At 46.1% G+C, this 71,431-nt stretch overlaps 1 protein-coding gene, 1 long non-coding RNA gene and 1 pseudogene across 5 annotated transcripts; 1 reads left to right on the top strand and 2 right to left on the bottom strand.

Annotated features, from left to right (window-relative positions):
* Positions 1 to 13,764: 13,764 nt before the first annotated feature.
* Positions 13,765 to 33,285, bottom strand: LOC148220061 (transcription factor BTF3-like). Its single transcript, XM_088155526.1, has 6 exons — positions 33,145 to 33,285; positions 32,746 to 32,814; positions 23,858 to 23,971; positions 23,469 to 23,670; positions 15,414 to 15,470; positions 13,765 to 14,115 (listed from the first exon to the last, which is right to left on the bottom strand). Exons 2-6 carry the CDS (start codon positions 32,812 to 32,814, stop codon positions 14,069 to 14,071), a joined length of 489 nt encoding a protein of 162 aa, XP_088011652.1. The 5' UTR covers positions 33,145 to 33,285; the 3' UTR covers positions 13,765 to 14,068.
* LOC148220062 (uncharacterized) lies at positions 23,983 to 29,300 on the bottom strand (annotated as a pseudogene).
* A 66-nt stretch (positions 33,286 to 33,351) lies between the features above and the next one.
* On the top strand, positions 33,352 to 41,722 carry LOC148220060 (uncharacterized). 4 transcript variants are annotated; one of them, XR_015798960.1, is made up of 3 exons: positions 37,710 to 37,720; positions 38,937 to 39,043; positions 40,381 to 41,722. It is a non-coding gene; the product is annotated as an uncharacterized LOC148220060 (long non-coding RNA). The 4 variants fall into 4 exon arrangements; XR_015798959.1 differs by having other exon boundaries at positions 37,710 to 37,739; XR_015798961.1 differs by lacking the exons at positions 37,710 to 37,720; positions 38,937 to 39,043 and adding an exon at positions 33,352 to 33,456.
* The last annotated feature ends 29,709 nt before the right edge of the window (positions 41,723 to 71,431 follow it).

Below are 71,431 nucleotides of genomic sequence, written 5' to 3'. Positions count from 1 at the left end.
CTGGGCCGCGGCCGCCATCACCCAGCCCTCTTCAACTGCGCGGGACCTGCCCTGCCCCCACAGCACCGGTAACAGCACAGGGAGACGGCCTGCGGCCAGAAGGGACTGGAGCGGAGCTAGACTGTTTCTGTTGCCAATTTTTATAGCTGTTGTTGTTTTTTTTCTGCTTTGTTAAATACCAGTAAAGAACTGTTATTCTCATCCCCATATCTCCTGCCTGAAGGTGTCTGAATTGGACCTAAAATAATTAAAAGGGAGGGGGATTGCACTCTGCATCGCAGAAAAGGGGCTCCTGCCTTTCCTTAGACCATACCTGTCTTTCAAACCGAGACAGATTTTGGCGCCCGGAACGTGGGGCATTGCCTGAGGGCATTGAGAGAGGGGTAGAAAAGGGGATAACAGTTCTTAAATTACCCAAGCTTGTGGTAGGTGACACCATGCTGTCCAGCTTACCCTGGATTGGCCTCCATGTGGTCACTGCTATATCTCTCCCATTTGCAAGCCCTTTTTTAAACATGAGTTTCATAACCAAGGTTACTGTGGCTATTATCCAGTTTATTATGTGGGTTGATCAGTTGAGGAATTCATGGATTTTTAATTTTCTCTGGAAGATGGCCACATGGATTCAGAGCTATCACACTCTAAGTGTGTGTTTCTGGGGCTACTTCAATAATGGTACTTACTGTGAGGAAGTGGCAGCAGGTGAAATTTTTTCTCAACCCATCACAGGGTTTTTGAAGTTCACCCCACCAGTCTTCAAGGGGTTCCAATCCACTTTAAATGCTAATGACATTATATTGTGGCTAGTGTTGCTTATATCCCTGTTAAACCTGTTCTATCTAACATTCAGAGATAAGGGGAGATTGACTTGGATAACAACCCTGATACCTACCCGAGGAAATAGTGATGTTACCCCAGAGCCTGATCCTGTCCCAGAGACTAGGGAGGTTACCCCAGAGCCTGATCTTGTCCCAGAGACTAGGGAGGTTACCCCAGAGCCTGATCCTATCCCAGAGACTAGGGATATTACCCCAGAGTTTGACCCTGCTCCACAGCCCACCTCGGAAAGGAACCACCCAGAATGGGTGGGGGTGCTAGCAAAGGAGATACGTGAGATGGGCCAGATGCTGAAGGAGTACCTCTCCCCAGCTGGTGAGAAACCCTCCCCCTGCCTTAAAGAGGGAGACTCTGGTGGTGCAGCAGTGGGACCCACAGATGTTACATCTGTCCAGGTTCCAGCTGAACTGCAAGGGCACTCACAGCCAGCAGCAGTTGCCCCTGTGGAAACTAGGAAGTCTAAGATGAAAACAAGGCACCTAGATAATAAGGGTCAGGAAGGGGGCCCCTCACAACCAGCAGGGGAGCCAGAAGTTGAGATCATCACCGAGTCCCTGTCATACGAGAGTCTCCGTAACCTGCGAAAAGACATTGTACGGCGGGGCCGTGAGGCTTTTACAACCTGGTTACTGCGGGTCTGGGACCTTATGGGTACAGGTGTGCAACTGGATGGTACTGAGGCAAGGAATTTGGGAGCCTTGACCCAGGACTCAGGTGTGGACCAGGTATTTGTAAGGGAGACAGGTCTCCTTTCCCTCTGGGAGCGACTTTTAATGAGTGTGAGAGAGAGATTTGTCCACAGGGAAAGAATGCAGGAGTACCACCAGAGAACACGTTGGAATACCCTTGAGGAAGGGATCCAAAAGCTGAGAGAAGTGGCAGTACTGGAGGTGCTCTTTGGGAGGGATGGACAGCATGACAATGACCCTGACAAGGTCAGGTGCACAGGGCAGATGTTGTGGAATCTGGCAAACCTGGGCCCATCTCAATATACCCCCTTTATTGCAATGATTGATGCTGATACCAACCAAGTGACAGTGGGTTCTGTTGCCAACAGGCTCAGGAATTATCAGAGTATGATGGCTGGCCCAGTGCAGGCTCATGTCTCTGCTGTGGCTAAGGACCTCAGAGAGGAGTTTAAGGAGGAGATGAAGGAGATAAGGGAAGAGGTGAGAAAAATCAGTGCAGCACCAGTGAGAGTCATGGACCCCAAAAGTAGAGCCCAACGCCCCCCAGCTAGGGAGAGAGGGTACACCCCACGTGCTGACCTGTGGTTTTTTCTACGTGACCACGGGGAAGACATGAGAAGGTGGGATGGGAAACCCACTTCCGTCCTGGCAGCACGGGTGCGCCAAATCAGGGAGGGGAACACCAACAGAGGGAACTCCACTAAAGTGAGGGTAGCCTCAGCCTCCCATGGAGGTGCAGGGTATTACAGAAGGGAGGATGATCTGTCAGATCCCCTTGAAGGAACCAACAGTATGTATGCCCAGGAGAGAAATAATAACCAGGGCTAGAGGGGCCCTGCCTCTAGCCAGGGAGAGGCACGGGAAAACCGGATCTTTTGGACGGTGTGGATCCGATGGCCTGGCACATCAGAGCCACAGGAACACAGAGCATTGGTTGACACTGGTTCACAATGTACATTAATACCATCAGGACATGTCGGAAAGGAACCTGTTTCAATTGCTGGGGTTACAGGGGGATCTCAGGAATTGACTCTGCTGGAGGCTGAGGTGAGCCTGACTGGGAAAGAGTGGCAGAAACATCCAATTGTGACTGGACCAGAGGCACCATGTATCCTAGGCATAGACTTCCTCAGGAATGGCTATTACAAAGACCCAAAGGGACTCAGGTGGGCTTTTGGAATAGCTGCTGTGGCAGCAGAGGGCATTAAGCAGTTGAACACCCTGCCTGGGCTATCAGAAAACCCATCTGCAGTGGGACTCCTCAGGGTGAAAGAGCAACAGGTGCCAATTGCTACCTCAACAGTGCACCGCCGGCAGTACCGGACGAATCGAGATGCCGTGATCCCCATCCACAAGATGATCCGTGAGCTGGAGAGCCAAGGGGTGGTCAGCAAAACCCACTCACCCTTCAACAGCCCCATCTGGCCTGTGCGTAAATCGGAAGGAGAATGGAGATTGACAGTGGACTATCGTGCACTGAATGAGGTGACTCCACCGCTGAGCGCTGCCGTGCCGGACATGCTGGAACTGCAGTACGAGCTGGAGTCCAAGGCAGCAAAGTGGTACGCCACCATTGACATCGCCAATGCATTCTTCTCCATTCCTCTGGCAGCAGAGTGCAGGCCTCAGTTCGCTTTCACCTGGAGGGGTGTGCAATACATGTGGAACCGACTGCCCCAGGGGTGGAAACACAGCCCCACCATCTGTCATGGGCTGATCCAGGCTACACTGGAGAAGGGTGGAGCTCCAGAACATCTGCAGTACATTGATGACATCATTGTGTGGGGGGATACGGCAATGGAAGTATTTCAGAAAGGAGAAAAGATCATTGAGATTCTGCTGGGAGCCGGCTTCGCCATTAAAAAGAGCAAAGTCAAAGGGCCTGCCCAAGAGATCCAGTTCCTGGGAGTAAAGTGGCAAGATGGACGGCGCCAGATCCCCAGTGAGGTCATCAATAAGATCACTGCAATGTCTCCACCAACCAGCAAGAAGGAAACACAAGCCTTCCTAGGTGCCATAGGCTTTTGGAGAATGCACATTCCTGAGTACAGCCAGATTGTGAGCCCTCTTTACCTGGTCACCCGCAAGAAGAACGATTTCCACTGGGGCCCTGAGCAGCAGCAAGCCTTTGCCCAGATCAAGCAGGAGATTGCTCATGCAGTAGCCCTTGGCCCAGTCAGGACGGGACCAGATGTGAAGAACGTGCTCTACTCTGCAGCCGGGAACCATGGTCTGTCCTGGAGCCTTTGGCAGAAGGTGCCTGGTGAGACGCGAGGCCGACCACTGGGGTTCTGGAGCCGAAGCTACAGAGGGCCCGAGGCCAACTACACTCCGACAGAGAGGGAGATCTTGGCCGCCTATGAAGGGGTCCAAGCAGCCTCAGAGGTGGTTGGCACAGAAACACAACTCCTCCTGGCACCCCGACTGCCAGTGCTGGGGTGGATGTTTAAAGGAAAGGTTCCCTCAACCCACCATGCCACTGACGCCACATGGAGTAAATGGATTGCCCTCATCACACAACGTGCCCGTATTGGAAACCCGAATCGCCCTGGGATTTTGGAGATTATTACCAACTGGCCGGAAGGGGAAGACTTTGGCCTTGCCGACGAAGAGGAACAGGAACAGGTGACCCGGGCCGAAGAAGCCCCACCGTATAACCAACTGCCAGCAGATGAAACATGCTATGCTCTTTTCACTGATGGTTCCTGCCGCATCGTGGGGATGAACCGGAAGTGGAAAGCAGCCGTATGGAGCCCCACACGACAGGTTGCACAAGCTACCGAAGGAGAAGGTGGATCGAGTCAACTTGCTGAACTCAAAGCTGTTCAGCTGGCCCTGGACATTGCTGAAAGAGAGAAGTGGCCAAAACTCTACCTTTACACTGATTCATGGATGGTAGCCAATGCTCTGTGGGGATGGCTGGAAAGGTGGAAAAAGGCTAACTGGCAACGTAGGGGAAAACCAATCTGGGCTGCCAATGAATGGAAAGACATTGCCACCCGGGTAGAGAAGTTGCCTGTGAAAGTCCGTCACGTAGATGCCCATGTCCCCAAGAGTCGGGCTAATGAGGAACACCGACACAATGAGCAGGTAGATCAGGCTGCACAGATAGAGGTGTCGCAGATAGATTTAGACTGGCAGCACAAGGGAGAGTTGTTCCTGGCTCGATGGGCCCATGATGCCTCAGGTCATCAGGGCAGAGATGCCACATATAAGTGGGCACGAGACCGAGGGGTGGATCTAACCATGGACAGTATTTCTCAAGTTATCCATGACTGTGAGACATGCGCTGCCATCAAGCAAGCCAAGCGGGTGAAGCCCCTCTGGTATGGGGGGCGATGGTCCAAATATAAGTATGGAGAGGCCTGGCAGATTGACTACATCACACTGCCTCAAACCCGCCAGGGCAAGCGCTATGTACTGACCATGGTGGAAGCCACCACTGGATGGTTGGAGACCTACCCTGTGCCTCATGCCACTGCTCGGAACACCATCCTGGGCCTGGAAAAACAAGTTCTTTGGAGGCATGGTACCCCTGAGAGAATTGAGTCAGACAATGGGACTCATTTCAAGAACAGCCTTATAAACACCTGGGCTAGAGAACACGGCATTGAGTGGGTGTACCATATCCCCTACCATGCACCAGCTGCAGGGAAAGTTGAACGGTGCAATGGCCTGCTTAAAACCACCTTGAAGGCACTGGGTGGGGGAACTTTCAAGAACTGGGAGATTAATCTACCAAAGGCCACCTGGTTAGTGTACACCCGAGGTTCCACTAACCGAGCAGGCCCTGCCCAATCTGAGCCCTTGGGAATATCGAATGGAGATAAGGTTCCAGTGGTACACATGAGAGGTATGCTAGGAAAAACTGTTTGGGTGAATCCTGCCTCCAGCAAAGACAATCCCATCCATGGAGTTGTATTCGCTCAAGGACCAGGTTGCACCTGGTGGGTGATGCAAAAGAATGGAGAGACCAGATGCATACCCCAAGGAGACCTTGTTTTAGGGTGAAATACCTATAGTACTGTGCCTATGTCTCTAACTGCATGTATGTATATATAATGTAACAGTTTAATTTGATATAGCATATTAGTATGGGAGAAATTCAGGGGTGGATAATGTTGGGGGTTGAATGCTTCGCTTTTCTTTCTGTGGAATTTCTCCCATTGTTATGCTAATTAATTGTGGCTACACCTTAAAACGACAGATAATGTTCTCTCGTAGGGGGGTGGCTGGAAGGGGAGGGGGGGGGAACCGGAAAAGGAAAGGTGGGATAGGGGGGTCTGGAGCGGGGGACGCTCTCTCGCTTGGCTCCTGGAGTAGGAAGACAACCTGGGCTCTGCTCTGGCATCTTCCCCTGTCATCCCAGCGCTGAGATCCACGCTCCCTGCCTTTGGACATCGCTCCGCGGCTCTCCCAGCTCACCCTACTACCTCCGGACACTCTGCTGAGCACCACGACCGACACCGTGAGGGGGGAGTAACTTTCCCCATCCCTGCTCACCCCTGGGCCGCGGCCGCCATCACCCAGCCCTCTTCAACTGCGCGGGACCTGCCCTGCCCCCACAGCACTGGTAACAGCACAGGAAGACGGCCTGCGGCCAGAAGGGACTGGAGCGGAGCTAGACTGTTTCTGTTGCCAATTTTTATAGCTGTTGTTGTTTTTTTTCTGCTTTGTTAAATACCAGTAAAGAACTGTTATTCTCATCCCCATATCTCCTGCCTGAAGGTGTCTGAATTGGACCTAAAATAATTAAAAGGGAGGGGGATTGCACTCTGCATCGCAGAAAAGGGGCTCCTGCCTTTCCTTAGACCATACCTGTCTTTCAAACCGAGACAAATGGTATGTTATTCCAGGATTTTATTAGCACCCAATCTCCAGGACGGATCTGGTGTACATCCGCATCAAGGGGAGAAGTGTGGGGGAGGTACCCCTTTTTTCTAAGATTTCCCAGTGTCCTCCTGTGTTGGTTTGAAAGTAAAACCCGTGCGAGACTCCAAGTCAGTAATACAATTTAATAGGAGAAAAGAGAAAAAATAAAATACATGCTATAATATAAAAGAAACAACCAACAACACAGTCAGAAATACAACCTGACACCCTGTCAGTCAGGGTGTTGGTAGCAGTCCGTATAAATGGTGGCTGCAGTCCTCCTGGATGACAGATGTGGTTCTGTTGAAGCAGTGCTCCTGTAGAAGGTGCAGTTTTCCTCCGAAGATCCAGCGATGATGTGGAAAAGGTCCGACTTTCCTCTGGGATCCAGTAGAAAGGTCTCCCCTCGGGTCCCAAACCCCAGTTTTTTATCTAGGTAGGAAAGGCTTGGCTCCTGCCCCTGGTTGGGGCATCTCCCAATGGGATGATGTAATCTTATCAGTCACACAATAGGACTTAATGGCCCATTAACAGAATATATCTTCTGGAGGAAAGATGGGTTGTGAATAGATAACGATTATCATCCCCCATCTTATCAGATGGCACATCAGCAGAGGATATCTCCCACAGAGATAAGGATGACCACCCCTCCCACATTTTAACAGATGGTGATAGAATACACATTTTTGCATTGTACCCCAGGACACCTCCCAATTGTCTCTAGGTATTTTTGACTTGCTGTTTCCCCTTCCAAGTAGTTCCCTGTACTGAAAGGAGTGATAAGAAAAGGAAGCCCGAACATCATTTCATAGGGGGAAACCCCTATGTCTGACCGGGGTCTGGTTCTTATCCCCAAAAGGGCAAGAGGTAGGCACTTAAGCCAATTCATTTGTGTTTCAGAAATTAATTTTGTTAACACATTTTTCAGAGTTTTATTCATTCTCTTTACCCTCCCTGAACTCTGGGGATGCCATGGGGTATGTAACCTCCATTTCATGCCCAGAGCCTTAATTACTTCATGTAATGCTTGGGCGATGAAATGTGGACCTCAGTCTGAATCAATATTATTTACTAGTCCATACCGTGGAATTATTTCTTCTAAAATTATCTTTGCAACTACCTCTGCCGTTTCCTTCCTGGTGGGGAATGCTTCCACCCAGTGGGTGAGATGGTCTGCCATTACTAATAGATGTTTATATCCTTGTATGGGGGGCATTTCAGTGAAGTCCACTTGTATATTTTGAAATGGTCTTAAAGTTAACTCTCTTCCTCCAGGTGTTATTTTTCTCATAACCTTTTTGTCTACTTTTTGGCAGATGACACACCCTTTTGTAACTGCTTTTGCTAGATTATATACCCCGATACATATATTCTCTCTTAAGAAGTGGTCACATAACCCTTGGATTCCCCAATGGGTTAATTCATGCATTTCTGATAGTATTTTTTGTGCTAAAGCCTTGTTTAGGAACTTACGCCCATCAGATGTCAACCATTCCCCTTGTTCCCCTTGATGTAATCCTAGTTCTTTTATTTCCTTTAACTCCTCACTAAATGTTGGTTTCTTTTCTTCTTCCCCTTTACTTGGTGTTTCCTCTAGTCTCAAGATTTTTATTGCTCTTTTGGGTCTAAAGCTACTTCTTTAGCCATCTGGTCTGCTAATTGATTCCCTTTTATTTCTTAAGTGTCTCCCCTTTGATGTCCTTTAACGTGCACTACTGCTATTTCTGCTGGTTTATATAGGGATTCAAGTATTAATTTTATCAACTCCTTATGTACCAAGTTCTTTCCTTTTGAATTTAAGTATCCTCGTTCCTCCCAAATCTTACCAAATGCATGAACAATCCCAAATGCATATTGTGAGTCTGTGTAGATAGTTCCTTGATCCTTCTCTAACAAATCTAACCTTCTCTTCAGTGCATAGATTTCACAACACTGAGCTGACCAGTTTGATGGCAGCTTCCCCCTTTCTGCAACCTTCATGTCTGTCCCTTCTATAATTGCATATCCTGACATCCTTTTTCCCCTCTATTACTCTTGAGGACCCATCAGTGAACAAAATCCTTCCATATGGCAAAGGTGTATCTTCTAGATCTTCTCTTATTTTAGTTTGTAGGTTTATTAATTCAATACAATTATGTTCCAAATCAGTTAGGGGCTCCCCGGATAGGAATTGTGCGCAGTTTAGATTTTGGAGGTATTCAATTCTAAATTGTCCTTGTTCATTAGGATAATTTCATATTTTAATATTAGGGAATCTGTTAGCCACTGTTGGGCTCTGTGACTTAAGACTGTTTTAAGGTCATGTGGTGTGTGTATTCTGATCTTTCCTTGCAAGGTTAACTTTTGAGCTTCTTCTAACAGAATGTTAACAGAACATTAACAGAACAAACAGGAGCTTGTTCTTAACATTAGTAAATGTAATTTTAAAATAAAATTATATGAAATGGCAATTCCTGTCAAGTTGTCTATTGGAAATACCGAAATATAATGATCTTTGGAAAAATAAATGTTGAACTTACAGGTTTGTTGAAAATATAAAATGCGAACTGTGTTTTGTTGAAAAAATATAACCTGAGGCATTTCTGATTAATTTTTAAAACATCCTATGCAAAAACGTGCTATATAAGCATGCACAAGGAACAAAATTTTCTGTATTATTTGTCACAGGAAAGTACTTATTCTAAATTATGAACATTCAATATCTGCTTGATATTTTGTCTTGAACTTCAGTCAGCATTGAGTTTTATAGATAAGAAATAGTCCATTTGTTTCCTATATATTACCTGAAAAAAATGCATTTTCAGATTACATGGGAAGATGGAAAAATAGAGGGACATAGATTAAGACAGCAAGATGTAAGGTTTCTTCTCTCTTTTTGCTATAAAATATTAAGCAATTGTCAGATAGTCATCACCATGCATCCCACAAAAATTAGTACAAAGGTGAAGATGGCTATCTTTCAGAAGCTGTTTCTGGCATCAAAAGCCTTTTTTATAGCATAAACTTATGCTGCTAAAGCAATGAATATGGATGTTTTCCATGGCTCTTGAGTGCTTGTGAAAAACTGGAATGTTAATGTTTAATGGCTCAAACAATGGACCATTTGCAAAAGCAGCAGAGTGCTTTGCTGATGATGTGCAAAGTAACCGTCCAGAGGCAGAGGGGGTGGCATACTCACCACCACCACCACAGGAGGCTACAAGCTGGATGTTGAACAAGGAAAGGGATGAGGCTGATAAGAGGCAAATCCTTCGATGTGGGATAATGCTTTTTATCATGCCAATGTGTTGCCAGATGAAGAAATGCTTGCACTTGGGTTAATACAATGATCATTTTGCAAAATCATTAGTCTATCGAACTACACAATCAAAACTACGATAAACATTAAATAAGGAAAGGAATAAGAAACTACACTTCACTGATCTAAGGACTCAAATTAATGAACTAGGCCAGTTATGCCAACTTTTTTCCTAATTTGGAAAGTAGCACCAAGTTCATCAAGCAGTCAAGTATAACTTTGGGATCACTGACCACCAGAGACCACTGGAGGGTACCCCTGGGACAAGAGAATGCATGTGCTGATGGGAGAAAATATATGCTGATGACCTCGGGAAAATAGTTATCATATGTATCTTTCTTCTGCAAAAACCTGTGTGTGTTTGTAAAATCTAGCATATAAACAGGAGCTTTTTCTGTATTCAGCATGCAAGACAGGTGGATCTATCCCCCTTGCATCTGGCATTGCAATAAAGAATGCCTGTTCGGTAACACTAAAATTATAGTGATAGTTTACTTTCTTGCCATTTTTGGTAACAAATGTCCTTATACAAGTGGTTCAGCTGGGAAAACTCCCCTCCATGGAAGTACCTGGACATTCTCATGTAAGCCTGAAGGTATGCATCCCTTCTGATGTGCCATAATCGACTCAACTGCGCTGACATAAGAGGCAGCTGTAATGTCTTTGAAGGTGTCTAAAGTTTCTCGAAAGTGTCCGGTGATCTACAGTATTACATCATCCAGTGTAAAACTCCATGCCCTAGGAGAGGTACTTGGGTGTTCCCACGTAGCCTGAGTGTATATTAACCCACTGCACTTTGTGTTTCATGGGTTTTCCCCCATTCCCAATGGGTCAAGACTGTGACCCTCGCTTTGACCAATGAACATCGAAATTGCAACAATCAAGTCTTGTCACTGGATCCACAGGTGATTATGTATCTTTCTAATCTTATACTTTCTTTTCCCTTATACATTTTCTTAAGTGTTATTTTTATGCTTTTATATTGAATTTCTAACCAAAATGGCTACATTTTAAAATTTGCCAAGTACCTTATTCTACCTTAATGTTCTAAAGTTTGTAAGTAAAAGGTTGTTATTGAACCTCCTGACAATGTTGTTGTTTCTCCTGTGCACCACTCAGAGTAAATCAAACAACCTACCCCTAAACCTGCTGTCACAATCTGCTATTAATACAGAGCGGGGGTCGTGATGGTTCGTTTGATCTCAAAGGTGCAAACAGGCAAAATGCAGGGGACAAAATCAGTTTATTCAACAACAGCAATGCATTTCACTAAATGCCAACAACTCAGTTGCGATAGAGAGGAGAGATATAGGAAACAAAAGTATAGAGAAAAAGAAGGGGATGGGAAAATAGCTACCAACAGACGAGACGGGCGTCCTCACGGGCCAGCCAATAGACGAGTCCTTCGTCCGTGGGGAGATCTCAGGGGTCTTCTCCAGGGGGTAGATGGGTCTTCATCAGTGGAGCGATCTCAAAAGGTCTTTTCCAGAGGGTCGCTCTTTATAGTCCTTCTCCAAAGCGAGTGGCCTCTGGCCAAGAGGTGGGGAGATTTATGGACCATTGTGTGGTGCTGCAGGAGACAGGTACGGACAAGCAGTCCTCAGTTGATACAACACAACCTCTGGTTGGTGCCACAACAGCACAGTCCAGTGAACACAATACACCAGCACACAGTCACGAGCATCCACCTTGGCCAGGCCAGTAAACCATTGTTGGGAGTCAGCCTGTGTGGGGGTCCTCGATGTCTCCTTGCGACGGTCGGGAGGCAAAATCGAGGGGAACTTCGGACCGACCCTTACACCTGCCCAGCAGACTGGTGCATAACAGTGCCCTACAGGGATCAGCTTGCAGTACTTCTTAAGCTATGATTCAGGCACTTTTTGGAAAATGTAGAACTAGCATGGGGGGAGAGTGGGGGAAATCTCTGCAAAGGAAGAGCTTTACTCACTGGAAAAATCAGCATCAAGAAAGCACAATTGATGATTGTAAAATATTAACAGCATACTTCACATACTTTGTGATTTTTGAAACACAACAAAGAAGTTTTGCCTCTCTTGGTATAAATAATTATCAATATAAAAGTTCTAGGATTAAAAGACCCTAACCCCACATCATACACTTCTTTGTTTATAAAGAAAAAAATTTTAAAGCCCCTCATTCAGGATTCATAATGGTCTGAAATGTCAGCCTGCTGATTTTGTTTGAATGAACAATTTCTTTAGCCTCTGATGGCAGGGAGAAGATAAAGGTACTAGGAGCTACCTTTGAACCACACCCATAGATCTGAAGGCAGCACAGTGCTTTTTTGACACAGCATGCCACAGGACCTGAGGAATTTGAAAATTCTCCAATCAAAATCTAATTCCAAGTTGGTTCTCTCCAAGCCTTTTGACAAAAGCACTTACCAATGTAATTTCTTAAGGAAGTGTTAATAAAATATTTTTAATTGTCACCAAAAGTTTAACAAAAGTATACTGTATTTCAGACTTTAGCAAATAAGTTGCTTTTTCTGATTTACTTATTTTTGCAAAATTGACTGTGCAGCATGTGATCACAGATGTCATGAACTCTGCCTCAGCAGTGAGTAAGCTGGGGGTGCACAAGAAGTTGTGTGGGACAGCTGACCCCAACTGGTCAAAAGGAATATTTCAGACCATATGGCTTGTGCTCAGCAATAAAACTAGGGGAGGAGGTTGGTGGGGGTACTGCTGCTCAGGGACTGACTGGGCATGGGGTAGTTGGTGAGCCGTTGTTTTCATCTGCATCACTTGTCTTCCTTGGGTTTTATTTTTCTCTCTCTGCTATTTTTTCTGTTTCCTTATTATTAAACTGTCTTTATCTCAACCCTCAAGTTTTCTCCCTTTTACTCTTCTGATTTTCTCCCCCATCTCACTGGGGAGAAGTGAGTGGCTGCATGGGTCTCAGTTGCTGGCCTGGGTTAAACCACAAGTGTCGGTCATGGAGGTAAATTAAATTTATAGAAGGGAGCATCTTTATTCATAGAGAGCAATAATATACATGGGAAATAATTCTACCAAGCAGAAAACAAAACTTTATGCATCCATTTTCTAACTGCTCAAATTCTACTTTCTCACAGCTAGGCAATGGCTGAGATAAATCTGAACCAACAAAGACAACAGTGAAAACCATAAACAAATTTAAAATCAAATATTAACAGAAGATGCTGTCTTTAAAGCAACTCTTAAGGAACATAACTTTAAATCTATACATTTCCATCCAGACAGGCTTCAGTCAAAGGGTCACAGATCCTGGTAGTAAACCTGCTTCAGCACGGGCTTCTCTCTCCACAGGTCCTGTCAGAAGCCTGCTCCAGTGCGGGCTTCCCATGGGGTCACAGCCTCCTTTGGGCAATTGCACCTGTTCCAGGATGTGGTCCTCCATGAGCTGCAGATGGATCTCTGTTGCCCCATGAACCCCAATGGACTGCAGGGGGGAGAGCCTGCCACACCCTGGGCTGCAGGGGAATCTGCTCCAGTGCCTGGAGAACCTCCTCCCCCTCCTTCTTCCCTGACCTTGCTATCAGCAGTTGTTTCTCTCGCATATTCTCACTCCTCACTTCTGGTTGGTGTTGCCCAGCTTCTTCCCCCCTTCTTAAATTTGTTGTCCCAGAGGTGCTATCACCATCACTGATTGGCTCGGCCTTGGCCAGCACCAGGTCTGTGTTGGAGCTGGCTGGCATTGGCTCTGCCAAACATAAGGGAAGCTTCTGGTGTCTTCTCACAGAAGCCACTCCTGCAGCTCCCCCAACCTTGCCACATAAACCCCCTACAATCATAAAGTAGTTGTAGAATACAGGTCTCTTTCTTAAATTCAATAGATTACAAAGTGTCTTAGGGACACAGTGCATGTGTTCTGGCCCACAAACACTAGGAATTCACCAATTAAGTCTTATATGCTCCATTATGCACTGAAAATTTTTTTAGAAGCCAGTTTTCTAACAGAGCAAAAAGGGAGACGCTCTGAAAAAAAGCAAGACCTTTTATGATTGCTTAATAGTTATGGTCAATTTATTTTCTTGCTTTTCTGACAAAAAGCCACACCAGAAAGTTCATTTTATATTCTTTATTGTATGCCAAAGTTCATTAAAGACAGGGTTTTGCTTGTATACAAGTTGCTAAAAATTTGTGTCTAGGTAGAGATTCATTAGCAATCTGACTTATTTCAAAGCATAGGCTTGTTAAACTAGGCCACAAAAACAATACTGTGTACAAGCAATAACTGAAGAAGAGCTGCAGGTTCAGGAGTTTCCAAATATTACACATCTTGAAATAAAATCAAATAAAAGCAGTCACAATATAAAATAGCTCCATGTAGCTTTTTCAATTTTTAATTTTATTCACAAAGTGTCAGTTCAGTTTGCCTCATTCTTTGAAGCTTCATCAAAGTTTTCAACAAGATCTAGGAAAAAGAAAAATGTTGAAATTCAAGTCTGACCTATTTCAGCTTTGCCAATTCCCTCACCCCCCCCAGAAAAAGTTCCAGGTCATATAAAGTGGTTATATGGAAAAAAAAATCAGCTTATAAAATACAAACCAAGGAACATTTTAAAGTTTCATGGTTCATGGGTCATTCTTGTTCAAACAAGCAAGTTTGAAATCGTTAATTATAAAGAACAATTTTAAGAGCATTTAACTTCACCATATCCACAACAGAGCAGTGATACTGAAAAGGCAGTTTCTTAGCACTCTTCTTATTGGCTATTAAATAATTATCTTAGCCATAGCTATTATTCCTACATGGGACAGAAATGCTAGCTCAAACCAATAATACATCTAAGTCTCATATGGTATCTGAAAACAATACCCACATAAATTCTTTAAAAGAATCACAGAATGGCCTGAGTTGGAAGGGACCTTAAAGATCATCTCATTCCAACCCAGACATAGGCAGGGGCACCTTTTACTAGACCAATTTACTCCAATCCCCTTCCAATCTGGCCTTGAAGACTTCCAGGGATGGGGCAGCCACAGTTTCTCTGGGCAACCTGTGCTAGTGCCTCACCACCTTCACAGTGAAGAATTTCTTCCTAATCACAGAATTACAGAATTGTTCAGGTTGAAAAAGACTTCCAAGATCATTGGGTCCAACCTTTGACTGAACACCACCTTGTCAACTAGACCAGAGCACTAAGTGCCACGTTCAGTCGTTTCTTGAACACTTCCAGGGATGGGGACTCCACCACTTCCCTGGGCAGCCTGTTTCAATGCTTAATCACTCTTTCTGTGAAGAAATTCTTCCTGATGTTCATCTTGAACCGCCCTTGGCACAGCTCAAGGCTGTTTCCTCTCATCCTGTCACTTGTTACCTGGGAGAAGATGCCAACCCCCACCTTGCTACAACCTCCTTTCAGGTTGTTGTAGAGTGAGAAGGTCTCCTCTGAGCCTCCTTTTCACCAGACTGAGCCCCCCCAGCTCCCCCAGCCACTCCTCATAAGACTTGTGTTTCAGACCCTTCCTCAGCTCCATTGCTCTTCTCTGGACACTCTCCAGTACCTCAATGTCTTTCCCATTCCCCCTTCTCCTCTCACTCCATGCCCTTGTAAAAAGTCCCTCTCCAGCCCTCTTGCAGCCCCCCTTCAGGTACTGAAAGGAATGACTAGTCAATACTCTTACTGTCCTTGGCCCAATCTTAATACTGCATATATTATGTCTCAGCAAAATTCACTTCCTTTTCCTCCACTGCATGCTTGTTCTTACCTGGAACTTCGTCATCATCATCACCACCAGTAGCGAGTGGTGCTTTTCCATCCATAGCTGCAAGAGCAAGCAGTTCAAAAGCATCAGTCAAGCTCATCATAAGCATCTTGATTACAAAGGTGCTTTGCTTTGTTTTTTGAAAATATTATCAAAGAGTCTGAGCTAAATTGCAATTCTCTATTCAGTTCCTCTGCTGAATAAAAATCTACAACTAATTATATGTTACTAATAATACTCAAACACAGCAGCTGAAAAATGAGAAGATGCATACCAAACAAGTTTACTAGTCACCATCTTGGTTCTAGATATATAGAGTGCCTTGTATGGTAATAATTTTCAGCTAAAAGCACAGAGACCGATTTTACCAATTTCTCTTAAAAGCAGCTTGGTTTATTGATTACTCAGTAGTTCTTGAGGCTTACATATTTTAAAACATTAGCAAGTTATAATAAAATCTTAGGCCTTCAAGAAAACTAAGGTGCAATTGTGAAGCTGCAAGTAGACACATGAGTAGAGATAATTAAAGATATAGTTCTCTGGCAAAGCCAGAAGAATATGGAACTGGATACACAATTTTATACTTCAGTGGTTAACGTAACCACATATCCTGGTCCACATCTCTACTGACTGAGTAATTTCTTAATTATTCCCATTATATTTGCCAGTGCTACTGAGACTTAACCCTGTCTATTGTAGTAGACCAATGAGCATCTGTGAAACTGAAGCAGTATAATGCTAAGAATAGATATCTCAAATCCTGGGGTGCCCATGCCACTACTTTCACTGCTATTTAACTGTACTACCTTGAGAATATGAGACAGCTTAGCCCATGACCTCCATTTAATCCTAATTAATCCTTCTCAGTTTTCAAGAAAAGCATGAACAAAGAGATGGGTTTATACTAGATTTCTGAAATTGCTGTATCCAAATTTCTAGAGAAGGAAAATAGATGAATGCATAAGAAAATCCTGTGCTGGAGCAGGCTCCTGGCAGGATCTGCAAAGAGAGGATCTCATGCTGGAGCAGGTTTGATGGCAGGACCTGTGACCCCATGGTAGAACCATTCTGGAGAAGCCTGTTCCTGAAGGACGGTACCCTGTGGAAGGGACTCACACTGGAGCAGGGGAAGAGTGAGGAGAAAGGAGTGGTAGAGACACAGCATTAGGAACTGACCACAACCCCTGTTCCCCTATGCCACTCGGGTAGAAGGTAGAAGAGTTGGGAGTGAAGTTAAGCCTGGGAAGAAGGGAAGGGTGGGGGGAAGGGGTTTTAAGATTTGTTCTTATTTCTCATTATCCCACTCCAATTTGATTGGTAATACATTCAATTAATTAACCCAAGTTGAGTCTATTTTGCCCATGATGGCAATTGGTGAGTGATCCCTGTCCTTCTCTCAACCCACCAGTCTTTTATTGTATCTTCTCCCCATCTTGCTGATGGATGGGATTGAGAGTACATCTTGGTGGGTACCTGGCAGCCAAAGTCAACCCACCACAACAATCTGCAGACAAGCTTAATGTGGCAGCATTTAGCCAGGCTTTTAGCACAGTTGAAAAATGGGCAAGTGTGGGAATGTTTTTAGAGGAAAATGGACATTGACATTTCTTCCACCCACTGCCCACCTCACCTGGGCTAACAGCTAGCTCCGGGAAGCCTGCGTCGGTGAGTGGCCCCTCCCCGGCACCACTCTGGGAGCCGCAGAAGGGGTGTAGCAACAGCTATGCCTGGGCGAGTCATCAGGGAGGGATAAAGAGGTGCAGGAGAGACCCTTTATGGTTCTGGGGGAAGGGATTTATTGAAGGAAGAGGTAACAGGTCCGGTAAAGGTAAGGTAAACCGAGGGTGGGGATACATACAATATAACCAATCATGAATACAAAAGGGAATGCTTGACACAGAAACTTCTAGAACAAAGGGAGGGGCTACAAAGGATTGACATCCCGTGGGGCAGGGTTTAGGGTGAGGGACAGGGAAGGTTCCAGATAAAGGGGAGGGGTTTAGGATGACTGACTAGGACAAAGGCGGGAAAGGGAAAAACCATTATGCACTTAACTTAGGGGAAAGAAACTGGGACCAACCATCAACACAGAAGGAAAATTAACATTAAACAACATAACACAACAGGACATGTAGTGAACAAGCCAGGAAAGGGATATGAATGCTTTTATGAGCCTGGGCTAGGCCTGTAGCTTTGCCGTTGAAGTCACCTTGAAAGAAAGATAAGAAGAGCTGCTGCTTAACAAGAAAACAAGAAGAGCTGAAGGTGATAGGTGAATGCCAAGAAACTCTGAAGCCAATAAAAAGTAGAAAAGTCCACATGTTTGCCTCGTGCAAGAAGGCTTTTACCAATGATAAGTTGCATGATTGCATGTAGGGGTAGAGAAATTGTATATTAGGGTTAGAAGAGAGCAATAAAGTGGCACTTGCTCGATTCATATTGAAACGTGCAGTGTCCAGTTCTTTATCTTCGCAGGCAAGCTATGGCTAAACCCTATAAATCCCTGCAACTGTATTTGCTGCCATTAAGATACACCTAGCTTATCTTAAGCATTATAACCTAAAGGGATCAAAAACCAGTTGCTTCCAAAAATGCACCACAAAAGCAGCTTGCCTAGCTAGTCTGCATCTGTGGTATGATGTCTATCGTTAACAGGCATAACAACACTGCCACTATCCAAAAAAGGTTTTGTTTAAAAGTGTTATGTTTCTTTGCTTACATAAAATGGCAAGGTTTCAAGTAGATGTGCATCCTCCTAGAAAATATACTGGTGCATTTTTGTGCATTAATAGATATATTTTGAAGCCACAAGTCCCCATTGGAATTTAACTTACAGTCTGCTAACATAGTTTATCAAATATACTCTATTTCTTAATGAGAATAGAGAGCTACAGAAGTGGGACATAATTGAAAAAAGTAAAAGCCATTCCATGTTTTGAAACAAATCAGTGCCTAATTTACAAGGTACAAATAATTTAAATGCTTTATAGGTGGAGCAAATATAATGAGAGTAGAGTGTCTAGTCTACAAATGCGAGCAGGCTGACACTAAAGCAGAATGATAATCCATCTAGTCTACAGTTCCTGACAGAGTTCTGCCTAGACACCAGTGTAGATGTGCATGAGGTCACATCTAAGGAAGTCTGAATTTTGTATGCTGGTGGAAGAGGACTCAGTGAACCCTGGAACCTGTAGACTACTCCAGCTTCTACCAACAGTAAAAACACAGATAAAACATCTTTAAGGCTATCACTCTTGTGTAGGAATTACTGGAGCGTGAAATGCTGCAGATGTGCATGGGGATTGTTTATCCAAATGCCACCCACAACATATGCTAATAGTAAACCCTGACTGCATGAGCTAGCTAAAATGGTTTTACACTGTTCAGAAACTTCCCTAAACCAGAAAGAACTGCACCATCTCCTGATTCCTAACATTAAAATGTGTAAGGCAGTCAGAAGGGGAATAAATGAATTTTCATGGTGTTCAAGTAACCAAGCAGGGCAAGAGTGTCTTGAGTAATAAGCCAGCTGGACTTACAAACAGAGCTTTAAACTAGATTTATTGAAGGAAGGACACGGTTTTCTAGGCACTTGAGAAGAACCAGGGGCTGCCAAGGCATGAGGAATAAATAGAAAACACTTGTGAATTGCCTCAAGGGAATTAGGGTGAGCTCCCCTAAAAAGGGGATGTGGCTGACAGCCCAGCTGAAGTGCGTTTATACCTGTGTATGCAGCATGGGAAACAAACAGGAGGAGCTGGAAACAGCTGCCCAGATGGAAAAACATGACCTGATTTCTATCACATAAATTTGGTGGGATGAATTGCATTATTAGAGTGCTATGATTGATGGCTATAAACTGTTCAGAAGGGACAGACAAGGAAGGTGAGGTGGGGGAGTTGCTGTCTATGCGAAAACCAGGATTGATTGCATGAAGCCATCTTTGAAGAACAGCAATATGCAGGTCGAAAGCTTATGGGTGAAAATTAGAGACCAAGTCAAGAAAAGGAAACTTTGTGCTTTAACTGCAGCTTTCAAATAAAGATCTCCTTTTATATTACCTCCTTACTAAAATTATATCGAGTTTCATTTCCAGGTTAGAAAAAGACAATAGCAGGAAGCGTCATGCTCGCATGCCCTGATCCTGATAGGGATCTTTAACCACCCAGATATCTGCTGGAAAAATGGCACAGTGAATTGCAAGCAGTCCAAGAAATTAGTGGAGTGCTGAAGTGAGTTGACTGTGGCCAGACAGCAAGTGCCCACCAAGCTGTTCTATCACTCCCCTCTTCAGCAGGACCTCAGAGGGGAGAAAATAAGATAGAACAAAACTCATGGGTCAAGATAAAGGCAGATTAATAAAGCAAAAGCAAAGGCTGCATGGGAAAGCAAAGGATGACAAAAGATTTATTCTCTACTTCCCATCAACATGCAATGTCTGACCACTTCCTGGGACAAGGGCTTCAGTATGTGTAGCAGTTGTTTCAGGAGACAAATATCTTAATAATGAATGCCCTCTCCTTCCTCTTAACTTTTATTACTGAGCAGATGTTAATATCCCTTTTGTCAGTTGGGATAAGCTGTCCTGGCTATGTCCCTTCCAAAGATATTTGCCCACCACCAGCCTACTGTCCTTGGGGGGTGAAAATGGGGTATTGTTGGAGAGACAGCCTTGATGCCAAAGCACTGGTATGTTATCCACACCTTTCTAGCTACCAATACACAGCACTGTGAGGGTTGCTATGGGGAAAGTTAACTCTGTGTCAGCCAGACCCAATACAAGTGCTTTGAGGACAACTTCCTAGTACAGGTGATGGAGAGCCCAACCAGAGGAGAGGCATTGCTGGACCTGTTGTTCACTAATGTGGAAGAACTTATGGCCTTAACCTGAGACATGAGATTGAGATTAGATATTAGAAAAGAAAAAATACTGTTAGGGTGGTCAGGCATTGGAATAGGTTGCCCTGGAAGGCGGTGGAGTCACCATCCCTGGAGGTGTTTAAGAGGCATCTGGATCTGGCACTGGGTGATATGGTTTAGTGGTTTAGGGGTTACAGTGGTAGTGCTGGGTTGACAGTTGGACTTGATCTTAAAAGGTCTCTTCCAACCTTGACGATTCTATGATTCTAAAGTCTCTAACTTATTGGAGAAGTCAAGATTGAAGGCAGCCTGAGCTGCAGCCATCATGCCTGGATAGAATTCTCAATTTTGAGGGGTACTGGATGGGTAAAACAATAGTCAGGACCCTAAACCTCATAGAGGCAAACTTTCAGCCATTTAGAGCACTATTGCATGGGATTCCTTGGAAAACTGCCCTCAGAGAGAAAATGTCACTGGCGGGGTTTTTGGGGTCCCTTTGGGATCCCTGAGACTGCTTTCGCAGCCCTCAGTGACAGAGCAAATTCCCGAGCCTTGCCCAGATAGAATTCTGGCTCGCGGTGAGCTCTCAGACCAGCGGGGAAAAGAGACCAGCATATGCAGAGAGGCACAAATCCATAGTTTATTCTATGAAGGCATCCTATCTAGCATATACCAAAGGCTATTGTTTTACAGGGGGTTTATATCTTTTGAGGGTTTTACAGTTTGCACCAATTACCAAGAGAATTCTACTTTCTAACCAATCCCTGAGGGATTTTACATTCAAAGCTGGCCTATGGATACTAAAAGAGAATGAACCACTAATATTGAAGATAGATAAGAGGGTCTACCAAGGGGGGAGCTAGATTCCTTTTGTATTTGTCATTTCACAAGCCATTTCTTATCTCTAAGCTATGGTTTTCCAAGGAGCTTGTTCTGAGGATGCAGGGAGACTTTCTTCTTTATGAATATTTTCTGCTTCCTCCACAAGAAAAGAGCTGGGAGATATTGATATCATGTTTATATCAGATTGCTGCCTTAATTCAAACCACAAGAGTTGTATGACCTGAACAAGTTTCTCTGTTCTTTCCCAGCAGCAATGACTTACACCATGACAAACATGCTTGTCAAGTCAGACAAGGCCCTACCCTTTCCCAGACACAAGGACAACTTAGTCATAACTATAGCAAAGCTATTATTTGGAATGGTATTATTCCACATATAAAAATGTGATGAAGCGGGAAAAAAAGAACAATTGTAGAAGTGTGGCAGGCACATTGATTTGAGGCATCTGTTACAAGCATATGTCCCTGGGACAGGTGGCATCCAAAACAACAGGGAGGAATTAACATGAATCATAGAAACACAGAATAGTTTAGGTTGGAATGGATCTTAAAGACCATCGTGTTCCACCCCCCTGACATGAACAGGGATACCTTCCACTAGACGAGGTTTCTCCAAGCCCTGTCCAACCTCATCTTGAACACTTCCAGGGATGGGACAGCCATAGCTTCTCTGGGCAACCTGTTCCAGTGCCTCACCACTATCTGAATAAAGAACTTCTTCCTAATATCTAATCTAAACTTGCCCTCTGTCAATTTAAAACTGTAACTCCTTGTCCTATTATACATTCCCTGATAAATAGCCCCTCTCTTAAATAAATAGTTGTCTCACCTTTTTATAAGAAGAGAGATCTTAACAGGTTCATTTTAAATCCTTCAAGTTTTCTTTCTTTCAAGCCCCACTCCTACGACAAGGAAGCCACACAGCTGACACTAGGAAGGAGGGACCTGAGCTTCATTTGGAAAGCAGTTTACCTCACCTCCTGAACACTACTTCTAGCAGAATTTTTTCAGTGGGAAGTTGAGAGAAGAGAAGCATCATCAGCTTTAGGAATAGAGTCTATCTTTGCTGGCAGCAAAACACAAAAAGAAAAACTGTAACAATCAAGTTCATAACTACCACAAGAAGTAGAAAGTAAGTAGGAAAACCCTACATGCAGGACATGAAACATGGTCCTGATGCCTTGGAGTGGCTACCTAGAACAGAGGCTAGACAGAGTTAAAAGAATAAAGTGGGTATTTATTAAAGGCCTTCAATAGGTACACCTTGGGCAGTGCAAAAGCCTTGCAGAGACTACACCCAAGGTGGACGAAGGTCATGAGTTTTTCAGAGAGATATAAGTTTGGTCCGTTTGCATATCAGAGGTTAATTCTCCAATTACAGCTTTAGGTAATGAAGTCATATTCCCCCAGTTTGCTTCTCCCCCCCGATTCACTTTTGTTTATACTTTTTGAGGCCTGAGGCAGTAGGTGTCCTTGGTTCTCAGGCCTGGAAGGATTGTTTTGTCTGACAAAAATGTGAAGAGAGCTTACTAACACTCTATATGGAGTTCAGAGTTAAACACTAATGCAGTACAGGATCTGAAAAATATACTCTAAAACTTAAGGCATCAGTCCCAGTATCAACAAGCCTGTCTTCTGCTCCCAATTTTTACCCTGTAGCAGCAGCAGCACCTTTTCCAAAGACCAGATACTTAGGTCCCTCCTCTACTTTTCTCACATAGTTTTAGGGATAAAAAGTGTTTAGGTTCTTTTACTGATTTAAGGATAGAATACGAAATTGGTGTATCTAGCTTACTGATCATGCCAGTACTGTTTGCTACACTGTTCTACACACACAGAAATTATATTTCCTTAAAAATGCTGTATAAATGCCTCAGCTATCAAAAAGCCCATGCAACAAATAATACAATACCTTCACCACACCTGTGAGGGAACAAAGCAGTAGCAAGATGTCTGTCCTCAAGTCCCTCTCCCTATTGTTTGTTTCCATTACAAGTGTCAAAACAGACATACCTTCTTTTAAAACCTAACTTTCTCAGAGTAACTCTATCTAGCTTTAATGAACTAGGTATGCCAAAATATGGTAGCCAAAACAAGTAGTAAACTAACATGAAATCAAATCTGGCTACAACTTTCTAGTCCTAGACTAGCTGCAAGATATGCTGAGAAACAGGTGCCTCTGCTTTATTCTGTTATCTTTATTGTTGGATTTGAGCTATAAATAAGATTTAAGTGTCTCATTTCTTTAGTATTTTATAATATGCTTTCAGACAGTAAGAGTGCACTGAATTTCACTGCAGCTATACAAATAAGCCCCATACCTGCCAGAAGGAAATGCATTCAAATTTTAACTTACATTGCTTGGGTAGGGCTTCTGCCAATCTCCTCAGGCTAGTCAAACTGTCAGCTCCAAGCTGATTTAAGATGCTAGGAAGCATTTCTGTCAGCTGCTTTGTCTCAGCATGGCCAGTGATAGTGAAAGTGTTAGCAGCCAGGGATGCCTGAACTTTAGGGTTATTGAAGTGAATGACTGTTCCTTGGTTGGTGAACATATTTACCTGCAAGGGAAAAAACCAAAACCAGTATTTCAAGCAGTTTAGCATGATTTTCAGTTTAACAGGAACTAGTTGAAGTTCCTAAAGTTCAATTAAGCACCTATAGATAATTTACAGGAAAGTTTAAGATGTTACTTACAAGGAAATTAAGTTCTATATAGAAAAGCATTTTCCCCTTTCAAGCAATTACCTCTTCAATTCCAGAAATATTGTTGACACCCAGTTTCTTCAAAGAAAACTGAAGCTTCTTGTCATCTGCTGTAGCTGTTCTATGGACAACTTTCTTCTTTCTGCGGGCAGTACCCTTTGCAAAAAAAATAAAAGTTATTAATTAATATTTAATTAGTTCTTTGCAAACTCTAATTCTTGTGGCCATATAACTACTGTTCAGCCATCTACAAATCAACTTTGTATGCAAAGTTCTATTTCTGTGTTACAGCACACACAACCCCACTCCACCTGCACTGCAGCAGTCTTTTCCTTGTTAAAGCAAGCTCTGCACATTTGTGAGAAGTGTGAGATTTTAGGATGCAATGCACCACAGAAACTTTATTTCCTAAGTCTCATGGGGATTCTGCAACATCCTACTTAGGAAAGAAAAACTTCAAGTGTATCCTTGTCTGTTACCATAGACATAAAATTGAAAACTGATCATCTCCTGAAGACTGACATACTCTACAGTCCTGTATGCCTAAAGAGTTGCTAGCTTAATTTGGTGACAAATCAACTTCTACAGAAAGATCTATTCAGACATCATTCCTAGGACTAACTCCTAACAATATCTTTGATCTTTAAAGTTCTGAGTAACTGAATTCTTAATTCACCTGGTTATACATTCATTGCCAGACAGAGCAGTGTAATTCCTGAAAGTATATGTACTGCACAGCAGGTGTGTACAAGCGTAACTGCTATAGCAATACTAATGATGATCAGTGTAGTGACAGAGTGACAGGCCATGTCTGCAGTCCAGTAACTTATACCATTGTTGTAAACAGGGGGGGGGAATCAGTTCCACAATGGTCAGGAAAACCTTTGCTGGAATGCCCCTAACCATCAACTTCCTATTGAAGAATGCCCAACAGATTTTAGTCTACCATCCCAACAAATACAAATGATCTCTCTTTTTTCTATCCCTTATTCTTTACAGTGTCACACAATATGGAGTTGCATCTGGTTTATGTTAAGGATTACCAAGAGCTGTGAATGTCAACTGTTTAGGTAGAACAAGTTACCTAGAATTAGGATGAACTTTCATTGGAAGTTATGAAACAGTTGTAAAAAATAAGTAGCAGTTCTGGCCACAGTTTACAGTTGTCTTTTCAGGCTGCAACTTACATAGCATCATCAGGGTTTAAAGAAATGAGATTCAGTATTGCTTAAAGGTTACTGGAACAATGTAAGATAGCTTTGAAAATCCAAAATCGGTGCATGACATGAGTGGAAGTTTGGACAATGTCGTTTCTCAGCCAAATAAAAATCAAGTTGAACAGCTGATTCTGATACTGAAAAGTCAGAGTTTGCCTCTGGTGCCACAGGGGAAACACTTCTGAGCAGTTTTCAGTAATTTCTGAAGCCCATTAATTTTTCCTTAGACAATCTTAAATTGTAGTCAATTTTGACAATAAAGAGTCAGAGACGAGAAAGCTATCAAAAATATAATTAACAAATGAAAATGAGAAAACTCAAAACGCTATTTTTTATTCCAAATAGACATCTCCATCTGATGGACGTACACATTTGTGTAAAATTTGAAGAACATATATTTTCCCAAAATATTTTATGGACATTATCTTAAGAGGTATTTTCAAACAAATGATTTTATGAAATATATTTTTTTACAAATACTTCTACATAATATTCCAGACCACTCCTTTTTAGAAAGCAAAAAAAACAAAGGTTAAGTTCCCCTACAGACACAGAGCTCTAGATTTCTCCAGGAAAAAGGTTTGGAAGAATCAACATGACATTTAGCTGCATCAACACCCTACACAAAAATGTCAAATTCCACATAATGAAGTACTACAATAGCCCTCCACCTAAATATAATATTTATCTTCTTTTTAAGATCTGCAGGCCTGAAATGTTATGAAAATCTTCCATCAGAGGCAATGTGCAACCTTTCCTCACAAGAAAGAAGAAAAAACCCAAAACAGTAGTGATAAAGGTTAAAGCCATCTATAGGCAATACACATATGCTAGTAACATGCACATAATCATCAATATAATACAGCAATCCTCTGCTTAACTAGTAATCCATATAAAGAATGCACAAACTCAGCAAGCCAGTTAACTACTGGATTAATCCTGATTTAAGGCTGCCTAAATATCTATTTAAAGGCAAAAAGCTTCAACACGTGAATAAACGCTACTGGAAACTGTCAACAAGAGTTCTGCTGAATAGAATCACAGAGTAGTTTGGGTTGGAAGAGATTTCAAAGATCATTTAGTTTCAACCTCCTGCTGTGGGCAGGGACACTTTCCACTAGATCAGGCTGCTCCAAGCCCCATCCAACCTGACCTTGAACACTTCCAGGGATGGGGAAAACACAACTTTTAGGGGCAACCTGTGCCAGTGCCTCACCACCCTCTGTCAGAGACTGAAATGATTCAGGCCTTAAACATTGTTATGAAGGAGTTTTGCCCATTATAGCAAAAACTGTATAAAGAAGCTACAACCACAGAAGCCCACCCCTCCTTGAAGATGCCTGGCTGTAATTTGGACTGTGAGTTAAGGCACCTAGAAAAGATAAAGGGGACACTATAGTTCAATCACCTCAGGTCTAAGGAGAAACAAACAAGGCTGAGGGAAAGGAATGCATCCACAAGAAAGCCAAACCCAGCAGCTGTGCTGAGAATCATGTCTGGCTTTGGGGTGAGGGAGACCACAGCCCATAGAAGTCAGGTTTACACAGACTCCCCCTGAAACAAGGGCTGGGGGAAGGAGGTTTCAGGTGTGTGTCATAACCTCTGGTCAGAGACACTGAACACCCATCCTCCTTTACACAAACTGGCTCAGCTGTAAAACCCTCAACCCCACAGGCCACATCCATGGGACATTCATGTGAGAGGCAGCTGAGACCATGTCATAAGCCATCATAGACCCCCCAAAGCACTCCCCAGAGGCCTTGCACCACAGAACTGCATGTGATGCAAAATGATGCAACAGATCCTAAGTCTGCTGCAAGAGACTGTGTCAAACTGCTCCCCCGGGGGGAGGTACCTGGACATTCCCACCTGGCCTGAGCCTATATTAACCCATCTGATTCTATGATTTTGGGGGGACCTTCACCACCAAGAAGACCAGCTGGAGAGGATCAACAAAACATCATTGGGATCCTTAGATGGTGATATTTTCCTTATTCTGTCTCTGTCACTCTCTTTCTGTCCCTCCAGCTATTTTCTATTTCTTTGTCTTCTTTTGTCTCTCTTTCTCTCTCTCTCTGTCATATTTACTATTAAATAAAACTCATACTATTGACTTTGGTATATGGGCTCATTTGCACCTTAATTTGACCAGAGGAATTTCTAAATAACTTTAAAACCAGATCATAACACGCTCAATGTGAAAAGTTTCTTATGTCCAATCTAAATCTACCTTTTTTCAGTTTAAAACTTGTCCCATGTCTCATCACTCCATGCCTCTGTAAAAAGTTCCTCTCCAACTCTCCTGGAGCCCCTTTGGGCACTGGAAGGAGCTCTAAGGTCTCCCTGAAGCCTTGTCTTCTCCAGGTTTAACAGCTCCAACTCTCTCAGCCTGTCACCATAGCAGAGGTGCTCCAGCCCTCAGAGCATCTTCATGGCTTCCTCTGGACTCACTCCAACAGGTCCACGTCCTTCTTATGTTGGGGATGCCAGAGCTGGATGCAGTACTCCAGGTGGGATCTCACAAGAGTGGAGCAGAATTGCCTCCCTTGACCTGCTTGTCACACATTTTTGATGCAGCCCAGGATAACGCTGGCTTTCTGGGCACCAAGCACACATTGCCAAGTCATGTTGACCTTCTCATCAACCATCACCCCCAAGTCTTTCTCCCCAGGGCTGCTCTCAATCCATTCTCTGCCCAGCCTATACTCATGCTTGGGATTGCCCTGACTCAGGGGCAGAACCTCACACTTGGCCTTGCTGAACTTCATGAGGTTCTCAGGGGCCCATTTTTCAAGTTTGTCCAGGTCCCTCTGGATGGCCTCCCTTCCCCCCAGTGTGTCCACTGCACCACACAGCTTGGTGTTGTCAACAAACTTGCTGAGGATGCACTCAATGCCACTGATCATGTAGCCAAGAAAGATGTCAAACAGTGCTGGTTCAAATACTGACCCCTGAGGATGCCACTAGTCACTGCTGTCTCCTTGGACAATGAGTCATTGACCACAACTATGACCATCCAGCTGATTCCTTATCCACCAAGTGGTCCATCTGTCAAATCCATGTCTCTCCAGTTTAGAGACAAGGATGTCACATGGGACAGTGTCAATTGCTTTGCACAAGTCCAAGTAGATGATATCAGTCGCTCTTCCCTCATCCATCAACACCGTAACTCCATCATAGAAGGCCATCAAATTTGTCAGGAACAATTTGCCTTTAGTGAAGTCATGTTGCCTGTCACAAATCATGTCCTTATTTTCCATGTGCTTTAGCATAGTTCCCAGGAGGATCTGTTCCATGATATTGCTGGGCACCAGATAGGTGAGACCGATGGGCCTGTAATTGTCTTCCTCATTTTCCTTTCTAAAAACATGGGTTATATTTCCCCTTTTGCAGTCAGTGGGAACTTCAGTGGACTGCCACAACTTCTCAAATATTATGGATACTGGCTTAACCACTTCCTCTGCCAGGTCCCTCAGGACCTGTGGATGCATTTCATCAGGTCACAGGGACTTGTGCACCCTCAGGTTCTGTAAATGGTCTCAAACTTGGTTTTCTCCTAGAGTGGGTGATTCTTCATTCTCCCAATCCCTGCATTCACCTTCTACAACTCAGGTGGTGTGCTGGTGAAAACTAAGGCAAAAAAGTCATTGAGTACTTCAGCCTTCTCCATGTCCTGAGTAACCAGGTCTCCCATATCCTTCCAGAAAGGGCACACATTTTCACTAGTCTTCCTTTTATCACTGACATACCTATAGAAGATTTTCTTGCTACCCTTGACATCCCTGGCCAGATTTAATTCTATCAGTGCTTTAGCTTTCCCAACCTGTTCTCTGGCTGCTCAGACAATCTCTCTGTATTACTCCCAGGCTACCTGTCCTTGCTTACATCCTCTGTGGGCTTCCTTTTTCTGTTTGAGCTTGTCCAGGACCTCCTTGTTCATCCACACAGGTCACCTGGCATTTTTGCCTGACTTCCTATGTTGGAATGCATTGCTCCTGAGTTTGGAGAAGGTGATCCTTGAATATCAACCAACTTTCTTGGGCCCCTCTTCCCTCCAGGGCCCTATCCCATGGCACTCTACCAAGCAGATCCTTGAACTGACCAAATTCTGCTCTCCTGAAGCCTAGGGCAGTGAGATTACTGTGTGTACTCCTTGCTGCTTCAAGGATCTCGAACTCCACCATTTCATGGTCAGGGCAGCCCAGGCTGCCCTTGAGTTTCACATTCCCCACCAGCCCCTCCTTGTTGGTGAGAATAAGGTCCAGCATAGCCCCTCTATCACTTGGAGAAGGAAGTCATCAACCCATTCCAGGAACCTCCTGGATTGCATGTGCTTTGCTGTGTTGTCCCTCCAACAGGTATCAGGGTGGTTGAAGTCCCCCATGAGGATCAGGGCTTCTGAATATGAGGCTGCTCCTGTCTGTAGAGGGCCTTACCTACTCAGTCTTCCTGATCAGGTGGCCTGTAGCAGACTCCCACTATGTCACCTGTCCCTGTCCTCCCTTTAATCCTGACCCATAAACTCCATCGATTCCTCATCCATCCCCAGGTGGAGCTCCATGCACTCCAACTGCTCATTGACATAAAGGGCAACACCACCTCCTTGTCTCCCCTGCCTGTCCTTCCTAAAGGGCCTGTATCCTTCTATTTAAACACTCATCACAGGAGCCTCCCACCATGTCTCTGTGTCGCCAATAAGATCATAGCCCTGCAGGCATGTGTGCATCCTGTTTATTCCCCATGCTGCATGTGTTTGCATAGAGGCATTTAAGTTGGGCCCCTTATGAAGCTAATTTACTGGCTGGAGTTCCTCAGTGCTGTTCTTCAGATGCTCTCCTGCTGACCTGTGATCCCTCTCCAGGCTTTGCGCATCTCTTCCTGGCCCTGGCATCTAACTAGTAGGAGTGGGATAGATTGAGTTTCCCCTCTCTTGGCAATTTTGGTTTAAACCCCTCTTCACCAGCTTGGCAAGCCTATGACTGAAGATGCTCTTCCCCTTCTCTGACAGATGGACCCATCGGCCCCTAGCAGACCAGGTTTTGCAAACCAAGTCCTATAGTCTAGGTAGCCAAACTCCCAGCTGTGGCACCAATACTGTAACTATATTGATTTGCCAAATTTGACTAACACTTTCAAACTCCTTCCTTTTGATCAGGAAGACTGATGAAAAAACTACCTGCACTCCAGCGTCCCTTACCACTGCTCTCATTGTCTTATTTTAGAATAGCTTGTATTCTAAATACTGTGTGCATGTTTCTCGGGTATAAAAAACAAAAAATTCCTAACAAATTCTTGCCTTAAAATTGAAATTGTAATAACATGTTTACTAGCATACAACTATACTCAACATACTTTTTTATTTTCAGATTATAAGTAATCACAAAGCTACATAAATTCAGATGTTATAATAAAACAAAAAGGTCTTCCAAGCATGTTATTCTACAATGATAAGAGTATGAGAAATACAGAAACTCCAGCTTTGTTCTAAAAAGCAAGAAAACAGCCACAGGCATCTTAAAGATTTGTGATGAGAATTTGTAGTATAGCCCTCTAGTCTATTATGAAAACTATACCTAAGATCATTTACTGTAAGGTCTACTTACTTCAAATCTTAATCGTAGAATATCCTGAGCTGGAAGTGACCTAGAAGGATCATAGAGTCTAACTCTTGACTCTGCACAGGACAGCCCCAAGATTCACGCCATATGCCTGAGAGCATTGTCCAAACGCTTCTTGAACTCAGACGGGCTTGCGGCTGTGACCATTGCCCTGGGGAGCCTGTTCCAGTGCCCAACCACCCTCTGGGTGAAAAACCTTTTCCTAATATCCAACCTAAACCTCCCCTGATACAGCTTCATGCCGTTCCCTCAGGTCCTATCACTGGTCACCAGAGAGATCAGTGTCTCCCCCTTAGCTTCCTCTCACGAGGAAGTTGTAGACTGCAACTACAGTTGTAGACCGAGGTCTCCAGTCTGAACAAGCCAAGTGACCTCAGCTGCTCTTCATATGGCTTCCCCTCTAGACCCTTTACCATCTTTGTAGCCCTCCTTTGGATGCTCTCTAATAGCTTTATATCTTTCTGTGGTGGTGCATCGCCCCCTTTTTGCAGGCTGCACCGCAATCTGAGAAACACTTGTTAGGCCTTGGCCTTAACAAACAGCACATGGGCTCAGCTCTTCTTGAGCTTATCAGAAACACTGTCTGCTCCCAGGAACTGCTGCTGTCTAACAAGCTCCTGTTTTCTTTATGAACGGCATTGGAAGCTGTTTTCCTTGCCTGAATGGCATAATATCCCCATTCTCACACTTTCAAGGAAAGTGCCAACCCAAACTGTGGCTAGAATGAAACAGTTATATTATGACTAATGCCCACTCTCTAGTGACCCTATAAACAGCACTCCAAAATGAGACCCTTTGAGCTCTTCTGGACTGCAGCAGGCTGTGACCAGCAACCTCTCTCTGAGTGGGGCCTCTCAGAGCCAGCAAACTCTCATGTTTGCTTTACTCAGAGGATTGCCAAACAATGACTAGTCCTGGGACAATACCCCCACTCCTCGAGGCCTGACCCTTTACCCGCTGGGGAGATGCAAAACCATCTGAAATGAATATTTCACTTACCCTTGAGGGGAATTTTTCACAGGTAACTTGCACTGACTCTTTATGTCTGTGTGCACATAAGCTATGGAAATCTGGGAGAAATGCTGCTTTCTTAGATGTTTAAGTACCTTAGATATCTAAGTAGGCTAGGCCTGTAAGTAAGGTTAATTCATAAGTTATAAGCTAAGTTAAATGCTGCTAAGTGTTGTTCCTCTGTTGTTATGGCTAAGGTATAAACTAAGTGTTGTTCCTTTGTTAAATTCTTAGGTTTAAGTTAAGTTAAAGTACTGTTGAGTGCTGTTAAGCTTTTATGCTTTTGTCACACTGGAACACACACACGCACACCCCCACACCTCCCCTAGATAGTTCTCAGCTCATTTCTGTTTTGATTGCCTGGATTTTGTTTGGTTTTGTTGTTGCTTGTTTTCCTTGGTGTGCCTTAACTGTCTAGTAAGTAGTAGAGTGAATCTTGCCAACAAACTTTGTCATGTTGTCACTTAATATTAAATCTGGTTTTTACCGATACCCTTACTGCTGATTTTTAAGCGATCTCAAACAGTTGTTCGTAACACTTTCTTATATTGTGGTGCCCAAAACTGCACACAATAGTCAAGGTGATGCTGCACCAGTGCAGAGCAAAGTAGGACAATGGCCTCCGTTGACTGGCTGGCAATACTGTACCTGATGCACTCCAGGATACAGTTGGCCCTCCTGGCTGCCAGGGCACTGCTGACTCATATCCAACTTATCATTGACCAGGACCTCGAGGTCCCTTTCTGCGGTGCTTCTCTACGTTTCATTCCCTAGTTTGTACATACATCCAGGGTTGCCCCATCCCAGATGCCTTTTAATATAGCCTATATAAGAATACAGGATACAAGTCAGCTATAATATAACAAATCCAAACAGAAAAGGCTGGAGGTTCAACTCCTACATTCTGCTTCTACTGAACTGACTAGAGATCCCTGCAGCAGTGCAGCTTACCCAAGGACAGTCCAGCCAAGGCAGGAGTCTTTAAGGCTGCTCCCCACCCGAGTTTTCAGGGTCTCACATCAGAGGCCCAGTGTATGGACCGTGATACACAATCCTGAAGGCAGGGATGAGAGACAATTCCTACCTTGCCACCAATGCGCACTTGGGCCTGGAGCTTGGCAAGCTTTTCTTGGTTCATGATCGTTTCTTTCATCTGTGGAAGCAACAAGAGCACCCATGCAAAACAGGTCAGGAAGCACTCGGTGGCCCAGGCCACAACCTGGGCCCTGTAGTAAAGTAAGTGGGCACAAGGGGCTCCGCAGCTACCCCTCACTACACTCGCACACCCGACGGGAAGACGTCCAAGCCCTAACGGGGCCGGGTGCTGCGGTCGGTCTGCCACACAGCGCCGCCGAAGCTCAGCTCTCCTGAGGCCTTGCCCGTAACTGCCTTGCCTTGCTCCAACCACAGCCGCCCGCTAACCTGCAGCCCTTGGTCGCGCAACAAATTCCACCCTAATCCCTCCCCACCATCTCCTTTGTACCTTCTTAGAGCGGAAGCAGCGGTGCCAGAGCGGAGGGAGATGAGGGTTGTGGGAGCGGGATGAGGACCGAGCAGAACACGCGAGATGGCGGCCGGAAAGGAGGCCAGGCACGCCGCTCTACCACTGCCTAAGCCAGGAGAGTGCGCCCTATGCGGCAGTGAAATCTGGAGAGGCGGACCCGCTACCGCGGGAGGAGTTAGAGGCATGAGATAGGGAGTGGAGGTTACTCTACTTGAAGGGAGCGATGGACTCCAGTAGGCGTGCTGTGCTGCGCAAAGTAAATTTATTTGTGTGGCTGAGCTGGGATGCAAGGTAAAGTTCACGCCTCTTCCCCGCCTCCCTTCCCACCTCTCTTCCCGCCGCCCCTTCCCTTCTTTTCCCCCTCTTCCCCCCTCCCTTCGGGCGTGTTCGTTTCTGTTTCCAGTCTGGTTTGGTGTATGTGGCCTTATCTCCCTTCCCCCCCTGCTTCCCCCACCTTCTGTTGCTTGCAGCCTCACCTGACAGGGATTTTTTCCCATGAATGGATCTGTCCTTGGTTTGGCTTGTTTTTTCCTAAAAGATATTTAAATGTTGTATTTTCTCTCTTGGTGAAAAATTCAAACCTTCTCCCCGTATACATGATTTTTCTTTTAGATCCAATTCTTCATTATGTAATAATTGATAAAAGATTCGTGTTAATTAAAAAAGTATTAGGGTTTGTATAAACCAGAATATTAAGCTCTGAAGCAAAGCATGGACACTAGATAGAGGAAAATATATGGTTAAATCATTCTGTTTTAAATCACTATATGTTATGTTATGTTATGTTATATGTTATGTTATGTTTTCCAAATAAGTTGTATCAGTTACCAGCTTGCGAAATCGGACTTCCCAAAAAGCCCTTCCTACCTTTGTCTGATCAATGTTGCCTATCCCTGAGAGGAATGTTGAATTTGTCTTTACAAATGAGTTGTGGATCAGCCTGTAGATAAGGCTAGCACTGAGAGATAAAAGAAACAATGGGATGAATTCACTAATTGATGAATGGAAAAAGATATTTGCCTTTACAAACAAACTGTAGGGCTGCTGATAAATGAAATTGGATATCGAAAGGTGAAAGAAGCAACGGGGGAAAACTATGAATTCTATAAGAATTAAAAATTAAAAGGGAGGGTTATACATTAGAGGGGAATTTCAGCTATCAGGCGTTCCAGGAAGTCTGTGCCTCTCAAGTACCTCAGCCAATGGAGAAAGAGAGAGGGAAATGCGGCCGGGAAAATAGGATAAAAAGGAGGCTGCGTCCTCCAAAAATTTGAGAGATCCCAGGGGAATGTCCCATGGCCTGTCCCTTTATTCGAATAAAGCAAAAAGGACTCCTCTGTCTCCTTTTTGGTCATAACCCTCTGGTGTTTGTGGATTAATTTTCCTGACAACTTGATTGCCCTGATCAAATAAGCACGGTAATCACGGTGAGCCAGACTGGCCTGGTTATTTGGGTCCCACTGGGGGTCTGCCTGGGGGATGGCATCACCCACCGTAGGTGCATTGGGTCCAGCCCCTCCCCCGCTGCTTGTGGATGTTCATCCTCCCACAGCTGCCGAGCTTTCTGCAAAATCATTCGTTTCTCTGATGACCCAAACAAAATTCCCAAAAGAAAATCCCAATCCTTTCAAGTATAATCCGTATTTCCCAAATATTCCTCTATCCTTTCCCCCACCCCTATGGGATCATCCAAATATGGGGGTAATTCTTTTTTCAACCCTCTTATATCAAGGGTAGTAAGTGTTACAATTACAAATCCAAATCCTCCCCCTTGGCCCCCCAAAGGCACTTGACGGAGTGGCATCTGGTGTACCCCTGTCTCTTGGGGGGCTTCTGATGCCCTAAACTGAGTTCCTCTTCTAGTTCTGGGGGGTGATACAACATGCTGCTCCCCTCCCCCTACACCATTATCCTTCTCAGGTGGGGCTGTAGGAATAACATTTTCCTGATCCCTTTGCTCTGGAAGTTGAGGATACAGACGACCTGCAGCTGGCAACACTGGAGGACAAGACGGGGGAAGGTGCTGAAAAACATCCCAATCCTCACCACTTTCCTCTTCTTCCTCTTTTTCCTCTTCTCCTTTTTTTTTCTTAACACATACATTTCTCTTGTTTCTTGTCTGCCCCATATTAATCCACATTCCCTTTCAATCCATCCTTTCCAATTCTCCTCTAAATACCTCCACAAAATTCGACACAAATGAATTTTATCTGTTCCATAAGTAGCCATATAAGTCCCCTTGCCAACTTATACTCTGGCCACACAAAATAACGACATTTTACCATCATTTCCATAGTTACTTCTGGGTGAATATACAATCTGTCCCAAGACCTCAGCATTCTCCCCAAGGGACTCTCCGGGGGTACTATGGGATCGTCATCCCTTTTGCCGGGGCCCCTTCGTGGCTTCACCTTTCCAACCCTCTCTGGGTGCCCCGTTTTACCTTTGCTACCCACCATGGGTGCCCTCCCAGGTTTACTCCCCGAAGATCCCATTTTACTCACCGGTGAGATTTTCAGTGGTCCTTCCCTGCGGACTCTTCACGGACCCCCCTGGTCCGCCACTCGTCTGTCTCCTGGACAGTCTCGGGAACCCAATCAATCGCCCGGTACCGGCCGGCACCAAGGGGAGCTGATCACCCAAACTGGGTGAGGCGCCTTCAGCTCCACTCGCTGCCCGCCGCCCCGGACGGTGGAAACATTCCGGACGAGCCCCCAAAGTTGTCAGGAAAATTAATCCACAAACACCAGAGGTTTATGACCAAAAAGGAGACAGAGGAGTCCTTTTTGCTTTATTCAAATAAAGGGAGAGGCCATGGGACATTCCCCTGGGATCTCTCAAATTTTTGGAGGATGCAGCCTCCTTTTTATCCTATTTTCCCGGCCTCATTTCCCTCTCGCTTTCCCCATCGGCTGAGGTACTTGAGAGGCACAGACTTCCCGGAACGCCTGATACCTGAAATTCCCCTCTAATGTATAACCCTCCCTTTTAATTTTTAATTCTTACAGAATTCATAGTTTTCCCCCGTTGCTTCTTTCACCTTTCGATATCCAATTTCATTTATCAGCAGCCCTACAGTTTGTTTGTAAAGGCAAATATCTTTTTCCATTCATCAATTAGTGAATTCATCCCATTGTTTCTTTTATCTCTCAGTGCTAGCCTTATCTACAAGCAGATCCACAACTCATTTGTAAAGACAAATTCAACATTCCTCTCACTTTGCTGTGAATTGTTGGCTTTTGTTTTTATGTATTTTAAATTATTTTGCCGCTATTATTATGAATTGTATCCACTTTTTATGTATAAGGAAACGCGGGCTTGTGCAAACAGGAACAGACTTGTTAGTGCTGTTACCTGCTTGCTAGGAGTGTAACCTGAGAACATGTTCGAGCCTTGTCCAGACCTGGTGGGGGCTTGTAGCCACTGCTGTTTAAGTGCTATCTAACATGTTTGGGCTTGCTCAGACTTGTACCCCAGCACAGTAGGCATGACATGGCTCCACGAGAAACTGCCTATAAAAAGGGCAGTGAGCAGGGTGTGACAATTGATAAAAGATTCGTGTTAATCACAAAAGCATTGGGGTTTGCATAAACCAGAATACTAAGCTCTGAAGTGAAGCATGGACACTAGATAAAGGAAATTATATGATTAAATAATATAGAAAGAGCAACCAGCGCGCTGGGGAATGTGAGGGGTCACCGCTCGCTCCACGCTCCACCGAACCTTGGTTTGCAGCCTCTTCTTATACTGTGGTTTCTCGCTGTACACAAATTCACAAAGCCTTTGGGTGATAATCAGTCACAGATAGCCATCCGGTCCTTGTTGATGACCACCAGGGAAGTTGTATAGTTCTGGTTTTTGGGATAGGCAGTATTGATCAGACAAAGGCAGGAAGGGCCTTTTGGGAAGTCCGATTTTGCAAGATGGTAGCCGATACAACTTATTTGAAAAACATAACATATTATAATGTAACATAATACAACATAATATAGCATAACAAGGTGATTTTAAACAGAATTATTTAATCATATAATTTCCTTTATCTAGTGTCCATGCTTCACTTCAGAGCTTAGTATTCTGGTTTATGCAAACCCCAATGCTTTTGTGATTAACACGAATCTTTTATCAATTGTCACAACAGGCACCGTTGAGGTGGACTTGATGCGGTAAGAAATAACAAGAAATAGTACTTGTAGCCACTACAGCCTCTTCTGCGACCTCGTTGGCCGCCCTCAAGGTCACAGCACTACACGGGGTAGATCCTTCCGCGCCCCGCGGGCTCCAGGTCGACGAGGGTGGACCGGCCAACGGGGCGGGGGAAAGCGAAAACGACAGGTTAGACAGCAAATCGAAACACGGGCCACGATCCGTCGGGCCAATGGGCGCCAGGGAGAGCCCGGCTTAGTGGAGGAAGTGTCGGAGCGTACACGGGCGTTGTCCTTGGCTGCCGAGAGTATTGGCGTGCTGGCCTCTCGCCCTCGTGGTGCCACTACTGTCTTCGGAAAGATTATCGGCAAGGCGTATCTCTGGTATCGTCAGCGACGAGGACTAGGAGGTACCCCCGGCTTTGCTCTGTGCGTGGTTCCTATCCCCCCCTCCTCACCTCACCATCATTCCGCGCTCGCGGGCATCTGAGCCGAGGACACTCGGTGCGCGGTACCCAGGCACGCAGCCTGGCCTGCGGCGGCTCTGCTGCTGCCAATGGATGCAGGGACGGAGGACGGACGGTGCCGCTCTGGCTTACGGCGTTCTCTACTGCACCATCCCCTAAGCTTGTTCTGTGCCGCACCTCAGCCCTCCGGCTGCCGCGGGCGTTCTGGGTTACTGGTATTGTCCCGGCTCGCCTCGCATCCCACCCTACCGTGTCGCGTGCGCGTGTAGATAAGGACCTCCCACGGTAACTTGGTCTCAATGTGTCTCCTAAGAGCATCGAACAGGGTCCGCAGCTTCACTGTATTAGGCTTTGCTTCTGAAACCCCAAAGTGGATTATTACGGCTTTCTCTAGTTAAAAAAAAATAAATTGCAAACTGGTCCTCCTGCAGGCTGCAATACCTTTCCAGAACTTGTTTCTGTGGGGAAGTAAGACCGTAATAACAGCGTGCTTGCGAGGGTTACGAGTGTTGGTAATGGGACCTGGAGTGAGCTGCTTAGACTGGGGAGAAAACCAATGCAGCCGTTTCCTATTGGATATTAACTTCAAGGTATTATCCCATATAATTTAGTTATTAAAATGCAGAAAGTTAACAGTTAGGGATTCCTTCTGCTTTGGAAGATACGATTTGCATGCATTATAGGAGACAGACTCATCCTATACCTTTGGGGGCTTCTTGGCATTATGTGAGTTCCATGCTTGACTTCCCTGTCCTGTGGGAAATGAATCGCCAGTGCTCTTCCACTTCTCTAAACTGTTTGATGACTCACTTAAGCCATTTGTCTCCTGCCTCTGCATGGATTACAGCCAATAGAAAATCTGCTTAGGAAAGAATAAACCCGAACTAAAACTTGCTGGAGGTTTTTAATTGCAAGTAGTGCCCTGTCTACTTCCCCCATCGTCTTGCATGAGGAATCCCATTCTGGAGGGAGCTCAGTAAATAGACGGTATTTTGCATATAGAAAGCATTATAATCATGCAAGATAAGCCCATATTCTGGCTTGTGTTTGGAGTATCTGGTAATCTGCTTCTGTAGGAGTTCAGCTGCCAGATGGATTTGCATAAGCTCTTACCTTTCTCTGAAGCCAGTTATGTTTTAACTGTTTATTCTTCCTCCAGTGCCGTGCGTTCCATAATCTTTTGCCCCTATAGACGAGACGCTTTTCCTAGACATGCCTAAGGAGCCAATTATCGAGTTGTCTGAAGCAGGAGATTGTGGTGAATGTGTAAGTACTGTGGGAGTTTTCTGTATGCTAAACTGTACCTGTAGATAGTTCCTCATTTACTAGACTCTTTCCCACCCCCTCTTTCCCCCTTGACAGGGCACAGTAGGCTACTTTGGGTTTTCTGGTGCTATCATCTTTTGCCTCTAGCTTGTAATGGTATTGACCTTTTTGGGATTAAAGGCAGTGCTATAAAGCAATGCTGGTCCCTGTGTGTGTACTTCTGGCGCAAAATGCAGTGTTGTTTTGGAGCACAGTCTGGTGCCGATTGTCGTGGTTTAGTGTAAGAGTAGTAGTACTTCTAACATGGAGAAGAGGGCTTGGGGTTTTTTGGCGGGTCAGGGGCAAGGAAGGACAAAGCCGGTTGAGCGATGCTGAATGCTTTGCTTTTATCTATGAAAACTAAGTTCAAGGCTTTGTAAACCTATGCAAACGGCAGCTTAAAGTTTTTTTTTTTCCACCTGAATTGGTTATGTTGCCTGAAGAGACAATGGGGGCTTTAACCCGGAGACAAAGTCAGTTTCTGTGGCTGTTTTGTAGTCCTTTGCTGTCTAGCTTGAGAAAAATTGCCTAGCTCTCTTTTGCCCCTATGGTGTGCATGATTGGCCTTTGTAGCTTTGCTTGGTAAGCTTCAGTTGCCAGCGGTCAGATGGACATGAATTTGACATGCAATGGTTGAATTGCTAGGAATTGGGTAGCTTCGTTCTATGGGTGGTTCTCTGCTCTCATTCCTTCCCTTCCTGCCCTCTCCCCTCTTTATGTGTTCCTTTTTTCTTTTTATTTTACTTATTTATGGGTTTGTACTTCCTTCCCCAGCTTCTTGGGCATGTAATGATTGTTGACGAGATGTGTGTTGCTCACCTGGGCCTGACCAATGGATTCCGGATGGTTGTGGATGAAGGGCCCGAGGGTGGGCAGTCTGTCTATCGCATACATCTACCCGTTCTGGGTGGCCCTCAGTTGGGCTGGCCGCCTGGCTAAGATTTTGGCACTGCAAGAGTTGACACACGTGTACAAATCGCCGCGGAATGGATTTCGTCTGTTGCCCATCACTCTAGTGGCTTTTGATGTGTAATTTTTTTTGTTTTCCGTGTGTCTGTGGAAGGTAATAAAAGCTTTGAGCAGCAGTTGCACAATAAAGATTTGTCATGGGGATATCACCTCAGTCTTGCGCGTCTTACTGAGGGGAAGTAGTTCTGCAAGTTCAAACGGTGTCTCCCTGGACTGTAAGTATGTGGAATGTATCAGCCAGATAACAGCATTTCAGAGGTAGATAGTGATTTGCTCGTTCCTTTGAAGCATGACACTGGAAGTGCTTATCAGTCTCTCCTATCTTGTAGGAAGCAGTCTTAGCTCTTTGGCAGTGGTACACCAATGCAGAGAAAGCCCGAAAGCCCGTGGAGGCTGCTGCTGAAACTGTAGAAGATACTGTGTGTTGAGGCTATAGGCATGCTTTCCAAGGGTGGTTTCACCATGGTGCACTGTGTTGGAAGCATCCACCTCCTGTTGGACCTGAGTGTCCTGGTAAGAGGAGTAGGATTCCAGTTTAGCACTATGTGCATGTAAGCAAACTGTGTGTTTTACCATCCTCTGTGTCATTCCTGTTCATATACTAATGATGGGTCACTTGCTTCAGGTGCCCCCTGCACAGGGGGCACCGGGGTTATAAGCTGGGTGTTAAATGAGATAAGGGAGGAGAGGCAAACCCTGCAATGCAGGGTAGTGTTTCTTTTTCTTGACACAAATGACTCAGCCATGATATCTCCCCTCTGAGGAAGTACCAGCACATTCCCATCCTGCCTGAGGGGTCATCTCTGCTAATGTGCCGTAATGGAATCAATGGTACTCGGAGCCTAGGCAGCTGCAGAGACTTAGGCCATCAAAGACTCCCATAATATCTCAGGACTCAAAGTATTACCTTCCTCCATTGTGAAACTCCATGTCCTGAGGGAGGTACTGAGCATTCCCACCTGAACCTGAGCATATACATTATCGTTGGGTTTGGGGACTTTGGGCACCACCACTCGACAGATCTGAAGGAGGACCAGAATTTCCACGGTACTGTGACCATCAACTTTCGAACAGTGTGCAAATTTAGACTCCGGTTTTGTGGGTGTCTTGGGGTGACTTTATGATGGTTGTATCCCCAAACCGTCTGTTCTGTTGGTGTTCAATATTGAGTTCTGCAGCTTTATGACTGGTTCCCGGAGTGAAGGGGGAGAGAAGAAGTGCAGAGTTTGTTGTCAGAGACTGCACCTGCTCCCCCGCATCCTTCTCACAGACTGTGTTGCCTGCAGTGTACAGCGGGAGAGTGCTCTCATTTTTCTTTTGGTTGGTTTTTCTGACTAACTGAGACAAAGAAGTTTCCTGGACTGCGGTTTTGTTTTCTTTTCCCTTTTTCTTGTCATTGTTTGAACCTGCTCTGGGCTGAAAACCCAGAAGAGCACCGGGGACTCACACCTGTGGCCCACCAGGCCTGGCCTGGGCCGTGGCATTTCCCAGCGCTGGAGGGACTGAGAACGGACTGAGAACAGACTGAATGTGCTGGGCTGCAACCCACGGAAAGGACTCTTCTGAATCTGTCATCTCTTTAGAGGGGCGAGAGGTTTTGCTGTTTATTATTGTTCATTATTGTGCTGGTAATTGCTTTGCCTGTTAAATAAACAGGTTTTTTTCCTCTTCTTTCCGAGGAAATATTTTTCCCCAAACCAGTTGGGGGAGGGACTGCTTGAATCTGTTTCCTAGACGCACATCATTCAGAGGTTTCCTCCCAAATTTGCCCTAAACCAGGACAGTCGGTTAAAACCAGTTTTCTTTGTATCATTGTATTTTTTGTAATATCTAGAAAATTGTAACTCTGACCTATAATGTATCTTGAGGTAGTTGAATGGGATTCATTTCTCCTGCTGGTTTACTTTTAAACCAACCCATCTTTTGGCACCCAGTGTGAGGCTTGAGAGAGGTCAGAATTATAGTTTTCTTCTAAAGCATTTGTGTATTGGGGTATAGAAACTTCCTGATCATCATATTTCTCAGTGTATTCACGTGCGTGTTGTACCCTGTACATATTTCTGCATAGGGGGAAGTATTTGCCCATTATGATGCTCTCTTTATGATCAGGAGAGGAATCAAAATTGCTTTGCTGATTTTACTGCGTTTATGGAATGATAACATCAGAGGCAATGGGTTTGATTTGGAATGTGTGTTCCGTCTTGTTTGCCTGTCCTATGTAGCCGTGGAAAGGGGTTTTAACCCTTTAAGTGTGGCGGAAATAATATGCACAGCTACGTGGTCATCTTTCATGATAGAAAAGAAAGAGACAAGTTTATTCAGAAACACACTTGGTTTTATAGCATGACTCGCAATTCCAAGAGTAGAGAGAAGGTAATTGGTTCAGAGAGAAGACACCCCATTCCCAGGGCCTGGTCACACACCACAACAGGTGTTCTATCTTTATTATTAATTCCTTTTTATTTTGACCAAATTATCACCCTGAGAGAAATTCTCCCTAGCCTACAGCTGGACCAGCTCATCGGCTGGGAACAGAGCTGAGAAGCTCTGGCCTGGAATATTTCTCAGGCTGTAATTTTCTTGCTTTCTTAATATGTGTCCCTACAGTCCTAGTCTCAGCTGCAACCTCTGGGGCCTCATTAATAATCACACTCCGCCTGATGCCTTGGAGTGGCTGCCTGGAACAGAGGCTAGACAAGGTGTCTTGGGGTGACTGTATGATGCCTATATCCCCAAATCGTCTGTTCTGTTGGTGTTGAATATTAAATTCTGCAACTTTAAGACTGGTTCCAGGAGTGAAGGGGGGGGGGGATGAAGAAGTGCAGAGTTTGTTATCAGAGACTGCACTGGCTCCCTTTCATTCCTGCACTCGGACCGTGTTGTCTGCGGTGGACAGCGAGAGAGAGCTCTCCTTTGCTCTTGGTTAGTTTTCTGGCTAGCTGAGACAGAGAAGCCCCCTGGATTGTTTTTTTTTCCTTTTTCTGTTTTCATGGAACTGTTTGAACCTGCTCTGGACTGAAAACCCACAAGAGCACCGGGAGCTCACACCTGTGGCCCACCGGGCCTGGCCTGGGCCACAGCATTTCCCAGCACCGGAGGGACTGATACCAGCCTGAGTGAGCTGGGTAGCCCACAGAAAGAACTCTTCTAAATCTGTCATCTCTTCGGAACAGCGAGAGGTTTTGAAGAGGAAAAAATGATTTTTTTTTTCCAGCCCTTCCAGTATGCTATAACAGTTTTTGACAATGTTGAGTTGCCTCTAGATGTTAAGGACAGCATAATCTTCTTGTTAGTTCTGCTAAGTTTTCTCTATATGGCTTGCACTGTCTATGCCATGCTTAGTCAGGACAGAGGCTTCTAGGGAATTTGTCTGGAGGCCTGCCCTGAGAGTAGATAATCCTGAGTGGCATGGGATGTCGAAGGAGATGGGCCAGTATTTGGAAAACTTCTCTCCTCCAATGATCTGCAAGTTCACCTCTGAACAACTGCAGGACCCTGTTAAAATAATGAGTTATCTGAGGGGAAAAGGCTCTGAGAACTCCAGAGATGGGCAACTCACAGCAACATGCTGGGCCCTGATCATTGCTTACCAGACACTGTTTGGTATGGTACAGCACTTTCAGGAGGAGGAGAAAAGAAGCAAATCAACAGGAACTATGTCCACACAAACCACGTCTGAGCCAGAGGGAAAAGGAAAGAAATCAACAGGCACAGTATGCACACAAACCATTGCTGAACCAGAAGGACAGCCTAAGCTGGTAGCACTTGCACTTGTTCAGGAAACCAAGTCCGCATAGTGAATGACAAGGAAGAGGCAGGACCTTCATATCCAGCAGGAGAGCCAGAGCCAGAAAACATCACTCGATCCCTATCCTCGGGCAAGCTGCGTGAGCTGCGTAAAGAGTTCACATGCAAGGCAAAGGAGTTTGAATTGACCTGGCTGCTCTGAATCTGGGATGCCATGGCTAACGCTACAATTCTCGATGGTAGTGAAGCCAGGCAACTGGGATCCCTGTTCTGGGTTGTGGTTATTGACCAGGGGATTGTGAAAAGACTGGAAACTCAGTCTCTGGTGATGGCTGCTGATGGATGTTGGGCAAAGACACCTTTGTAAAGGAGGACCTCCATGTGCAGCAAGGACGGTGGAACATGATGGAGCTAGGTCTTCTATGCATGAGGGAATTAGCTGTGCTGGAGATTGGACATAAAATCATGAAATCATCACTCCTATTTAAAAAAAACAATCTTCTTGAAGGGACCTCCAGGTCATATGTACAGGAAGGGAAAAATAAGTATCATCACTAGAACCAGAGGGATCCTGCCTCTAGCCAGGTAGAGGAGAGGGTCTATTGGACTGTGTTGATCCGATGGCCTGGCACATCAGACCTAAAAAAGTAACAGGCTTTAGTTGACCCTGACACACAATGTACTTTAATGCCATTGAGAAATGTGGGAGCAGACTCCATCTCTATTTCTGGGGTGACAGGGGGGTCCCAACAGCTGACTGTACTGGAAGCTGAAGTGAGCTTGACCAGGAAGGAATGGCACAAAAATCACATTGTGACTGGTCCAGAAGCCCTGTGTATCCTCGGCATAGGTTACCTCACGAGTGGGTATTTCAAAGACCAAAAAGGACATCGCAAGGAGAGGCAAGGCAAAAGCTGCAGTAACTGATTTGCAGGTGGCAGGGACTACTCCGATGCGAACTTGGAACCTCCCCAGAGGGACTGGACTGGCACCGAGATGAGAGAGGAAAAGAGGGTGCTTCTCCTTTAAAAAGGTTCCCGCAAACTCATGCGGGTGGCAGCTAGTCTCAGTGCTAGTAGTGGAAGAGGTGCAGGTGGCAGGCAGGTGGCAGCTGGAGTTTTCTCATCAGCAGCAGGCAGAGGTGAGGAAGGTAGGAAGAACTCAATCGTAGTTCTGAGTTGCAGCACCGCAAACTCCCGGGTCAGAGCGCACAACCTCCCATGGCACCATGTGACAGTTCGCAGATCCCCTGAGTAGAGGAACCCACCCCCGCAGCTAAAAATCCCTTGCCCCCCCTTCCTTTCTCTTCCCCAAAACAAAATTGTGTTGGTATCCCAGGGCTATTAGCTACTCCTTTTGTGTCTTGTTTTCTGGCTTTTCATCCTTTCCCCTCCCACTGTCTCCACAATGATAATGGGAAGGTATTCACTGAGAAGCCTAGGCCCATAACACCAATGCATTTTTCTCCATTCCTTTGTCAGCAGAGTGCAGGCTACAGTTTGCTTCCACCTGGAGGGGTTTGCAGTACACCTGGAACTCACTGCCCCAGGGGTGGAAACACTGTCCCAGCATTTGCCATGGACTGGTTCAGACTGCCCTGGAAAAAGATGAGGCTCCTGAACATCTGCAGTACCTTGGTGACATCATTCTATGGGAGAACACAGCAGGGGAGGTTTTTGAGAAAGGAGAGAAGATCATCCAGATTCTCCCAAAAGCTTTGTGTTCCATTAAACCAAGTAAGTTTAAGGGAGCTGCTCAGGAAATTCAGTTTCTAGGAGTCAAGTGGCAAGATGGACCTTGCCAGATTCCAACAGAAGTGATTAAGAAAATACCAGCTGTGTCCCCCACCGACCAGCAAAAAGGAAATACAGGCTTTCCTAGGCGCTGTGGGGTTTTGGAGGATGCATATCCCTGAGTAGAGTCAGAATGTAAGCCCTCTCTACCTTGTGACATGGAAGAAAAGTTATTTCAGTGGGGCCCTGAACAACAATAAGCCCTTGAACAGATCAAACAGGAGACTGCCCATGCAGTAGCCCTTGGGCCAGTCAGCACAGGACAGGATGTGAAGAACATGCTCTACACTGCAGCCAGCCAGGGAGAATGGTCCTTCCTGGAGCCTCTGGCAGAAAGTAGCCAGGGAGACCCGAGGACAGCCGCATATGTTCTGGAGTCAGGGATACAAAGGATCTGAGGCCAGCTATACCCCAACTGAGAAAGAGATCCTGGCAGCTTATGAAGGGGTTTGAGCCACTTCAGAAGTGATTGGCATCGAAGCACAGCTGCTTCTATCACCTCAACTACTTGTGCTGGGCTGGATGTTCAAAGGAAAGTTTCCTTCTACACATCATGCCCCCAATGCTACATGGAGTAAGTGGATCTCTCAGATCACACAATGAGCCCGGATAGGAGTTCCTAATCACCCTGGGATTTTGGAAATCATCACAAACTGGCCTGAAGGTGAGAGTTTTGGACTATCTTATGAAGAAGAAGAAGGGCAGGTGACATGTGCTGAGGAGGCCCCACCATATAACTAACTCCCAGAAAATGAAAAGTGATACGCCCTCTTCACTAATGGTTCCTGCCGTATTGTAGGGACAAACCAGAAATGGAAAGCAGCCGTATGGAGGCCCACATGGTGAGTTGCAGAAACTATTGAGGGACAAGTTGGATCAAGTCAGGTTGCAGAGTTCAAAGCCATCAAGCTGGCTTTGGATACTGCTGAATGAGAAAAGTGGCCAAGACACCACATCTCCACTTAGTCATGGTTGGTATCGAATGCTCTATGGGGATGGCTAGATCAATGGAGAAAGGTCCAGTGTCAGTGCAGATGGAACCCCATCTGGGCTGCTGGGATGTGGCAAGACATCACTGCCCGGGTAGAGAAGCTGACCATGAAAGCCCATCACGTAGATGCACATATACCCAAGAGTCAGGCCAATGAAGAGCATCGTAACAACAAGCAGGTGGATCAATTTGCCAAGGTTAAAATACATCAGTTGGATCTGGACTGGCAGCACCAGGGAGAGTTATTTCTAGCTTGGTGGGCCTGTGATGCCTCTGGACATCAGGGAGAGATGTGGCATTGTTGGGGGTTGAATGCTTCGCTTTTCTTTCTGTGGAATTTCTCCCATTGTTATGCTAAGTAATTGTGGCTACACCTTAAAACGACAGATAATGTTGTCTCGTAGGGGGGTGGGTGGAGGGGGAGGGGGGGGGGAACCGGAAAAGGAAAGGTGGGATAGGGGGGTCTGGAGCTGGGCTCTCTCTCTCGCTTGGCTCCTGGAGTGGGAAGACAACCTGGGCTCTGCTCTGGCATCTTCCCCTGCCATCCCAGCGCTGAGATCCACGCTCCCTGCCTTTGGACATCGCTCTGCTGCTCTCCCAGCTCACCCTACTACCTCCGGACACTCTGCTGAGCACCACGACCGACACCGTGAGGGGGAAGTAACTTTCCCCATCCCCGCTCGCCCCTGGGCCACGGCCGCCATCACCCAGCCCTCTTCAACTGCGCGGGACCTGCCCTGCCCCCACAGCACCGGTAACAGCACAGGGAGACGGCCTGCGGCCAGAAGGGACTGGAGCGGAGCTAGACTGTTTCTGTTGCCAATTTTTATAGCTGTTGTTGTTTTTTCTGCTTTGTTAAATACCAGTAAAGAACTGTTATTCTCATCCCCATATCTCCTGCCTGAAGGTGTCTGAATTGGACCTAAAATAATTAAAAGGGAGGGGGGTTGCACTCTGCATCGCAGAAAAGGGGCTCCTGCCTTTCCTTAGACCATACCTGTCTTTCAAACCAAGACAGGCATGCTGATGGGCTTGTGACTGAGGGATGAACTTAATCATGGACAGTATCTCACAGGTTATCCATGACTGTGAGATGTGTGCTTCAGTCACGCAAGCCAAGCAGGTGAAGCTTCTATGGTGTGGCGGATGGTGGTCAAAATATAGTTATGAGGAAGCCTGTCAAGTTGATTACATCGTATTTCCCCAAACTCGCCAAGAAAAATGCTATGTGCTGACCAAGGTAGAAGCAACCACTGTGTGGCTAGAGACATACCCTGTGCCTCACGCCATTGTTTGGAACACCATCCTGGGCCTGGAAAAGCAAGTTTTGTGGTGACGTGGATCCCTGGAGAGAATTGAGTCTTAAAATGGGATGCATTTCAAAAAGAGCCTCATAGACACCTGGACCAGATAGCCATGGTTTTAAGTGGGTATATCATATTCCCTATCACATGCCAATTTCTGGGAAACTTGAATGGTGCAATGGACTGCCAGAAACCATTTATAATGTGCTGGGCGGGGAAACCTGCAGTCACTGGGAGCTGGGTTCAGTGAAGGACACCTGTTTGGTCAATACCCAAGGTTCCATCAGGTGAGCTGGTCCTACTCCATCAAAACCCTTGCATACTGTATATGAAGTCCCTGTGGTACATAAAAGAGATATGTTAGGGATGACAGTTTAGATTAGTCACACCTCAAACAAAGGCAAACCCAAATGTGGGATTGTTTTTGCACAAGGATATGGTTACACTTGGAAGGTAATCCAGGAAGATGGGGAAACACATCGTGTACTTCAAGGGGACCTAATTTTGAGTGAGAACTGTTTGTAATGTTTCACTGTGTGTATATATATATAGGTAGATAGTTCAAGAAAAGGTATTAATTTTGGCATGACGTAGCTGGTATATACGGGGGTGGATAATGTCCTGGTTAATGGAGTAAGGTGCAAGTTTAACCCGTGGTGAGTATAACCATACTGTGTATTCTACCCCCCCCATGGGTCATTCCTGATGAACTTTTATTGATGAATTGCTTGCTGTAGCTGCCCAGTGTGCACCCGACATCTCAAGTTCCAAGCTGGGTTTTAAATGAGATATTGTATACCCTACGAGGCAGGGTAGCGTTTCTTGGCACAAATGACTTAGCCCTGATAACTCCCCTCTGGGGAAGCACCAGAAAATTCCGACCCTGCCTGACGGGTCATCTCTGCTAATGGGCCATAATGGACTCAATGGCTTCAGGATCATAGGCATCTGCAGTGACTTAGACCATCAAACCCTCCCAAAGTATCCCAAAGTATCCCATGAACCACAGTATTACATTCCTCCACTGTGAAACTCCCTGTCCTGAAGGAGGTACTGAGCATTCCCACCTGAACTTGAGCATATATATAATGATTGGGTTCGGGGACTTGGGGCACCACCCCTTGTCAGATACGAAGGAGGACCAAAACTTCAACAGGATTGCAACCATTACTTCCAACACGACTGCGACCTGCACTTGATAGGGCTGTGACCATCACTCTGACCAACAGGGTGCCAGTTTATACTTTGTAGGTTAAAGCCAGTTCTCTCTGTATCAATGTATTTATTGTAAACTGCTTAGTAAATTGTACCTCCGACCTGTAATCTCTCCTGAGGTAGATGTAAGGGGTTCATTTCTCCTGACAGTTTACTTTTGAACCAGCATGCTGGGTAATTGCCGAAGGTTTAAAAGTCTCTGGCACCAGGTGGCATTTTATGTCTCGCCTCGCAGGCAACCTGGCTGTGGATACTTAGCTCCAAACCAGAGAGAGCCAAGGGTTATGAAACCCAGATCCACTGGAGAATTGTAGGATCCTAGACCAGCTCGGATGTGAAGGGACCTCGAAAGATCATCTGGTGCAGCCTTTTGTGGGAAAAAGGGAGCCTACATGAGATTATTTAGCGCCCTGTCCCATAGCATCTTAAAAACCTCCAACAATGGGGGCCGCTGCATCTTGTGCCCATTGTGCCGTGTGTTCTCCATGTGGCTCCCTTGAAGTACTGGACTACTGTGAGGAGTTTCCCCCTGAGCCTAGGCCGGTGCCTAACATTTTGCAAGCAATTCCTTTGTCATTGCTAGCCTTCATGCAGCCTCCAGCTACTTTTAGATGGTCCTCCACAGCTTTTGGATCATGCTGAGCCCATTAGTCTTTAGAGTATTTAGGACTTGGGCTTATTCCCTGCTTCTGTAAGTATTCAGTGATATCTTTTGCCATCCCTCTGACTATGCCAATTGGTGCAAATGGGTGTTTTAGGTCGCTTAAAGAATCACCGGAAAAGGTATCAGCAAAAGCAGGTTCTTCAGCCCTCTGAGCATCTTCATGACCCTCCTTGGCACCCTCTCCAATCTGTCTGCCTCTTTTAATTGAGTTCTGGGGACCAGAACTGGACACAGAGTGTGGCCTGCAGGCATGGCCTATGTGAGAAGAGGCCAAGGTCTTGTCTGCGCTAGACACAGCTAGTTTTCACTAGCTAGGCACCAGACTCCCTGAGAGCCAAAGCTGAGCAACTCAGCAAAGCTGGTGGCACCCTTGTGTAAGCATATTCAAAGCAAGGGTAAAGTGCTGTCTGGGGCAGGTGTTTCCCTGCTGCCCATAGATCTGGCAGGTAGATATGTCCTGAAGGAACTTTTTCATCCTCTTCTTTCCTCCTGTCCTGTATAGGAGGGGTGGTGAGGGAAGGACTGGTTGGGCTGCTGGCACCCAGCCTAGGTCTGACATCATAAAGCCTAAAAGGCAGATTCTTCCGTGTAGAAGGTGGTTGGTGGTTTAGAGATTTTTAGGAACGGGAAAATTAATTAGGGACTGAATGTTGATTTGAGTGAAGGGCAGGTAGCAATCCGTCTTCTATAACTGCAATTTTAGCTGCAAAGGACAGCTGAGAATCATGCCCCAATGATGCTGGTTTGGGTGTTGCTAAGATGGAGTTCATTTTCCCCATAGCGGCTCTCACAGTGCCATGTGTCACATGAAAAAGGGAGGCTTCCTCGACCCTTGGTGTGGGGAGATTTACTCAGTCTTTAGTGTTTAATTTGTCTGTGTTTGAGGAAAGCCGAGACCGTTGTGCCCGACCAATCTGTCAGCATCCCGTTGGGGGGATCCTTCACTGAGCAGTCCTACTGGGTCAGAGGGTGGTTTGCCTGACTTAGGGAAACACATCAACAGTGTAAGGGAGACCCCTCAGCAGGTATTCCCCCTTTAGCCATTGTATTACCTGCTGCTGGTGACTGGTAGCGTCGGCCAAGGATTCACACTAACAGTTTATGGAATAACACTCTCTATCGATATAAATTGTGACAGGTTAAGGTTCGAAGATTTTTGGTGACAGTGTCTGACTGCAAAAATATGTTTGGAGGAATATATAGACAAGCTCTAATCCCCAATAAAATGTTCAGCATGCGTTGAGTATGATTCTTATCCAATAGGCATCTCTATGGGGGAGAAGACAGGTTCAGCCCATCAACTGATCCCAGCAGCTATGATGGAGTCTTCCCAAACGTTTCCCCGTTCTCGACTTATTTTTAGACTATTTCTGTGTGTTTAGGTGGAGCTTGAGTGACTCTTGTCATACATACCTTTGTTACTGATTGGTGTAAAATTCTCTTGCTTTGCTTTTAATGATGCAATCAAAAAGAATATAGAGCTCATGCCCAGTGAGAGGTGGTCGCACTTTGGAGGCGTGCGTTAATATTATTATTAGGCTTTGATGAAGCAAGTTCATCTAAGTAGAGTGATTTCAGCACAGTTGCTGGCTCAGCATTAAGGGATACATCTTCCCCTATCTCCCTCTCCTGGTTGACAGGTGGTGTGTGGTTTATCAGCTGCAAAGTACCATTGAGTTCCCTTTCCTGCAAGGATTTCTGCAGAGCCTGGCCTTCACTCTGCTCCACCCTCCATCCCATCCCCCTTTAGCTGGTGTTTGAGTATGGGGAATCATCACGGAATAGGTTTCAAGTCATGCCAACTGCATTACATCCAGGGAGCAGCAACTGGGATTTGCCCTATAATTCCCATACTATTATAACTCCTGTAAGGATGTTAATATAACTCCTAAATTTCCTCGAATTGAATCCCCAGTTACCGGTCCACAGCGTCCCCGTTCATTTTCCCGCACCGTGCTTTGCATTGGTAGCTAGAGAGGTGTTGATAACACACTGGTGTTTTGGCTACTACTGAGCTGTGTTGGCACAGCATCCGTGCTGTCTCTCCAACTTTCTGCCCTAGCATCAGTAGGCTGGGCGAGATCCTGGGAGGAGACACCACTGGACCAGGTGACCCAAACTGGCCAAGAGGGCTAGTCTGTACCATATGGCTTCAGCTCAGAAATAAAGCTAAGTTAAGGAGAGGGAAGAAGGCACATTCATTATTTACAACGTTCGCCTTTCGGAGCATCCCCTTACGCGTGCTGAAGCCCCGCTTCTTGGAAAGTGGTCGGACAGCGTTTGCTGATGGGAACTAGAGGATATAATGATTTATTTTTTCTGTTTGCTTTTTTGTGTGAAAACTGTCTCTTTTCCTTTAGTAAACTGCCTTATCTCACCCCGTGAGTTGTTTTCCACCTTATTTTCTCTCTGTGTCTAGCTGGGAAGGGGGAGTGATAGAGCGGCTCCGTGGGCACCTGGCATCCAGCCAAGGTCAACCCACCACAGATGCTTTTGATGCCGTCCAGGTGGTGTAGGATAAGGGCACTGATAATGTGGGTAAATCATTGGCTGCGGAGCTTCTGCTTGCAACAGCGTTCTGGGTTCTATGAGCATGAGACCCTGTTTTTGGATCAGCGTCTGCTTGGGAGAGCAGGGCTCCACCTCACTAAGCGGGGCAAAGATATTTTTGCCAGTAGGCTAGCTGACCTCATTAGGAGGGCTTTAAACTAAAAGTGAGGGTGCAAGGTGGGAGAGGGAGAGAATAATCAGCAGCCCTGTGTGGGAGTGATGGACAGGGTCAATGAACAAAGGGTAAGGCAAGAGCTCCAGTACCTGGAAGTCCCCCTTAGAACCCAAAGGCAGCAGTGGATGTCATAGCTGCAAGTGTGCCCAGCAGAAGGATCTCCTTGGACAAGTATGTTTTAAAAGTAGAGATTGACAGGGAGCACAGAATCTGAGTACACGGACAGGAGTTCGATGCCAGGTATTGTACGCGGTCCCAGGCTGAGCGAAGGCCTGCCTTCAGAGTGCACAAAAGGAAGGTAGGGAGGAATGTAACCTCGAGGTGACTGGCATAAGTAACTCCTGAGATGAAGGAATTCAGATGCATTTCTGTGCTCAGCGTAGAAGGAAGAACCGTCCCCCATCTCCTGAAGTGCCCCTACACAACAGACAGGATGCGCCTGGTTTGGAGACTGAAGAGCACGTGAGTAATGGCCAGGACCCAGGACAAAGCCAACCATGCAAAGCTGACCTAACCACCTGCTCACGTTAGAACCAGTGCGACCAGGGAAGCACATAAAGCTATTAGTAATTGGAGATTTCCTCCTGAGAAACACCGAGACACCCATTTCCCACCCCGACAATTTCTCTTGAGAACTCTGCTCTCTACCAGGAGCTCACATTCATGGTGTCACTGAGAAGCTGCTGAGGCTGGTGAACTCTACAGATTATCATCTGCTCCTACTCTTCTCTGTAGGGTCTGACGAGGCAACTTCGAACTCTCCCAGGAGTCTATTACATCTTTAGGAGCAATGTTTAAAGGATATTGTGCACAGGTGATGCTCTCCACTTTTTGTGTCCGGTCTGAGGAAGGGGTCCAGGAAGGAGAAGATGGACTCAACAGCTGAATGCCAGGCTGCGTAGCTGGTGCCATCCTCAAGGTTTTGGCTTCTACGTTCATGGGTCTAACTTTAAGAAGCCAGATCTTTTGGGAGCTTATGGGATTCACGGGACCAAATGGGACAAGATCGTCTTCGCCAGTAATCGGGTTAGACTTTCAAGGAGTAGTTTAAATGCAACTCAGCGGGCAAAGACGATGGAGTTTTGAGCAACAGAGAAGAGCCAAGGCCTGGTGATGTGTTGGGAACCAAGAGGGGAATACTTGAGAAATGCTGCAAAGGAATTGAGGCTTCATCCTTGTCCAGTAAAGTGACATGGTCAACCGCCCAACAGGAAGTGCCTCTGTACCAATGTATGCGGTATGCATAAGAAAGAGGGTCTGGAAGCCTCTCTGCAGCCAGAAAGCCAACAATATAACCACTATAGTAGAAAAATGCATGGACAACTCAAATGACTGGAGCTCTACAATCAATGGCTATAAACTGGTCAGAAGGAAGGAGAGGCGGAGGTGGCCCTCTATGTAAACCAAAAATAAGAGGGATTTCCTGTACAGAGCTGTCTTTGAAAGTCAGCGATGAATACGTTGAGACTTTATGAGTGAAAATTAGAGGCCAAAATTTTGCGTTAATTGTACGAAATTTAGCAAAAAATGTAGCCCCTTGCGTTTCAGGTGGTCCTCAGAGATCAGAGGGACTGGGTGGGGTCAGGTTTAATTTCCGATTGCAACCAATTCAGCACTATAAGTCTGGTTGCGTTCTCTAAGAACCTTTGCGAGCCCAGATTCGGGAATAGAGTGTTTTGCTGAAGTTACAGAAATAGAGATTTGGATCTGCCATTGAGAAATGCACTAGCTGTGATAGAATGCTAATAACATCGTGCTAACCCATGCAATACTGATAATAGCAATGGTATGCAGAAGCTTCCCAAGAGGGCATCCCCACTTGGGAGGAGGGAGAAGAGAACAGATCATCGACTGTCTCCGACATCTTTTGGATATCCCTGCTCCCTACCTGAAATTTCTACCCTCCTTATGTACAGCCCAATCTTCTCCTTCTTATGTATAGCATGATCTAAGCGGAGAGCTGAGTAATATGATCATATATGTGGTAGCATGTGCTTCAGTAAGCTTATTAGCTTATGCATGTGTGTGTGTTTTAATATTTACATGACCCTTAATCATGCAACGGTTACCTTTTTGGCCTTGGTGTTCTTCAAAGTTCCGCTCTTAAGACTTCTTGCCATTTCATGCCGTTCATCAGAGCCAAAAGAGGACTATCCTAGCTGCTCAGGAACTCCTCCTTTGGCCATATTGTCCTTTCTTTATGTCAGCTACGTGGATCTGCATCAGTAAAGATAACATGGAGGGTGCACGTTTTTGGCCATATATAGTAAGCTTTAGCCCTTTCCTGGCTCCATGGGCATCATCCCACACAAGCCAACAAAGGAAACCTTGTGGTCGGTATCTACTATAGGCCACCTGACTAAGAGGATGAGGTCAATATAAGAAATCAGGCTAGTTAGGCACAAGATGAGCGTGGCTGAGTAACGGCCTTCTCTTCTGGTGGAGCTGAAGCACGAAGGGGATATATATAGGTATTGGAAGCAGGGGCACGCATTCTGGGAAGAATCTAAAGATGCAGTGCCAAAAGCACACTTTGTATTTTATTTGCTTCCAGGAGACGTGCAGCTTAGAAATGTCTGCAATGGAAGTGGGGCTTTCAGGAAACAGTGTAGAGCAACTTCTGTTGGTTTTTCAAAATGTCCTGAGAAGTTAAGGCCAGGCCTGCCCTGCCCTAGCCAAAGCAGTCATTTGACTGGAGGGAAGCAGAACCGAAATGGCACAGGCACCGTTGAGGTGGACTTGACGCGGTAAGAAATAACAAGAAATAGTACTTGTAGCCACTACAGCCTCTTCTGCGACCTCGTTGGCCGCCCTCAAGGTCGCAGCACTACACGGGGTAGATCCTTCCGCGCCCCGCGGGCTCCAGGTCGACGAGGGTGGACCGGCCAACGGGGCGGGGGAAAGCGAAAACGACAGGTTAGACAGCAAATCGAAACACGGGCCACGATCCGTCGGGCCAATGGGCGCCAGGGAGAGCCCGGCTTAGTGGAGGAAGTGTCGGAGCGTACACGGGCGTTGTCCTTGGCTGCCGAGAGTATTGGCGTGCTGGCCTCTCGCCCTCGTGGTGCCACTACTGTCTTCGGAAAGATTATCGGCAAGGCGTATCTCTGGTATCGTCAGCGACGAGGACTAGGAGGTATCCGCGGCATTGCTCTGTGCGCTGTTCCTATTCCCCTCCCACCCCCTCCCGCCTCCCCTCCCCTTCCCTTCCCCTCCCCGTCATCCCGCCCTCGCCGGCATCTGAGCCCGGTGCGTGGTCCTGGGCGCGCAGCAGGGCGTGTGATGGCGCTTCTGCTGCGAGTGGGTACAGGGACGGGGGACGCACGGGCCCTCTCTGGTTTATGGCGTTCTCTGCTACACCGTCCCCTAAGCTTGTTCTGTGCCACACCCCCAGCCCTCCAGCTGCTACGGGCGTACTAGGTTGCTGGTGTTGTCTGAGCTTGCCTCGCATCCCGCCCAACTGTGTCGTGTGCTCGCGGAGAGAAAGACCTCCGACGTTGAGTTGGTCTCAATGTGTCTCCTAAGAGCGTCAAAGAGATTTCGCGGCTTCGCTGTGTTCGGCTTTGCTTCTGAACCCCCAAACGGCATTGTTAGGGCAAGGAATTTCGGCTTTCTCTGGTTTAAAAAAAAAAAAAAAAAAAAAAAAGAAAAGAAAAAAGTGATCATCCTTCAGGCTGCAGTAGCTTTCCGGAATTTGTTTCTGTGGGGAAGTAAGGCCGTGATAACAGCGTGCTTGCGAGGGTCACGAGTGTTGGTACTGGAAACTGGAGTGAGCTGCTTAGACCGGGGGGAAAAAGAATGCAGCCGTTTCCTATGCGATGTTAAATTTAAGGTAATATCCCATATGATTTAGTTATTAAAATGCTGAAAGTTAACAGTCAGGGATTCCTTCTGCTTTAGAAGGTAGGGTTTGCATGCGGTATAGAAGTCAGACTGGTGCTATGCACTTGCAGGCTTCCTGTGATTATAGTTTGTTCAATACTTAAACTCCCTGTCCTGTGGGAAATGAATGGCCGCTACTCTTCCACTTCACTTAACTCTTTGATGATTCAATTAAGCCAGTTGTTTCCAGTCTCTGCATAGACCACATCCAATAGAAAATCTGCTTAGGAACCGGAACAAAATTTACTGGACATTGTTAATTGCACGTAGCGACCTGACTCCTTCCCCCATCGTCTTGCATGAGGAATCCCACTTCTGGAGAGGACTCTGTGAATAGACTGTATTTTGGGTATAGAAAGCATTATAATCATGAAAGAAATACCCATGTTCTGTCTAGTGTTCGGGGTATCTGGTAATCTGCTTCTGTAGGAGTTCAGTGGGGCAGAAGGGTTTGCATAAACTCTTACCTTTCTCTGAAGCCAGTTATGTTTTAACTGTTTACTCTTCCTCCAGTGCCGTGCGTTCCATGATCTTTTGCCCCTAGCCGGGACGCTTTTCCTAGACATGCCTAAGGAGCCAAATATCGAGTTGTCTGAAGCAGGAGATTGTGGTGAATGTGTAAGTACTGTGGGAGTTTTCTGTATGCTAAACTGTACCTGTAGATAGTTCCTCTTTTTCTAGACTTTTTCCCATCCCCCCCTTTCCATCTTGACAGGGCACAGTAGGCTACTTTGGGTTTTCTGGCGCGATCATCTTTTGCCTCTAGCTTGTAGTGGAGTTGAGCTTTTTGTGACTAAAAGTAGTGCTGGTCCCTGTGTATGCACTTCTGGTGGAAAATGCAGTGTTGTTTTGGAGCACAGTCTGGTGCCTGTTGTTGTGGTTTAGTGTAAGAGTAGTAGTTCTTCTTACATGGAGGAGAGTACTTGGGGGTTTTGGCAGGTCAGGGGCAAGGAAGGAAAAAGCCGGTTGAGAGATGCTGGATGCTTTAATTTTATCGATGAAAGTTAAGTTCAAGGCTTTGTAAGCCTATGCAAACGGCAGCCTAAAAGTGTATTTTCCACCTGGGCTGGTTATGTTGCCTGAAGAGACAATGGGGGCTTTAACCCGGAGACAAAGTCAGTTTCTGTGGCTGTTTTGTAGTCCTTTGCTGTCTAGCTTGAGAAAAATTGCCTAGCTCTCTTTTGCCCCTATGGTGTGCATAATTGGCCTTTGTAGCTTTGCTTGGTAAGCTTCAGTTGCCAGCGGTCAGATGGACATGAATTTGACATGCAATGGTTGAATTGCTGGGAATTGGCTAGCTGCTTTCTCTGGGTGGTGCTCTGCTCTCATTCCTTCTCTTCCTGCCCTCTCCCCTCTTTATGTGTTCCTTTTTTCTTTTTATTTTACTTATTTATTGGTTTGTACTTCCTTCTCCAGTTTCTTGGGCATGTAATGATTGTTGACGAGATGTGTGTTGCTCACCTGGGCCTGACCAATGGATTCCGGATGGTTGTGGATGAAGGGCCCGAGGGTGGGCAGTCTGTCTATCGCATACATCTACCCGTTCTGGGTGGCCCTCAGTTGGGCTGGCCGCCTGGCTAAGATTTTGGCACCGCAAGAGTTGACGCACGTGTACAAGTCGCCACTGAATGGATTTCGTCTGTTGCCCATCACTCTAGTGGCTTTTGATGTGTAATTTTTTTTGTTTTCCGTGTGTCTGTGGAAAGTAATAAAAGCTTTGAGCAGCAGTTGCACAATAAAGATTTGTCATGGGGATATCACCTCAGTCTCGCGCGTCTTACTGAGGGGAAGTAGTTCTGCAAGTTCAAACGGTGTCTCCCTGGACTGTAAGTATGTGGAATGTATCAGCCAGATAACAGCATTTCAGAGGTAGATAGTGATTTGCTCGTTCCTTTGAAGCATGACACTGGAAGTGCTTATCAGTCTCTCCTGTCTTGTAGGAAGCAGTCTTAGCTCTTTGGCAGTGGTACACCAATGCAGAGAAAGCCCGAAAGCCCGTGGAGGCTGCTGCTGAAACTGTAGAAGATACTGTGTGTTGAGGCTATAGGCATGCTTTCCAAGGGTGGTTTCACCATGGTGCACTGTGTTGGAAGCATCCACCTCCTGTTGGACCTGAGTGTCCTGGTAAGAGGAGTAGGATTCCAGTTTAGCACTATGTGCATGTAAGCAAACTGTGTTGTACCACACTCTGTGTTATTCCTGTTGAACTTTTATTGATGGATCACTTGTAGTAGCTGCCCAGTGCACGCCCGCCCGCCTGACATCTCAAGCTCCAAGCTGGAGTTAAATTAGACAAGGCAAACCCTTCGAGGCTGGGTAGTGTTTCTTGACACAAATGACTTAGCCCTGATAACTCTCCTCTGGGGAAGCACCAGCAGATTCCCACCCTGCCTGAGGGGTCATCTCTGCTAATGGGCCATAATGGACTCAGTGGCTTCAGGATCATAGGCATCTGCAGTGACTTAGACCATCAAACCCTCCCAAAGTATCCCATGACCCACAGTATTACATTCCTCCACTGTGAAACTCCCTGTCCTGAGGGAGGTACTGAGCAATCCCACCTGAACCTAAGCATATATATAATCATTGGGTTTGGGGACTTTGGGCACCACCACTCGACAAATCTGAAGGAGGACCAAAACTTCAACACGACTGCGACCTGCACTTGATAGGGCTGTGACCATCACTCTGACCAACAGGGTGCCAGTTTATACTTTGTAGGTTAAAGCCAGTTCTCTCTGTATCAATGTATTTATTGTAAACTGCTTAGTAAATTGTACCTCCGACCTGTAATCTCTCCTGAGGTAGATGTAAGGGGTTCATTTCTCCTGACAGTTTACTTTTGAACCAGCATGCTGGGTAATTGCCGAAGGTTTAAAAGTCTCTGGCACCAGGTGGCATTTTATGTCTCGCCTCGCAGGCAACCTGGCTGTGGATACTTAGCTCCAAACCAGAGAGAGCCAAGGGTTATGAAACCCAGATCCACTGGAGAATTGTAGGATCCTAGACCAGCTCGGATGTGAAGGGACCTCGAAAGATCATCTGGTGCAGCCTTTTGTGGGAAAAAGGGAGCCTACATGAGATTATTTAGCGCCCTGTCCCATAGCATCTTAAAAACCTCCAGCAATGGGGGCCGCTGCATCTTGTGCCCATTGTGCCGTGTGTTCTCCATGTGGCTCCCTTGAAGTACTGGACTACTGTGAGGAGTTTCCCCCTGAGCCTAGGCCGGTGCCTAACATTTTGCAAGCAATTCCTTTGTCATTGCTAGCCTTCATGCAGCCTCCAGCTACTTTTAGATGGTCCTCCACAGCTTTTGGATCATGCTGAGCCCATTAGTCTTTAGAGTATTTAGGACTTGGGCTTATTCCCTGCTTCTGTAAGTATTCAGTGATATCTTTTGCCATCCCTCTGACTATGCCAATTGGTGCAAATGGGTGTTTTAGGTCGCTTAAAGAATCACCGGAAAAGGTATCAGCAAAAGCAGGTTCTTCAGCCCTCTGAGCATCTTCATGACCCTCCTTGGCACCCTCTCCAATCTGTCTGCCTCTTTTAATTGAGTTCTGGGGACCAGAACTGGACACAGAGTGTGGCCTGCAGGCATGGCCTATGTGAGAAGAGGCCAAGGTCTTGTCTGCGCTAGACACAGCTAGTTTTCACTAGCTAGGCACCAGACTCCCTGAGAGCCAAAGCTGAGCAACTCAGCAAAGCTGGTGGCACCCTTGTGTAAGCATATTCAAAGCAAGGGTAAAGTGCTGTCTGGGGCAGGTGTTTCCCTGCTGCCCATAGATCTGGCAGGTAGATATGTCCTGAAGGAACTTTTTCATCCTCTTCTTTCCTCCTGTCCTGTATAGGAGGGGTGGTGAGGGAAGGACTGGTTGGGCTGCTGGCACCCAGCCTAGGTCTGACATCATAAAGCCTAAAAGGCAGATTCTTCCGTGTAGAAGGTGGTTGGTGGTTTAGAGATTTTTAGGAACGGGAAAATTAATTAGGGACTGAATGTTGATTTGAGTGAAGGGCAGGTAGCAATCCGTCTTCTATAACTGCAATTTTAGCTGCAAAGGACAGCTGAGAATCATGCCCCAATGATGCTGGTTTGGGTGTTGCTAAGATGGAGTTCATTTTCCCCATAGCGGCTCTCACAGTGCCATGTGTCACATGAAAAAGGGAGGCTTCCTCGACCCTTGGTGTGGGGAGATTTACTCAGTCTTTAGTGTTTAATTTGTCTGTGTTTGAGGAAAGCCGAGACCGTTGTGCCCGACCAATCTGTCAGCATCCCGTTGGGGGGATCCTTCACTGAGCAGTCCTACTGGGTCAGAGGGTGGTTTGCCTGACTTAGGGAAACACATCAACAGTGTAAGGGAGACCCCTCAGCAGGTATTCCCCCTTTAGCCATTGTATTACCTGCTGCTGGTGACTGGTAGCGTCGGCCAAGGATTCACACTAACAGTTTATGGAATAACACTCTCTATCGATATAAATTGTGACAGGTTAAGGTTCGAAGATTTTTGGTGACAGTGTCTGACTGCAAAAATATGTTTGGAGGAATATATAGACAAGCTCTAATCCCCAATAAAATGTTCAGCATGCGTTGAGTATGATTCTTATCCAATAGGCATCTCTATGGGGGAGAAGACAGGTTCAGCCCATCAACTGATCCCAGCAGCTATGATGGAGTCTTCCCAAACGTTTCCCCGTTCTCGACTTATTTTTAGACTATTTCTGTGTGTTTAGGTGGAGCTTGAGTGACTCTTGTCATACATACCTTTGTTACTGATTGGTGTAAAATTCTCTTGCTTTGCTTTTAATGATGCAATCAAAAAGAATATAGAGCTCATGCCCAGTGAGAGGTGGTCGCACTTTGGAGGCGTGCGTTAATATTATTATTAGGCTTTGATGAAGCAAGTTCATCTAAGTAGAGTGATTTCAGCACAGTTGCTGGCTCAGCATTAAGGGATACATCTTCCCCTATCTCCCTCTCCTGGTTGACAGGTGGTGTGTGGTTTATCAGCTGCAAAGTACCATTGAGTTCCCTTTCCTGCAAGGATTTCTGCAGAGCCTGGCCTTCACTCTGCTCCACCCTCCATCCCATCCCCCTTTAGCTGGTGTTTGAGTATGGGGAATCATCACGGAATAGGTTTCAAGTCATGCCAACTGCATTACATCCAGGGAGCAGCAACTGGGATTTGCCCTATAATTCCCATACTATTATAACTCCTGTAAGGATGTTAATATAACTCCTAAATTTCCTCGAATTGAATCCCCAGTTACCGGTCCACAGCGTCCCCGTTCATTTTCCCGCACCGTGCTTTGCATTGGTAGCTAGAGAGGTGTTGATAACACACTGGTGTTTTGGCTACTACTGAGCTGTGTTGGCACAGCATCCGTGCTGTCTCTCCAACTTTCTGCCCTAGCATCAGTAGGCTGGGCGAGATCCTGGGAGGAGACACCACTGGACCAGGTGACCCAAACTGGCCAAGAGGGCTAGTCTGTACCATATGGCTTCAGCTCAGAAATAAAGCTAAGTTAAGGAGAGGGAAGAAGGCACATTCATTATTTACAACGTTCGCCTTTCGGAGCATCCCCTTACGCGTGCTGAAGCCCCGCTTCTTGGAAAGTGGTCGGACAGCGTTTGCTGATGGGAACTAGAGGATATAATGATTTATTTTTTCTGTTTGCTTTTTTGTGTGAAAACTGTCTCTTTTCCTTTAGTAAACTGCCTTATCTCACCCCGTGAGTTGTTTTCCACCTTATTTTCTCTCTGTGTCTAGCTGGGAAGGGGGAGTGATAGAGCGGCTCCGTGGGCACCTGGCATCCAGCCAAGGTCAACCCACCACAGATGCTTTTGATGCCGTCCAGGTGGTGTAGGATAAGGGCACTGATAATGTGGGTAAATCATTGGCTGCGGAGCTTCTGCTTGCAACAGCGTTCTGGGTTCTATGAGCATGAGACCCTGTTTTTGGATCAGCGTCTGCTTGGGAGAGCAGGGCTCCACCTCACTAAGCGGGGCAAAGATATTTTTGCCAGTAGGCTAGCTGACCTCATTAGGAGGGCTTTAAACTAAAAGTGAGGGTGCAAGGTGGGAGAGGGAGAGAATAATCAGCAGCCCTGTGTGGGAGTGATGGACAGGGTCAATGAACAAAGGGTAAGGCAAGAGCTCCAGTACCTGGAAGTCCCCCTTAGAACCCAAAGGCAGCAGTGGATGTCATAGCTGCAAGTGTGCCCAGCAGAAGGATCTCCTTGGACAAGTATGTTTTAAAAGTAGAGATTGACAGGGAGCACGGAATCTGAGTACACGGACAGGAGTTCGATGCCAGGTATTGTACGCGGTCCCAGGCTGAGCGAAGGCCTGCCTTCAGAGTGCACAAAAGGAAGGTAGGGAGGAATGTAACCTCGAGGTGACTGGCATAAGTAACTCCTGAGATGAAGGAATTCAGATGCATTTCTGTGCTCAGCGTAGAAGGAAGAACCGTCCCCCATCTCCTGAAGTGCCCCTACACAACAGACAGGATGCGCCTGGTTTGGAGACTGAAGAGCACGTGAGTAATGGCCAGGACCCAGGACAAAGCCAACCATGCAAAGCTGACCTAACCACCTGCTCACGTTAGAACCAGTGCGACCAGGGAAGCACATAAAGCTATTAGTAATTGGAGATTTCCTCCTGAGAAACACCGAGACACCCATTTCCCACCCCGACAATTTCTCTTGAGAACTCTGCTCTCTACCAGGAGCTCACATTCATGGTGTCACTGAGAAGCTGCTGAGGCTGGTGAACTCTACAGATTATCATCTGCTCCTACTCTTCTCTGTAGGGTCTGACGAGGCAACTTCGAACTCTCCCAGGAGTCTATTACATCTTTAGGAGCAATGTTTAAAGGATATTGTGCACAGGTGATGCTCTCCACTTTTTGTGTCCGGTCTGAGGAAGGGGTCCAGGAAGGAGAAGATGGACTCAACAGCTGAATGCCAGGCTGCGTAGCTGGTGCCATCCTCAAGGTTTTGGCTTCTACGTTCATGGGTCTAACTTTAAGAAGCCAGATCTTTTGGGAGCTTATGGGATTCACGGGACCAAATGGGACAAGATCGTCTTCGCCAGTAATCGGGTTAGACTTTCAAGGAGTAGTTTAAATGCAACTCAGCGGGCAAAGACGATGGAGTTTTGAGCAACAGAGAAGAGCCAAGGCCTGGTGATGTGTTGGGAACCAAGAGGGGAATACTTGAGAAATGCTGCAAAGGAATTGAGGCTTCATCCTTGTCCAGTAAAGTGACATGGTCAACCGCCCAACAGGAAGTGCCTCTGTACCAATGTATGCGGTATGCATAAGAAAGAGGGTCTGGAAGCCTCTCTGCAGCCAGAAAGCCAACAATATAACCACTATAGTAGAAAAATGCATGGACAACTCAAATGACTGGAGCTCTACAATCAATGGCTATAAACTGGTCAGAAGGAAGGAGAGGCGGAGGTGGCCCTCTATGTAAACCAAAAATAAGAGGGATTTCCTGTACAGAGCTGTCTTTGAAAGTCAGCGATGAATACGTTGAGACTTTATGAGTGAAAATTAGAGGCCAAAATTTTGCGTTAATTGTACGAAATTTAGCAAAAAATGTAGCCCCTTGCGTTTCAGGTGGTCCTCAGAGATCAGAGGGACTGGGTGGGGTCAGGTTTAATTTCCGATTGCAACCAATTCAGCACTATAAGTCTGGTTGCGTTCTCTAAGAACCTTTGCGAGCCCAGATTCGGGAATAGAGTGTTTTGCTGAAGTTACAGAAATAGAGATTTGGATCTGCCATTGAGAAATGCACTAGCTGTGATAGAATGCTAATAACATCGTGCTAACCCATGCAATACTGATAATAGCAATGGTATGCAGAAGCTTCCCAAGAGGGCATCCCCACTTGGGAGGAGGGAGAAGAGAACAGATCATCGACTGTCTCCGACATCTTTTGGATATCCCTGCTCCCTTACCTGAAATTTCTACCCTCCTTATGTACAGCCCAATCTTCTCCTTCTTATGTATAGCATGATCTAAGCGGAGAGCTGAGTAATATGATCATATATGTGGTAGCATGTGCTTCAGTAAGCTTATTAGCTTATGCATGTGTGTGTGTTTTAATATTTACATGACCCTTAATCATGCAACGGTTACCTTTTTGGCCTTGGTGTTCTTCAAAGTTCCGCTCTTAAGACTTCTTGCCATTTCATGCCGTTCATCAGAGCCAAAAGAGGACTATCCTAGCTGCTCAGGAACTCCTCCTTTGGCCATATTGTCCTTTCTTTATGTCAGCTACGTGGATCTGCATCAGTAAAGATAACATGGAGGGTGCACGTTTTTGGCCATATATAGTAAGCTTTAGCCCTTTCCTGGCTCCATGGGCATCATCCCACACAAGCCAACAAAGGAAACCTTGTGGTCGGTATCTACTATAGGCCACCTGACTAAGAGGATGAGGTCAATATAAGAAATCAGGCTAGTTAGGCACAAGATGAGCGTGGCTGAGTAACGGCCTTCTCTTCTGGTGGAGCTGAAGCACGAAGGGGATATATATAGGTATTGGAAGCAGGGGCACGCATTCTGGGAAGAATCTAAAGATGCAGTGCCAAAAGCACACTTTGTATTTTATTTGCTTCCAGGAGACGTGCAGCTTAGAAATGTCTGCAATGGAAGTGGGGCTTTCAGGAAACAGTGTAGAGCAACTTCTGTTGGTTTTTCAAAATGTCCTGAGAAGTTAAGGCCAGGCCTGCCCTGCCCTAGCCAAAGCAGTCATTTGACTGGAGGGAAGCAGAACCGAAATGGCACAGGCACCGTTGAGGTGGACTTGACGCGGTAAGAAATAACAAGAAATAGTACTTGTAGCCACTACAGCCTCTTCTGCGACCTCGTTGGCCGCCCTCAAGGTCGCAGCACTACACGGGGTAGATCCTTCCGCGCCCCGCGGGCTCCAGGTCGACGAGGGTGGACCGGCCAACGGGGCGGGGGAAAGCGAAAACGACAGGTTAGACAGCAAATCGAAACACGGGCCACGATCCGTCGGGCCAATGGGCGCCAGGGAGAGCCCGGCTTAGTGGAGGAAGTGTCGGAGCGTACACGGGCGTTGTCCTTGGCTGCCGAGAGTATTGGCGTGCTGGCCTCTCGCCCTCGTGGTGCCACTACTGTCTTCGGAAAGATTATCGGCAAGGCGTATCTCTGGTATCGTCAGCGACGAGGACTAGGAGGTATCCGCGGCATTGCTCTGTGCGCTGTTCCTATTCCCCTCCCACCCCCTCCCGCCTCCCCTCCCCTTCCCTTCCCCTCCCCGTCATCCCGCCCTCGCCGGCATCTGAGCCCGGTGCGTGGTCCTGGGCGCGCAGCAGGGCGTGTGATGGCGCTTCTGCTGCGAGTGGGTACAGGGACGGGGGACGCACGGGCCCTCTCTGGTTTATGGCGTTCTCTGCTACACCGTCCCCTAAGCTTGTTCTGTGCCACACCCCCAGCCCTCCAGCTGCTACGGGCGTACTAGGTTGCTGGTGTTGTCTGAGCTTGCCTCGCATCCCGCCCAACTGTGTCGTGTGCTCGCGGAGAGAAAGACCTCCGACGTTGAGTTGGTCTCAATGTGTCTCCTAAGAGCGTCAAAGAGATTTCGCGGCTTCGCTGTGTTCGGCTTTGCTTCTGAACCTCCAAACGGCATTGTTAGGGCAAGGAATTTCGGCTTTCTCTGGTTTAAAAAAAAAAAAAAAAAAAAAAAAAGAAAAGAAAAAAGTGATCATCCTTCAGGCTGCAGTAGCTTTCCGGAATTTGTTTCTGTGGGGAAGTAAGGCCGTGATAACAGCGTGCTTGCGAGGGTCACGAGTGTTGGTACTGGAAACTGGAGTGAGCTGCTTAGACCGGGGGGAAAAAGAATGCAGCCGTTTCCTATGCGATGTTAAATTTAAGGTAATATCCCATATGATTTAGTTATTAAAATGCTGAAAGTTAACAGTCAGGGATTCCTTCTGCTTTAGAAGGTAGGGTTTGCATGCGGTATAGAAGTCAGACTGGTGCTATGCACTTGCAGGCTTCCTGTGATTATAGTTTGTTCAATACTTAAACTCCCTGTCCTGTGGGAAATGAATGGCCGCTACTCTTCCACTTCACTTAACTCTTTGATGATTCAATTAAGCCAGTTGTTTCCAGTCTCTGCATAGACCACATCCAATAGAAAATCTGCTTAGGAACCGGAACAAAATTTACTGGACATTGTTAATTGCACGTAGCGACCTGACTCCTTCCCCCATCGTCTTGCATGAGGAATCCCACTTCTGGAGAGGACTCTGTGAATAGACTGTATTTTGGGTATAGAAAGCATTATAATCATGAAAGAAATACCCATGTTCTGTCTAGTGTTCGGGGTATCTGGTAATCTGCTTCTGTAGGAGTTCAGTGGGGCAGAAGGGTTTGCATAAACTCTTACCTTTCTCTGAAGCCAGTTATGTTTTAACTGTTTACTCTTCCTCCAGTGCCGTGCGTTCCATGATCTTTTGCCCCTAGCCGGGACGCTTTTCCTAGACATGCCTAAGGAGCCAATTATCGAGTTGTCTGAAGCAGGAGATTGTGGTGAATGTGTAAGTACTGTGGGAGTTTTCTGTATGCTAAACTGTACCTGTAGATAGTTCCTCTTTTTCTAGACTTTTTCCCATCCCCCCCTTTCCATCTTGACAGGGCACAGTAGGCTACTTTGGGTTTTCTGGCGCGATCATCTTTTGCCTCTAGCTTGTAGTGGAGTTGAGCTTTTTGTGACTAAAAGTAGTGCTGGTCCCTGTGTATGCACTTCTGGTGGAAAATGCAGTGTTGTTTTGGAGCACAGTCTGGTGCCTGTTGCTGTGGTTTAGTGTAAGAGTAGTAGTTCTTCTTACATGGAGGAGAGTACTTGGGGGTTTTGGCAGGTCAGGGGCAAGGAAGGACAAAGCCGGTTGAGAGATGCTGGATGCTTTAATTTTATCGATGAAAGTTAAGTTCAAGGCTTTGTAAGCCTATGCAAACGGCAGCCTAAAAGTGTATTTTCCACCTGGGCTGGTTATGTTGCCTGAAGAGACAATGGGGGCTTTAACCCGGAGACAAAGTCAGTTTCTGTGGCTGTTTTGTAGTCCTTTGCTGTCTAGCTTGAGAAAAATTGCCTAGCTCTCTTTTGCCCCTATGGTGTGCATAATTGGCCTTTGTAGCTTTGCTTGGTAAGCTTCAGTTGCCAGCGGTCAGATGGACATGAATTTGACATGCAATGGTTGAATTGCTGGGAATTGGCTAGCTGCTTTCTCTGGGTGGTGCTCTGCTCTCATTCCTTCTCTTCCTGCCCTCTCCCCTCTTTATGTGTTCCTTTTTTCTTTTTATTTTACTTATTTATTGGTTTGTACTTCCTTCTCCAGTTTCTTGGGCATGTAATGATTGTTGACGAGATGTGTGTTGCTCACCTGGGCCTGACCAATGGATTCCGGATGGTTGTGGATGAAGGGCCCGAGGGTGGGCAGTCTGTCTATCGCATACATCTACCCGTTCTGGGTGGCCGTCAGTTGGGCTGGCCGCCTGGCTAAGATTTTGGCACCGCAAGAGTTGACGCACGTGTACAAGTCGCCACTGAATGGATTTCGTCTGTTGCCCATCACTCTAGTGGCTTTTGATGTGTAATTTTTTTTGTTTTCCGTGTGTCTGTGGAAAGTAATAAAAGCTTTGAGCAGCAGTTGCACAATAAAGATTTGTCATGGGGATATCACCTCAGTCTCGCGCGTCTTACTGAGGGGAAGTAGTTCTGCAAGTTCAAACGGTGTCTCCCTGGACTGTAAGTATGTGGAATGTATCAGCCAGATAACAGCATTTCAGAGGTAGATAGTGATTTGCTCGTTCCTTTGAAGCATGACACTGGAAGTGCTTATCAGTCTCTCCTGTCTTGTAGGAAGCAGTCTTAGCTCTTTGGCAGTGGTACACCAATGCAGAGAAAGCCCGAAAGCCCGTGGAGGCTGCTGCTGAAACTGTAGAAGATACTGTGTGTTGAGGCTATAGGCATGCTTTCCAAGGGTGGTTTCACCATGGTGCACTGTGTTGGAAGCATCCACCTCCTGTTGGACCTGAGTGTCCTGGTAAGAGGAGTAGGATTCCAGTTTAGCACTATGTGCATGTAAGCAAACTGTGTTGTACCACACTCTGTGTTATTCCTGTTGAACTTTTATTGATGGATCACTTGTAGTAGCTGCCCAGTGCACGCCCGCCCGCCTGACATCTCAAGCTCCAAGCTGGAGTTAAATTAGACAAGGCAAACCCTTCGAGGCTGGGTAGTGTTTCTTGACACAAATGACTTAGCCCTGATAACTCTCCTCTGGGGAAGCACCAGCAGATTCCCACCCTGCCTGAGGGGTCATCTCTGCTAATGGGCCATAATGGACTCAGTGGCTTCAGGATCATAGGCATCTGCAGTGACTTAGACCATCAAACCCTCCCAAAGTATCCCATGACCCACAGTATTACATTCCTCCACTGTGAAACTCCCTGTCCTGAGGGAGGTACTGAGCAATCCCACCTGAACCTAAGCATATATATAATCATTGGGTTTGGGGACTTTGGGCACCACCACTCGACAAATCTGAAGGAGGACCAAAACTTCAACACGACTGCGACCTGCACTTGATAGGGCTGTGACCATCACTCTGACCAACAGGGTGCCAGTTTATACTTTGTAGGTTAAAGCCAGTTCTCTCTGTATCAATGTATTTATTGTAAACTGCTTAGTAAATTGTACCTCCGACCTGTAATCTCTCCTGAGGTAGATGTAAGGGGTTCATTTCTCCTGACAGTTTACTTTTGAACCAGCATGCTGGGTAATTGCCGAAGGTTTAAAAGTCTCTGGCACCAGGTGGCATTTTATGTCTCGCCTCGCAGGCAACCTGGCTGTGGATACTTAGCTCCAAACCAGAGAGAGCCAAGGGTTATGAAACCCAGATCCACTGGAGAATTGTAGGATCCTAGACCAGCTCGGATGTGAAGGGACCTCGAAAGATCATCTGGTGCAGCCTTTTGTGGGAAAAAGGGAGCCTACATGAGATTATTTAGCGCCCTGTCCCATAGCATCTTAAAAACCTCCAGCAATGGGGGCCGCTGCATCTTGTGCCCATTGTGCCGTGTGTTCTCCATGTGGCTCCCTTGAAGTACTGGACTACTGTGAGGAGTTTCCCCCTGAGCCTAGGCCGGTGCCTAACATTTTGCAAGCAATTCCTTTGTCATTGCTAGCCTTCATGCAGCCTCCAGCTACTTTTAGATGGTCCTCCACAGCTTTTGGATCATGCTGAGCCCATTAGTCTTTAGAGTATTTAGGACTTGGGCTTATTCCCTGCTTCTGTAAGTATTCAGTGATATCTTTTGCCATCCCTCTGACTATGCCAATTGGTGCAAATGGGTGTTTTAGGTCGCTTAAAGAATCACCGGAAAAGGTATCAGCAAAAGCAGGTTCTTCAGCCCTCTGAGCATCTTCATGACCCTCCTTGGCACCCTCTCCAATCTGTCTGCCTCTTTTAATTGAGTTCTGGGGACCAGAACTGGACACAGAGTGTGGCCTGCAGGCATGGCCTATGTGAGAAGAGGCCAAGGTCTTGTCTGCGCTAGACACAGCTAGTTTTCACTAGCTAGGCACCAGACTCCCTGAGAGCCAAAGCTGAGCAACTCAGCAAAGCTGGTGGCACCCTTGTGTAAGCATATTCAAAGCAAGGGTAAAGTGCTGTCTGGGGCAGGTGTTTCCCTGCTGCCCATAGATCTGGCAGGTAGATATGTCCTGAAGGAACTTTTTCATCCTCTTCTTTCCTCCTGTCCTGTATAGGAGGGGTGGTGAGGGAAGGACTGGTTGGGCTGCTGGCACCCAGCCTAGGTCTGACATCATAAAGCCTAAAAGGCAGATTCTTCCGTGTAGAAGGTGGTTGGTGGTTTAGAGATTTTTAGGAACGGGAAAATTAATTAGGGACTGAATGTTGATTTGAGTGAAGGGCAGGTAGCAATCCGTCTTCTATAACTGCAATTTTAGCTGCAAAGGACAGCTGAGAATCATGCCCCAATGATGCTGGTTTGGGTGTTGCTAAGATGGAGTTCATTTTCCCCATAGCGGCTCTCACAGTGCCATGTGTCACATGAAAAAGGGAGGCTTCCTCGACCCTTGGTGTGGGGAGATTTACTCAGTCTTTAGTGTTTAATTTGTCTGTGTTTGAGGAAAGCCGAGACCGTTGTGCCCGACCAATCTGTCAGCATCCCGTTGGGGGGATCCTTCACTGAGCAGTCCTACTGGGTCAGAGGGTGGTTTGCCTGACTTAGGGAAACACATCAACAGTGTAAGGGAGACCCCTCAGCAGGTATTCCCCCTTTAGCCATTGTATTACCTGCTGCTGGTGACTGGTAGCGTCGGCCAAGGATTCACACTAACAGTTTATGGAATAACACTCTCTATCGATATAAATTGTGACAGGTTAAGGTTCGAAGATTTTTGGTGACAGTGTCTGACTGCAAAAATATGTTTGGAGGAATATATAGACAAGCTCTAATCCCCAATAAAATGTTCAGCATGCGTTGAGTATGATTCTTATCCAATAGGCATCTCTATGGGGGAGAAGACAGGTTCAGCCCATCAACTGATCCCAGCAGCTATGATGGAGTCTTCCCAAACGTTTCCCCGTTCTCGACTTATTTTTAGACTATTTCTGTGTGTTTAGGTGGAGCTTGAGTGACTCTTGTCATACATACCTTTGTTACTGATTGGTGTAAAATTCTCTTGCTTTGCTTTTAATGATGCAATCAAAAAGAATATAGAGCTCATGCCCAGTGAGAGGTGGTCGCACTTTGGAGGCGTGCGTTAATATTATTATTAGGCTTTGATGAAGCAAGTTCATCTAAGTAGAGTGATTTCAGCACAGTTGCTGGCTCAGCATTAAGGGATACATCTTCCCCTATCTCCCTCTCCTGGTTGACAGGTGGTGTGTGGTTTATCAGCTGCAAAGTACCATTGAGTTCCCTTTCCTGCAAGGATTTCTGCAGAGCCTGGCCTTCACTCTGCTCCACCCTCCATCCCATCCCCCTTTAGCT

Source organism: Sturnus vulgaris, chromosome W (genome assembly GCF_052056855.1).
Source record: "Sturnus vulgaris isolate bStuVul1 chromosome W, bStuVul1.hap1, whole genome shotgun sequence".
In the NCBI taxonomy this organism is placed as follows: Eukaryota; Metazoa; Chordata; class Aves; order Passeriformes; family Sturnidae; genus Sturnus; species Sturnus vulgaris.
This window is presented reverse-complemented; position numbering and strand designations above follow the sequence as displayed.

Excerpts from the sequence above, each read along its gene's own strand:
- LOC148220061 (XM_088155526.1), bottom strand. The coding sequence starts at position 32,814 with ATGAAAGAAACGATCATGAACCAAGAAAAGCTTGCCAAGCTCCAGGCC. Across the intron at positions 23,671-23,857 it reads ATATTTCTGGAATTGAAGAG|GTAAATATGTTCACCAACCA; the intron begins GTAATTGCTTGA and ends TTTCCCTTGCAG. Across the intron at positions 14,116-15,413 it reads TGATGATGACGAAGTTCCAG|ATCTTGTTGAAAACTTTGAT; the intron begins GTAAGAACAAGC and ends TCTTTTTCCTAG.